At 44.3% G+C, this 72089-nt stretch overlaps 1 protein-coding gene and 1 long non-coding RNA gene across 3 annotated transcripts; both read left to right on the top strand.

The window, feature by feature from the left end:
- Positions 1 to 3490: 3490 nt before the first annotated feature.
- On the top strand, positions 3491 to 6885 carry ADRB1 (adrenoceptor beta 1). The gene has a single exon (XM_033182109.1). It carries the CDS (start codon positions 3770 to 3772, stop codon positions 5210 to 5212), a length of 1443 nt encoding a protein of 480 aa, XP_033038000.1. The 5' UTR covers positions 3491 to 3769; the 3' UTR covers positions 5213 to 6885.
- A 7977-nt stretch (positions 6886 to 14862) lies between these two features.
- On the top strand, positions 14863 to 29480 carry LOC117066649. Of its 2 annotated transcripts, XR_004430433.1 has the most exons (4): positions 14863 to 16407; positions 22104 to 22204; positions 25763 to 25852; positions 28923 to 29480. It is a non-coding gene; the product is annotated as an uncharacterized LOC117066649 (long non-coding RNA). The 2 variants fall into 2 exon arrangements; XR_004430432.1 differs by lacking the exon at positions 14863 to 16407 and having other exon boundaries at positions 19311 to 22204.
- Positions 29481 to 72089: the final 42609 nt, after the last annotated feature.

Genomic DNA, 72089 nt, shown 5'->3' with positions numbered 1-72089 from the left:
GTTTTGGTGGAGGGAACCCAGTGAGAAAGTATAGATGTTCAAAAGGAAGGAGTATGGATCCACAAAAGGAAAAAGAATACAGAAATGCAAGTTATGGTGATAAGGAGAGTTCTAGTATGCAATAGGGCTGGAAAGGCCATTTGGAATTGGACCGAGGAGAGCTATGAATGTCAAATTGAAGAGGTAAGCTTGCTGAACAGAAAAGCATCTTGGTCAAAGCAGCATTTTGGAAATAATCCTTTGGCTATGGTATGCCAGATTAAATGGAGCAGGGAGGACCAGAGGCAGGGAGATCAATTGGAACCCATGCCAAGTCCTGGCGTGGGGTGAAGGTGGTGGGATGGGAAAGGAAGAAGTTGAGGCAGGAACTCTGTGGAAGAAGTGCACGACCTCTCAAGTGTGCTGAGCAGCCTTCATTGTTGGAGCTTTCTGTCATTTTCCAAAGCATTGTGAAATATACGGGTTCTTAGAACTGACTTGCTTTACCAGTTGCAAGTGAAGAATGAAGAAATGAAGGCGTTTTATTCAACTTACGATATCCGATACCTGTAAAAGTTGATATGTTGAACCTTTTCTTCTTGATCTTACCTAAGAACAAAAAGTGTTAGGCTAAAAATAAAGCTAAAAAAAAAAAAAAAAACACCAATCATAAAATGTAGGAATTAAAGGAGTTCTGAGAACATTTTATTTTTATTAGACAACCAACTCTAGTTGAACACAAACTATTCCAAACTCTTCTGTCAGTAAAATTGAAGGAAATCCCCAAGATTCCTGAGATCCCTGTGTTGGTACTCCTGGTTTTGAGTGTTTATAATGTAATGTATTATACAGAAATTCAGAGAAACTTGATATATCTCTGAATGAGCAGTGAAAAAACGTTTCAGGAAAGTTTTCCAACAATTCCAATGTCACGGTGTGTGATATGACAAAGTTACTGGCATCTGGCTTCTGCCCTGAACCTCTACGACCAAGTTCTGGCCTTATCGCACACAGCAAAGCAATGCCTTCCACCCTTTGGGGGCATTTAAGGTTGGCACACTCTATTCCGGTAACACCACTTGACAGAAAGATGGCGAAGAAAAGCCTCTTCCCCACATTCCCTATGCCTCACCCTGCAGCTCAGCACTCAGAACTCCTTTCCTGGGCAGCGTCAATTTCAACTTCTTCCAATTCCTTGGCTATTTTGAGACTGCCCCTTGTGGGTCCAGAAGGAAGCCAGGAGGCCGGGCATGGTGGCTCCTGCCTCTAATCCCAGCACTTTGGGAGGCCAACGCGGGTGGATCACCTGAGGTCAGGAGGTCAAGACCAGCCTGACATGGTAAAACCACTAAAAATACAAAATTAGCCATGTGTGGCGGCGCATGCCTGTCCTCCCAGCTACTTGACAGGCTGAGGCAGGAGAATCACTTGAACCTGGGAGGCAGAGGTTGCAGTGAGCCAAGATCACGCCACTGTACTCCAGCCTGGGCAACAAGAGTGAAACTCTGTCTCAAAAAAAATAAAAAGAAAGAAGCCAGGAGTCTCACGCTTGCAATGACTTGGGTAACTTGGGGTGTAGTCTCCTTCCTCCCCTCTTTCTAACTCCTCTTGTTTCCTGGCCACCCCTCCTCAACCTCCCCAAGTTGGAAAATCAGCTGATAAACCATGGGCAGGGGTGAATAAACAAATCACTCCCCAGTTTTAACGCGCTGATGATCAGGTTTGGCCTAAAGCAAATTCATATGTTTGCATTTATGTAAGAGAAAGTGGTTAAAACTGCTTGATTTTATATAAACTTGAAAAACATTACTTTTTGCTTTTGACCTGGACAGCTGTGGAAGCCGGTCTCTCCTTGCAAGGTAAGGATATGAGCTTGGTCATATTGATGACTAACATCAAGGAACATGTTGATGTTCGTTACAAACACTGTTCTTATTCCAATGCTAGAAGGACCTGTGAGCATTATATAACATTTTCATGCACCCTTACATAAACAATTAGAAGCTGTTTACTTCTCAAGGACTCAATTAAATTATTTATTTATTTATTTATTTTTATTTCAGGCCTGAGCTGAGGACACTACAAGAGCCAAATTAGAGAAGGCGCTTGCGGTCCTGCCATATTGCGTATTCATGGCTTTCCCGTCCCCCCACCCCCAATATAATCCTTTTAAGCCAGGTTAACAACTCACTAATTTCAAAGCGATTCATTTGCCAACTCAAAAAAGCACAGATACAACTTTAAATGCTTTCGGATTTTAATCCTCTGGAGTATTTATATGTTTTCTTGTCTTATCCCTCCAAAACTAATCTCAGAGTTTTGAGAATCTGGGAACTTGGGCAAAGGAGAAAACAAGCACGCAGACCAAGGAATCCGAAATCGCAGTTCATGACGTCAGCATAAACCGACAATACCTTTTTGTTTGTATTGACCCAGCTCAAATTATAAAATCACATGAGTAATAAAACACAAAATACACGTGTTATCACTGAAAAGCCTAAAATGTAACTAAACGCGTTTTTCACCCCTCGCGGTGGTATCATTTACTCTGTATGTCAACGTTTCTGTCTCCCTAAGACTCTCCCTTTATATCGTGAGCACACATTTTTGCATCATGCTCACACATTCATTAGCTAGGACTGAGGAGTGTGTACGATTCCAACGGGCCCTCAGCGTTAGCTGTTAGATGCACAAACCTTCGCTTCCTTTCCACATCTACTGCACTTGAGGTTCAACAGAGGATCCTTGCAAGAACAGCGCCCAGAGAGCACTCTTGACAGATGCGCGCTTGGCTCCAGCAACCCGCTCTGCTGGGAAGTTTCTTCTAACCACTAACACCCACCTCCAGTCCCCCAAGCTGTCACGACGCAGGCTGGCTGGGTCCCGTCTTGACGGGGGAAGGGTTTTACACACATCCTGCTAGGCTGCCCCACATCACAACCAAACTCGCAGGGCAAACTCCTCCAAGCCTGGAGGACAAGCTGTCCCAGGCGCTCCGGCGCTTCCTGAACACCAAGGTCCCCTCCGCGCTCAAGGGAGCTAGCGCTCTGTTACGCAGGGAACCCTGGCACTGCAGGTCGAGGGGATGCGGAGGGAGCGGGGCGCAGCAGGCAGCCCACCGCGGGAGGCAAACGGCGCGCAGGAGGCAAACGAGGCGCAGGAGCGGGTGCGAGAGCGAGTGGGGGCTGAGAGAGGGGGCGGGGCCCCAGGGGGGAGGCGAGCGCGGGAGGGGGCACGGGGGAACAGGGACCTGGAGCCAGCGGGCGCAGGAAGAGGTGCGTCCGCAGGAACCCGCGGGCGCACGGGAGGCACTAGCTCCTTGATCAGCTCGGGACTCTCAGGAGCCGCTCAATTGCCAACGGGAGGGGGGTGCGGGGAGTTGGAGGTTTGGGGGGGCAGACCAGACGGGGGGCGTGCCTTTGCCCGGATTGGCTGCAGGAGCCTGACGCCAGGCCCCGGGGGTTGGCTTGGGGAGTGGGAGCGGGGTGGGGTGGGTGCTGGGTGCCGGAGCTGCGGGCCCGGCGCGCTCAGAAACATGCTGAAGTCCCGGCGGCTCTTCCAGCAGCGGCAGCGGCTCCAGCAGCAGCGGCGGCGGCGGCGGCGGCGGCAGCGACAGCGCTCGGCTCCGGCGGGAAAGGCGCCCGGCGCCCATGCCTCCGGCCCCGCGCCGCGGCTGCCCTGACCCGGCCTCGACCTCCCTCTGCGCACCCCGCCGTCCAGGCTTCTGGGGTGTTCCCCAACCAAGGCCCAGCCCTGCCACACCCCCCGCCTCCGGCCTCCGCAACTCGGCATGGGCGCGGGGGCGCTCGTCCTGGGCGCCTCCGAGCCCGGTAACCTGTCGTCAGCCGCACCGCTCCCCGACGGCGCGGCCACCGCGGCGCGGCTGCTGGTGCCCGCGTCGCCGCCCGCCTCGTTGCTGCCTCCCGCCAGCGAAGGCCCCGAGCCGCTGTCGCAGCAGTGGACGGCGGGCATGGGTCTGCTGATGGCGCTCATCGTGCTGCTCATCGTGGCGGGCAACGTGCTGGTGATCGTGGCCATCGCCAAGACGCCGCGGCTGCAGACGCTCACCAACCTCTTCATCATGTCCCTGGCCAGCGCCGACCTGGTCATGGGGCTGCTGGTGGTGCCGTTCGGGGCCACCATCGTGGTGTGGGGCCGCTGGGAGTACGGCTCCTTCTTCTGCGAGCTGTGGACCTCGGTGGACGTGCTGTGCGTGACGGCCAGCATCGAGACCCTGTGTGTCATCGCCCTGGACCGCTACCTCGCCATCACCTCGCCCTTCCGCTACCAGAGCCTGCTGACGCGCGCGCGGGCGCGGGGCCTCGTGTGCACCGTGTGGGCCATCTCAGCCCTAGTGTCCTTTCTGCCTATCCTCATGCATTGGTGGCGGGCGGAGAGCGACGAGGCGCGCCGCTGCTACAACGACCCCAAGTGCTGCGATTTCGTCACCAACCGGGCCTACGCCATCGCCTCGTCCGTGGTCTCCTTCTACGTGCCCCTGTGCATCATGGCCTTCGTGTACCTGCGGGTGTTCCGCGAGGCCCAGAAGCAGGTGAAGAAGATCGACAGCTGCGAGCGCCGTTTCCTCGGCGGCCCCGCGCGGCCGCCCTCGCCCTCGCCCTCGCCCTCGCCGGTCCCCGCGCCCGCGCCGCCGCCCGGACCCCTGCGCCCCGCCACCGCCGCTGCCACCACCGCCCCGCTGGTCAACGGGCGTGCGGGTAAGCGGCGGCCCTCGCGCCTCGTGGCCCTGCGCGAGCAGAAGGCGCTCAAGACGCTGGGCATCATCATGGGAGTGTTCACGCTCTGTTGGCTGCCCTTCTTCCTGGCCAACGTGGTGAAGGCCTTCCACCGCGAACTGGTGCCCGACCGCCTCTTCGTCTTCTTCAACTGGCTGGGCTACGCCAACTCGGCCTTCAACCCCATCATCTACTGCCGCAGCCCCGACTTCCGCAACGCCTTCCAGCGACTGCTCTGCTGCGCGCGCAGGGCTGCCCGCCGGCGCCACGCGGCCCACGAAGACCGGCCGCGCGCCTTGGGCTGTCTGGCCCGGCCCGGACCCCCGCCGTCGCCCGGGGCCGCCTCGGACGACGACGAAGACGATGTCGTCGGGGCCACGCAGCCCGCGCGCCTGCTGGAGCCCTGGGCCGGCTGCAACGGCGGGGCGGCGGCGGACAGCGACTCGAGCCTGGACGAGCCGTGCCGCCCCGAATTCGCCTCGGAGTCCAAGGTGTAGGGCCCGCCGCGGGGCGAAGACGCCGGGCACCCCGGGAGGAGGACAGCCCGGGCGCCCCGGAACGACTTCCCGGGGGAACGAGGAGATCTGTGTTTACTCAAGACCGAAAGCAGGTGAACTCGAAGCCCACAATCCTCGTCTGAATCATCCGAGGCAAACAGAAAAGCCACGGACCATTGCACAAAAAGGAAAGTTTGGGGAGGGATGGGAGAGTGGCTTACTGATGTTGCTTGGTTTTTTTTTTTCTTTCTTTCTTTATTCCTTTTTTTTTTTTTTTTCTGTTTGTGGTCCGGCCTTCTTTTGTGTGTGCGTGTGATGCATCTTTAGATTTTTTTTTTCCCCCACCATGTGGTTTTTGACACTTTCTGCGAGGACCAGAGTGGAAGTTGGGTGGATTAGGGGAAGGAAGAAGCATTAGGAGGGGATTAAAATCGATCAGCGTGGCTCCTATCCCTTTCCCAGGAACAGGAGTAGTCTACCAGCCAGAGGGAGGAGAATGACAGTTTGTCAAGACATATTTTCTTTTGCTTTCCAGATAAATTTCATTTTAATTTCTAAGTAATGAGTTCTGCTGTCATGAAAGCAAAGAGAAAGGATGGAGGCAAAAAAAAAAAATTCACGTTTCAAGAAATGTTAAGCTCTTCTTGGAACAAGCCCCACCTTGCTTTCCTTGTGTAGGGCAAACCCGCCGTCCCCCGCGCGCCTGGGTGGTCAGGCTGAGGGATTTCTACCTCACACTGTGCGTTTGCACAGCAGATAGAAAGACTTGTTTATATTAAACAGCTTATTTATGTATCAATATTAGTTGGAAGGACCAGGCGCAGAGCCTCTCTCTCTGTGACATGTGATTCTGTCAGTTGAAGACAGGACATTAGAGAGAGAGAAACAGTTCAGATTACTGCACATGTGGATAAAAACAAAAACAACAAAAAAGGAGTAGTTCAAAATGCCATTTTTGCACAGTGTTAGGAATTACGAAGTCCACAGGAGATGTTACTTGCACAAAAAGAAATTAAAGATTTTTTAAAGGGGGAGGGGCTGGGCAGATCTTAAAAACTAAAATAAAATTCAAACTCTACTTCTGTTGTCTAGTATGTTATTGAGCTAATGATTTATTGGGGAAAATACCTTTTTATACTCCTTTATCATGGTACTGTAACTGTATCCATATTATAAATATAATTATCTTAAGGATTTTTTTATTTTATTTTTTTTTATGTCCAAGTGCCCACGTGAATTTGCTGGTGAAAGTTAGCACTTGTGTGTAAACTCTACTTCCTCTTGTGTGTTTTACCAAGTATTTATACTCTGGTGCAACTAACTACTGTGTGAGGAATTGGTCCATGTGCAATAAATACCAATGAAGCACAATCAAGATTATGTACTGTGTGTCTGTAAAGGGTCAGTGGTAATGAAAAAGATAGCTTGTTTTGTTCAAAATATAGACTGGATTTCCCATAGAGCTCTTTTAATAGGCTTTCATGAATCAATAACATAGCAAAATGCCTCCAGACCTAAATAAGGTGTTTACCTACTGAGAGCTGCAGATTTGCCCTAAATTTTCACAGCCGGATTCAAGGTATTCTAGACTACTTGTAGGCACTTTCAAGATCCCATCTGCTGCACTTGACTTAAGAAGTGACATTTGGGATTGCGTATCTCCTAAAAAAAAAGTGATGTGGTCATTTAACTCAGCTGCAACTTTTCATGGAAATGCAGGAAAGACTAACTCATTGAATGATCAGTTGCCTACTTGGAATGCAATAAGTGGCTTCCACAGCTTATTTTTGTTTTCCAATAGAAAATCACAGCCTGCAGATGATCAGTGTGTGCAGATTTCTCCAGAGGCTGTTTAGAATGAAAAATGCTTTCATGGTTAAGCAAAAATGTATAAAAGGACTTCTGAAGTAAATGTTTTTTCTCTTATGTAGTTAAATAGATCATTTTGCCAGAAGTTCTGGGTGGACAGATCATAAATAAAAGCAAGTGTGAAGGGATTTAAGTTTCTAACAAAATTACAGCACCCGAAGGATGGGGTATTTTTCATAAAGTTATTTCCTAAAGGAAAGGATAGTGCAATTCTGTTCTGAGATTAATTTTACATTCTCCAAAATACATTTAAAGTACTTACTATATTTTCAAATAAGCTTTTTATTTCATGACCATACAGTAAATAAGCCAAAGTAAAGAATATTAACTTCTGGCTTATGCTACACTTTAAATGAGCAGAGTATTCTCTAACAGGGAAAAGTTTAGACTGAACATTCTTTTTTGCAACGGCATACTCTAAAGACAAGGCAACCTTCTTCTGAGAAAGGTTAATGACGTAGATGTTTTAGAGACCAGCAGAAGGTTGCATGAACGGCAGCAGCCTCAACAAAAGCTGCTATGAAGCTTAACCCCTTTCCAGCAAAAAATAAATAAATAAATAAAATTGAAAAAGGAGAGCGTCTTTAAGAATACAAAGATAAATACTTAAAGAAACATGTTTTGAAGAATGTAAAATCAGTCTCAGGATGAAATGTCACTGTAATTTCCCTAGGAACCAAATATGGTTAATTTCTATCCACCCCCGACCATGAGTACGTAAGATGCATTTTCTTAGGGGTTTTGTCCTTCTTTGTCTGAAATACTAAACACAGAAGTACCAGGTAAATGCTTCATTTTCTTGATTTCCTATTTATTTACTTATTTTGTCTAGATGTCTTCACATTTAAATAAATAAAATCTTCCCAGCCCAAAACGTATATGCAGGCCTGTCAAATCTTAGGTCTTAAAATCACTCAGGTCTTAAAATCATGAAAGTCCTTTAAGCTTTAAGAACAAATGTGTATAATTTAACTACTTAGTACACAGGTTTAGTCACTTTAGTGAGTTAGAGGAAACCACTATAATCTTGGGGCCCGTGTCTATGTATTGGCAGGAAATAGAAAAGATTTTTGTGTGATCTCCCAAGCTCTCCAACTGAGAATTACATGGATTCAGAAACAGACCATGTCAGTGATTCCAAATCCCCATGAAGACTACTTTTTGTCTCTTTTGAAGAAGGCAGCCATTGATTTATAATAGGAAATGTGGGGAAGCTGGGCTGTCAGTCCCAGTAGTGATGGCAGTGGGAGGAGAAAGCAGCCAGTCCTGCTTAATCTGGTGAGACTGTGCACTGCAGAAATAGGCAGAAGAGGGCATTGAGTGTGCAAAAGCGCAGCCTTACCCATAGGCTTGTGTGTATCAATGTACCAAAAGCATACACCTTAAAATCAAAGCAGGAAAATCTGATCAAGATTCATAGATTTGCCACATTGGAAGTTACATTCAGGTTGAACACTAACAAGAACTCAATGGAGATTTTCCAGGATATATAAATTCTCTCTTCGACGTAGACATATGTAATTGGTATAGCATATGGCTTCATCCTTTGGTGAACTTGCCTATATAAAACTTTGCAAATAGAGTTTATTTATTTGTTTCTTAGTCTATGCTTTCTTTGGAATTGGAATTATTAGTAACTCTTAAGTGGCTATTGTGAAATCTTTCCTTGTTAAGCACATTTTCCTAGCTTATTTTAATTTCACATTTTGTTGAATGTGCCGACTTCCTCTGGCAGTATATAGAATTGCCAGACAGAAATTCTGCACCCAAAGTATCAGGGCAATATTAACATTTAAGTTTTTTGCAAGAGGTTCTCAGCAAGGATCTAAAGAAAAATTATTCTACAACTTTTGCTGCCAGTTGTGAAAGACTTTTTTAAAAATATTTTTAACCAAGCTGGACTCACTCGTTTATTTGAAGGAAAAAAAACCTTAGAAGTAAATTAACCACATTGGCACAGATAATGTCATTTTATTTGTACATTTCTGGCATAATGTGCTGAGAAATACTAATTCTTTTGACTCCCTGCCAATTTTCTACTAATCAAAATGGAGAAGATATGCACTGTTTGGATTCTACCTAAAAATAGTTGTGCCTACAGTCACATCAGCAAATGGAATTCAATTAATTTCTCTTTCTTCCTCTTCACATACACCCTCTGCACCATTTAAATTTCCATCTAGAATATTGCTCCTGAATCTCATAATTTTTTATTCAATGCATCCCAAATAACATTGCTACACTGCAATGATTTTTAAGCAAACTCTATTGAACTACTCTTCCAGCAGGATAACACTCTCCAAAAAATGCCATGTTTAGTCTGCTGTCATTTAAGGATCCTCTACTAGATAGCTGTCATAATGTAATCAAAGAGGTAGGAATACTAGAAATAGATTCTTTGTAGGCTAATTTACCTCATCAATAGTCTTTTTACCCTTTTGTAGGTGGAGGGCGATAGTGACTGAATCAATCAGATTCGATTATGTGGTCACAGAACAGAGAAGTGGTTTCAAATCTGATGGCTCTAATGACAGACTGCAAAAATGGTAGCTCCAAGAAGCTCCCACACTGCTGCACTATCAGAGCATGATCTTTGCAGTAACGTTAGCAGCACCCAAGACAGCTTTGTAAGCAACTGCCTTTAAACCTTTGCCTTCTCTTGGATGTTTGGCAGTGATCACGTTCCCAGCTTCTATACTGAAGATCATTCTTGTCTTAGAAACACAATACTCACTAGCCCTGTTTGGAGCACTTCTTTTTTATTTCTTCTCTCCTTTCCTTTTTTTTTTTTTTTTTTTTGAGACGGAGTCTTGCTCTGTTGCCCAGACTGGAGTGCAGTGGCATGGTCTAGGCTCACTGCAAGCTCCGCCTTCTGGGTTCACACCATTCTCCTGCCTCAGACTCCCCAGTAACTGGGACTACAAGTACCCGCCACCCCACCTGGCCGATTTTTTGTATTTTTTAGTAGAGACGGAGTTTCACCGTGTTAGCCAGGATGGTCTCCATCTCCTGACCTCTTGATCCGCCTGCCTCGGCCTCCCAAAGTGCTGGGATTACAGGCTTAAGCCACTGCGCCCAGTGTTGGAGCACTTCTTCAATTCTTTCTAGGACAGGGTCTCACTCTGTTGCCCAGGCTGGTAGTGCAGTGGCACAATCATGGCTTACTGCAGCCTCGACCTCCCAGGTTCAAGTGGTCCTCCCACCTCAGCCTCCTGAGTGAGTAGTTGGGACTACAGCCACGTGCCACCAAGCCTGGAATTTTTTTTTTTTTTTTTTTTTTTGTATTTTTTGTAGAGATAGAGTCTCCCTATGTTGCCCAGGCTGCTCTTGAACTCCAGGGGTCGAGCAGTCCACCTGCCTTGGCCTCCCAAAGTGCTGAAAATAGGAGCTTGAGCCACCATGCCCGGCCTTCAATTTTCGAATAAGCTAGAAACACCTAGAACATCTAGTTCTTGATACATTTATTTTCCTGGGAGCATGGATTTCTCACAAATCATTTCCTAAAGCTCTGATTTTCAACATCTCTCAACATTTACAGTTCCATTTTTCCTCTCTCCATATTCCCTTGCTAATAGCTGTTAATTAGGAGTAGCAAGACCACACTGTTTTCTTCCCACTTATGACACAAAACTTACCTATGATGCATTTTAAATGTCAAGTTTGGGTTTCTTCCTGAGAATTTCAGTATTGCTCACAATTAGGTGGCAACTCCAAGCAGATAACAAGTTAAATACTTGTTTGTATTTTCCTATCAAAGGTGTCCAGGATGAGTTTAATATTTGGGGTGTGGGACTATCTTAGCCTTTCTTTTTTCTGATATTGTCACTTCGTAACCATGTGACCTTGTCAGTCTCATTATCTTGGTTTCAAAAGGTAACATTAGTTGTTCCACCTTCAACTATTTGCAAATTAGTTTTGCTAATTATTATTAGGCTAGCTGATTTGTGGGAATTGTGGGTAAAATTTTAGGGGTGTGGAAAACTCTTTCAAGCAGATGGCCCACTGTGGCCACAATGGCTGTCTAACTGTAGTTCCCACTGTGTCCAATGACCCTGGGGAAATCAATCAGTTTCCTTGCCATTCAGGTTCACTTCCTGCAAAGCCTGATCAGTAGCCTCTGTTTGCAAATCTCTTTGAGATGCTATGACAGAAGTTCTTTGCCTTGCAAAGTCTATCATTTTGTATACTTTCTCCTGGCCTCCTTTTCCCTTTCCTAGCAACTCCACCCACAGAAATCCCTCCGTCTTCTTTTTTTTAAATGAAAAGAACAACTAAGAATAGCAAAAATATATATAATAGCCCGTGCATTCAAACAAATGGTCCTTCATTTTTTGTTGCACTTAAAATTCCACAGAAACCACAACTGAATAAAATAATCTTCCCAAACATCGGATTAAAAAACCTGTTTGCTCTGTGCTGAGCAAAGTGATTGTTTAACGATTCTTAACCCACAGCCACTTTGAGAAAGGAAAGCCAGTTTGGAAAATTACTCAACTCTACAATTTTGCATTGAGTTATAAATACTAAAAGCAACTATCTAGATTATTCTCCTTTTTCTTGGAATAGCAATTCAGAGATGAAACGTGCTGAGAGAAACAAGGGTTTATATTTTTGCACACCCCTCCTTTATGGGTTGCAGGGTATTGAGTTTTTCTGTTCCCAACCTAATAAACGGGAACAAATCTACAGGAACTTTACTGGCTTACAATTTCTGTTATGTTAATTACAGGAACGCACCTGCAATCTTGAAGTCCTTGTAAAAAAATGCTGTTAAAGAGTAAACATTAATAGACATTCCAATAACATTTCCTTCACTCAAGAGATTTTTAAAAACCATTTTAAGTAACATTTTAGTAAGATGCTCTTTTAAAGAACTCATTGCACTTAACTGATTTTGTGATCAATTCAGAGATAGTATGTTTTTTTTTTTTTTCTTTTCTTAGAATAGGCATACGTAAGTGAAACTGAGTCACTCAGAAAAATTCCAGACTCTTCAGCATGGAAAAGATCTTGATGTGTCTAGTAAACACTACCCCAGCCCCATGCAAGGTTAGACCTAGATCAATGCGGATCTAGAGAGATGATCTGGTGAGATCATTTTGAGATTTAAAGACCTGGTCTACTGAATAGCCTATCCGATCAGCAAATGTTTCCTTTATAGCAAACCCAAATCCCTCATCCTGTTTTCACTCATGATTGATCTCAGAGAAATCTGAAAACTGAGGACTGAGCCACTATTCTATACAAAAATCCTTTTGATGGCCAGCCATAGTGGCTCACACCTGTAATCCCAGCACTTTGGGAGGCCAAAGCGGGTGGATTGCTTGAGCCCAGGAGTTCGAGACCAGCCTGGGCAACATAGCGAAACCTCATCTCTACCAAAAATACAAAAGTTAGCCGGGCATGGTGGCACGTGAGTGTAATCCCAGCTTCTCAGGAGGCTGAGGTGGGAGGATCACTTGAGCCCAGGAGGTCAAGGCTGCAGTGAGCCCTGATTGTGCCACTGTGACAGAGTGAGACCCTGTCTCAAAAAAAAAAAAAAAAAAACCCTCTTGATGATATGCATGTAAAACTGTGACACCCTCTCCTCAGCTTTCTATGCACTCAATAATTCCATTTCCATTATAAACAACTACAAATCTATTCATTCTTTCTGTTGTTCACTCGGGAATCATTTCCAGTAACAGGGATTCCTCTTAGAGACAAGAAAGAACAAAACATGGTACATAACGTTAAGTTCAGGCCTGGTCTGATGTCATCAATATGTCATCATTCCTGGAATCATGCTAGTAACTTTTTTCAGTCACCAGAGTCACAAAGCTCTGAAGATCAGAAGAAAATATTGTGCAAAGTGAAGAAGTGTAACACGAAGATTAGTAAATCTTCACAGTACTACAAAAAGCATCCTGTAAGCATGGAACAAAACAGACAATATACATTTTTAAAATGTAAATTCCATTATAGATAATTTATGTTTTATAAATTATAAAATATATACTATTTTTTAAAAACATAAAATTTTTCTCAGACAAGGCAACCAATTAAAACCCCCTCCCAAAAGGGCACATGTTTACAACTCTCTTCAAACCTTTTGAGTGTTAATATACCTAAAGGGACAAACACATTTTATGTTTGTTTCTTTGAGATGGGGTCTCGCTCTGGCACCCAGGCTGAAGTGCAGTGGCATAACCATCGGTCACTGTAGCCTCAATCTCCCAGGCTCAAGCGATGCTCCCATCTCACCCTCCCCTGAGTAGCTGGGACTACAAGCATGCACCACCATGCCTGGCTAATTTTTGTACTTTTTGTAGACACGCAGTTTTGCCATGTTGCCCAGGCTGGTCTCGAACTCCTGAGCTTAAACAATCCACCAAGGCTCAAGTGATCCTCAGCCCCCTGAGTAGCTGGGACTACAGGCACATGCCACCACACCCAGATTTTTTGTTTGTTTTTGTGGAGACCAGGTCTCCCTATGTTGTCAGAGCTGGTCTCAAACTCCTGGGCTCAATTGATCCTCCAGCCTTGGCCTCCTGAAGTGCTGGGATTGCAGGTGTGAGCCATCGTGCCCGGCAGAGACAAAATTTTTCACATTATATGTGCTGGGAAAACACCTGGGAAGTGTAATTATGTAAGGGATTTCTGTGATTAGTCTTTTGTGATTCATATGTTCATCTGCTCTTAATTAAGGGTATCATGTACTGAGTGAGTGTGCTGTATGGGATGCTCCCAGCCTAAAACAGAGCCTGTCCCCAAAGCAGTCACACTGTGGTTGGGAAGATTAGACATCCATGTGTTGAAAAATGACAAAGAATGAGGCAGGTGTGGTTGAGTGCCAGATGCTTGGGCCAAAAGTAGAGCTCTAGACCAGTGCTATCTCAGCAACACAATGCAAGCTATATATTTAATTTTATATTTTCGAGTTCAATTAAAAATTAAAACTAACAGATAAAATTAGTCTTTCAATATGTAATTGATCTAAAACATTTTTATGAGATACTTCACTTTTAAAAATACTGAATCTTTGAAATCTGATGTGTATCTTACATTTCTAGCCCATGTTAATTGGAACTAGGCCCATTTCAAGGGCTCAGTAGCAGGAGAGAGTGGATGGTAGAGTGGCGTAACCTAGAGGCTGGATAACCACGTGGACCTTAGATGAGGAGAGAAAACCACATGAATGGCCATTCCAGGGGACGTTATAAGGAGAAGAAAACTGCATGAACAAAAAACTTGGGGTATGGGGAGTCAAGAAGAATGGTCAGACAATGAATAGGCAGTTGCAGGTACTTCATTTTGATAGAGTAATTGGAGATGAAACTGGAAAGTGGTTTGGGAACAGATCAAAAAGTTTATGTAAAAGCGTTGAACTCTAATCTTCCTAAAAGCATGGAGATTTATAAGCAAGAGTGTCAGGATGAAAACAGTGTTTTAGAAAGATTCACCTGGCATCAGAAGGCATGATGGGTAGATATTAACATCTCACTTAATCTTCAAAGTAATTCTGAGTTAGTAAATTTAAAAATCCCATTGTACAAATCAGAAAACTAAGATTTACGTAATTTCATATACGTGAACTCATTATTAAATTGCTTTTTTTTTTTTTTCTGAGACAGTGTCTCACTGTCACCCAGGCTGGAATGCAGTGGTGTGATCTTGGCTCACTGCAACCTCCACCTCCCGGGCTCAAGTGATCCTCCCACCTCAGCCTCCCAAGTAGCTGGGACTACAGGCAGGTACCACCACACCTGGCTAGTTTTTGTATTTTTTGTAGAGACAGGATTTTTCCATGTTGCTCAGTTTGGTCTCAAACTCCTGGTCTCAAGCCTTCAGCCTGCCTCAGCCTCCCAAAGTGCGGGGATTACAGACGTGAGCCACTGTGCCCGGCTGACCTTTTTGACTTTTATGTATCAACTTCAGGAACTGACTCAGAGAAACGGCTCCTACCAAGCAGGTTTCCCAGTGCGTAAGTGTGAGGGCCTGTTCATTTCCCAAGGTCATGCCCCCAGGGAGCTAATGCATATGAGCTGAGGCAGTTTGTTCACGGCAACAGGTGAGCAGAGATAAGTCTAGGTGCCTGACTCCTAAGTTAGTCTCTTTTTCATGTCTCCAAACTACTTGTCTGTTCCCTACCAGACTAGAGGTCCCTTTAGAACTTGCCTTTTCATCTTTAACTCTGCAGTGCCTGATGCATTACCCCCTACAGGGTATGCACTCGGAATACTCATTGACTGCATTCTACTAGAGTCAGAGAAACAAGCTCCCTAGCTCCCGCGACAGTCCAGGCACATAGTGGTAACAGGCCTCACTAGGCCTAACTAGGGCAAGAAGATGTGAAATAACCCTCTATTTCTTTTGTACATCCAGATCTCCACTATTCGACACAAAGAATAGTTTCTCTAGGAAAGGTGCTAAGCCTCAAATTGCAATGTATAATATATGGGACCACCTCTGCTGGTGTACAGGAAACAATGAGGTTTTCCAAATATGTCTAAGAAATGCACTTATTTCTACAAATAGCACATCGATTGTTGGAATTCTGTACCCAACCAACATAAATTCTGTGACTATGAAGGTGGTATATATTATATGAAAATGGACATCATTATTTAAAAATAGGCATTTCACCAAAATTGCTAAATGAGAACTACGTGTTCTAAGTTCTAAGTCAGTTGTCAATGGGAAAAATACTTGATTTACTTGCCACTTATTGTATTATAATTTAATGGGATTCTTTCCTTTCTAACTGAGAGATCCAAAGACGTTGTTCTCACTGGACTCTACGGGGAAAAAAAAGCCCCGTCCCAAGCCCCAGTGCGTTTCCTGGACCCAAACAGTCACTGTACCTAAGAGAGCAGATTTCATTTCATTAATGTACAGATTTCTATTTTAAGTGTTACTTTTGCCTGTTAATACTGTAAGAAATAATATATCCAGAAAAATATATTTAGGGCAAACAAACATCACAGCCCTCTCAAAGTTTCAAAACAGATGCATAATCATTATCTTCCCATCTTAGCACAAAAGCTGGAGTTTATATGGGATCTTCAGCTGCTCCAAGTTATACGGATCTTGCCTTTTGACAAAGCATTAAGACTTTACTTGAGATTTTTAAGTTGCAGGTGTGTTCTCAATAATGCAGAATTCATTTTAAATAATATTATATTTTTATTCCCTTACCGGGATTATTGTTTGCAAGAAACTCAGTGTTGAGGTTTCACACTGGGAAGGTGGGAGCCAGGCAGAGGCTGACATGAGGAAACCTCCATGGGCCATGACCTTGGGACATTTGCAGGCCCCCTGCTTCAAACACTCAAGAAACCTATTTGGTAAGAATGCATTTCTCTGTGTCAGCCCCTCAGATTGATATATGAAATCAGAAAGCCACTTTAATAATTCACAAGGTAGCGGGTCACAAGTCCTATTACACACGCTGTGAGCATGACCAAACATTCTCTGTCTATACCCAGGGAAGACAGTTACAGCCAAAAGGTTCGCAGTAATCCTGGGGTCAGAACTGAGAAGCCTGGTTGCAATGACTTACCAGTGCATCCATTTTTACTGTGACCAAGAACACTGGAAGTCTGCTGGCTTTGAGACCGACTCTTTCCTAGATAGGGATTGGATGGGCACTGCCAGCAGTGGACTCTGTGTCTCTCCTTTTTCTGTCACCAATAGCCAAGTGCCCCTCCCTTCTCCGCCCCATTCCCCAGTAGACAGATTCTTCCTTTATAGAAGGCGAGACACCTAAGCAGGTCAGTCAAGTTGTGTTGACCTGACTGTCTCTTTACAAGGACAACATGTCTTTGCTTTCATGCATTATTTGACTTAGGAGGGCTGGCAGTCAGGAGGCGGTTTTGCTGCTTTCCCTCCAACTCTTGAGATTAAAGCGCATCTCCCATAGAAAAGCTACTGGTCCCTTTTCTACATTATAGGAATCCGGATACTTGGTTCTGTTAATCTTGCTAATGGAAATAGCATTGTTTCCATTGTATTTAATGATATAGCTCTTTTCCTTAAATGCGTTAAACATGTCTAACCAGCATTCAAATATTTCTTTCTCTGATCTGTATGTCAGATGAATTTGAATTGTAATTACATTTTCCTGATCCATACTGCAGAAACATCTAAGCTAACTGTGCCTCCGAAAATGCCACACTCAGGTCATCCTAGGCTGGAACTCTGGACAGATGTCTAAGATGTGAATCATGTTTATGCAGGGGATAAAAATGATGGTTTTTTGATGGCACTGAGGAATTGGGTTCAATCTAACACATATTAGATTACAGTTGTAGAGAAAAGTTTGAAATTTGTGGCAAAAAAGATGATTGTACTCTTAGGCTTTTTGTTTCCAACCAATGTAATAATATATTGTTGTCTTACTGCAATTATAATTCAGTAATACAAATACAATTTGTAATCATTTATTCATTTGTTTTACCTACTATGTGCTGGGCCCAACAGAGTATAGGGCAAGGCAGACACTGTCCTCAAAATCAGGAAGCAACTGTAGCTAATGTTTCCTGGCACTTTTGAAGAATTAGTAGAGACAAAGTAAACAAGTGCTTTTTAGAGTTCATTTATCAGAAATCAGAAATAACTTGCTGGATGTCAGTCCAGTTAGGAAAGATGAGAAAAGCATTTTATTCCTTTTTAAGGGTGACCACAAAATCCATATATTGGAAATGTCAAAGTTAATATTACATATTAATTACATGCATTAATTATATTACACATGCATATATATGTGTATATATGTGTATATATATGTATATATCTTTTTAGGTAAAATATATGGGATAGTCCCACAAGCTCTTATCTGAGGCCCCATGGGGCAAGATGTGTTTTGGGATTTCGAATCTGGGGATTTTAGGAAGGTAATATGGTTCATATACTAGATATTACGTAACACCTAAGCAGATATCAGATATTACATAACACCTAAGCAGGGTCCAGATCAGCATCTTATAATCAAACATTGGTGTCTCTACTGTGAAATGTATGATTATTCACAGTAAGTGGGTAAATAATGACTATAAATACCCTTATACCACTTCAAGTCAGATCTTGCTGCCAAATGAGTTCAAGTAAGGTCACGTTTGCTGCCAAATGAGTTATGGAAAAAAACTCTTATCTTCAGAGCTTTCTGGATTTGGGAATTTGGAATAAGAAGTTGTGGACCTGTATTATGGAATGTTCCTTTATAGAAAACCATCTACTGTTTAGGAAAGGCAATAAAATATATTTAAACTTACCAGTTACATTACATCAATTGATTTAATAGTAATACCATTCAGCAATTAATTAATTTGAGGAATAAATACTTATTTAAATAGTGGCAATTCCAGGGAGATTTTGAACCAGCTAAGGTTACATCCTGTTAGCAGGTATTAAGAGCCAAAGGCATGATTGTGATGCGGGGACAACTTTTTTTGGAAACAATCCATAGTAGTCAATATATTATATAGCCAACCTTCTGTTTTGTAGAGACCAACCTATCAGCTAAGAAAATATCTTTGGTGAATACAGTGCTGATTTCAAAGAATCTCAGAATTGGAAGTGACCTTAAAAAATCGCTATAGCCCAACCATCTCTCAGAGCAAAGATTCTTCTTATTCTTGAGGCATCAATCCCTTTAAGATTACAAAAGAAAAGGAAAGAAAAAGAAAAAAGGCTATGATCTTCATCCCAGAAAGATGCACATAATCTACATATGAAAATGATCACAATTATTTTCAAGGGGTCCATTAAGAATTCCTGCCTTAGATTCTTGCCGTATTTGAAAAGAAAGCTAAGGTAAAATTTCACAGCAATCTTAGTACTGTAAAATAAAGAGAGCTGCTTTATTTTAAGCTGCCTCATAAATTACCTGTGGTCATATGGCTTAGTGTCTTCTCTGACATTTATCTCAACTTATGATTTTCTATGCAGTATTTATAAGATAAATATTTTGAACTGATTGTGACCCTTTTTTTTTTTTTTTTTTTTTTTTTGAGACAGAGTCTCACTCTGTCGCCCAGGCTGGAGTGCAGTGGCCGGATCTCAGCTCACTGCAAGCTCCGCCTCCCGGGTTTACGCCATTCTCCTGCCTCAGCCTCCTCGGTAGCTGGGACTACAGGCACCCGCCACCTCGCCCGGCTAGTTTTTTTGTATTTTTTAGTAGAGACGGGGTTTCACCGGGTTAGCCAGGATGGTCTCGATCTCCTGACCTTGTGATCCGCCCGTCTCGGCCTCCCAAAGTGCTGGGATTATAGGCTTGAGCCACCGCGCCCGGCCTGTGACCCTTGTTTTTATCTTAAAGGTTGTAAAGAGGAAAAGTAATGACATTTTAGCTTTTCTCTTTGTATATTTACATTCCATATCATCCATAACTCAGAGGGGTGAAAAAAGAAAAAGAAATCCTCTAAGGAAAAGGCCTAAAATGTCCTACTAGTAAATGTGTCAAGCATCAATTTTCAGTTTGACATTAACTGAGAAAGGAAATGATGAAGTAAATTTTCTAACTGTTGAGCTGTCACAGGAAAAATGATTTATATTAATCTCTGGCATGAAATCATGATTTAGATTTGTCAGTATTAGGTACACAATTTCTTTTTTTTGACATTTGTAGGAGACTGAGGGGAGGGTTCTGGGTGTGTTGCAGTGTACACTTCCTTCTGCACTTTCATCTGAACTGTTTATGAAGGGCGTCCTTTTCAGCCTAAGTGTCTGAAAGAGGCTCACCAACCTGCCAAGAGGCAGTGCCATGGCAGATCTGCAGGAGTGCATGAACCTCCAGCCATACTGATTTCTAAGTGAGCAATGGCTTCCTCCATGCATGGACAGGAAAACTTTCCTTGAGCTTCTTTCCATTCAATCTAGCAAAATGAAACATAAATGGTCCCAAGTACAAGCCAGATCCCACCTGAAGTCTCACCTGTTAACTTGGCTCCATCCAACAGCTTGCCTCATTGTCTTCACTTGCACACAAGGCCAAGCCAGGGAAACACCAGGTAGGCTGGAAAAATAAGCCTAGGTGATTGGTTTCTGGCCCATCATGCAATATTTCTTATCAGGTTTTGCAACTGGGCTTTGGCTGGGCCTCAGCCCAGAGTCTAGGGAGAATGGAGAGCTCCTCCTTAGATTAAGTGGCCAAGGGGTGTGGAGGTTTTCCTCTCACATTGTTACGGTTGAGGACCATTTCTTCTCCCCTCCCAGTAGGAGAAAAACACTCAGTCATAATAATTAATGTGCTTTGGAGCTATTTGGTGTCAAAAAAATGCCATGAAGATTATAGAACACAGAATCTGAAACAACCTTGAGAACAGTATGCTGAGTCAAAGAACCAGACACAAAAGGCACATCTTGCATGATTCCATTTATATGAAATATCCAAAAAAGGCAAATTCATAGAGACAGAATGTAGACTAGTGGTTGCCAGGGGCTGGGAGGAGGGGGAAGGAAGGGTAACTGCTTAATTGGTCTGTGGTTTCTTTTTGGGGTGACGAAAACATTGTGGAACTAGATAGTGGCAGTGTTACAAAATCTTTTGATTATACGAAATGCCACTGAATTGTGAGCTTTAAAATGCCTAAATGCTGAATTTTATGTTATGTGTCTTTTATCACAATAAAAAGAAAAATCCTATTGGGTTCTTTTCTATTAGGCTCGCAATTTGTTTAGATCAACAAAATCATGTAAAACCAAAACTGGGGAAGCTATTTTAATAAAAGAGAAAGGAAGAAAATTACTGTCACCTGAACAATGGTGAAATATATTTTTATCAGAGTTTAACGCATGCAAGGAGGAATCAGTCTTCATAAGCCAATGCGATTTCTTCTTTTTACAGATAAAGAAGTTAAGACTTTTGTGGTAACCTGGTCTTCAGGAGCAGACATCTAGATTTGAGTTTTTTTCTGCCAGGTTTATGGGCTATGTTACTTAAGTGCAGTTACCTGGGCTCTCAGAACCTCAGTTTCCACATCAGTAAACTGAAAATATCTAGGGCTGATCTTCCGAAAATATCATCAGACCTCACGATTCACCAAAGCCAAATCAATTAGAAGTTACTTTGAGAAGAGAGAATACCACCATGACAAAGTCTCAGCAGTGCCTCATAAGAAGGAAGTCAAAATGGATATTTACAGGGTTTCGGCACCTAGGGGCACATATGATTCACAGCAGGTCTTTCAAGGTGCAACCGGTTGAGATTGGGCAGGCTTTGCAACATAATAGTGTAAGATTGGCCGGCTTAGCAGCACAAAGGTCTTGAAGCAAGTCTTGACAAGTGAACTGTTGTTTGAATAGCCAGCTGCTTGCCTGTTGTCTCAGATTAATTCCTACAGGAATTTTCTGAAGCAAACTGTGCAGTTATTTATTGATTGACAGACTTACTCCTGTTGAGGGAAGGGTTCCTGGAACAAACAGCTAAATTGTAATAACACAGGTGGTCTCAGTTTCAGTCCTGAGTCTGTCATGTCTGATACTGGCTGGAGTTCCCAGAGATGCTATGGTCACGTGTCAAGCGCATAGCCTGGGCACTCAATAAATCCTTCATTTTTCCCCAAAGCATCACCACCATTCCCTCTCAAAACTCGCTCCTTGATAGTGAATCTCCGTCAGAACTAGAAGCAAGGTTTGTGCTGTACAGACTGGAACCCTTCCTGCCATCCACTGTCGGACTGGCCTCCACTTCTTTGGTCAAAGGCAAATTCATTCAGCTACAATAAAAAGTCCCAAGTCTTTTCACCACACTGAATGAGGCAGCAGCAGAGCGTAGGGTTATGATGCTGACAGACAGAGGCCCTAGGTTCCCTGTCACTTGATTTGTGAGCCTCGGCCAGTTATCTCCCTCTTTCAGCCTCACTTCCTCATCCAGAAGATAAGGACGATTGTGCTTAGCACACAATACATATTCGGCTAACTTTTTTAATTAAGTAAATTGTTGTCTTAAATTTTATTTAAATTTTTTTTCTAAGGTTGCATAAAGATGAAATTTTCTTGTTTTGTTTCCATTTGTTTCCGGTTGTCCCTTATCTTCTGGGAGGACCTGGGTTACGGCTCCCTGGACATGAAGGAATCAGTCTTTCATGTGGGATCCTGGGCCTGACCTGTTCAGAGGGAGAATGCAGAATCTCATGGGACAAGGTGGGTGCAAGGGACCCACAGACAGATTTTTCAAACCAAAGGTTTCACATTTCTTAGATAAACATGACCAGGTCTAAAAATATCCATTCTTAGCTATTCTCCTCTTCTCTTTTCCTATGACTTTCAACACCCCTCATGTGGTTGAAATTTGTAGCCTGTCCCATTCAACCTGCTTTGCTGCCTAGGGTTCAAGTATAACAGGTTTTTTGTTTGTTTGGTTGTTTTTGTTTTCATTTTTGCAGTTTTATTTGTATAAACTAGTAGTTTTCTGATCTACAGAATCATTCACATCCATATGGCAGGTCAAATACATGCTATCAGAGATTTGTGGATAATTCGAATTTTGAATACTTCAAATGGAAGCTTTCAGAAAAGGCCCCTGAACTGGGGATTGGGACCTGCATGGTTCTAATTCTCTCTGCTCCCAATAGGTTTGGGGGAGTGATTTTATATCTGGTAACCCCAGTGTTGAATGTGCAAAGGCTGCTGGTTGAACCAGGTAACTGCTAAGGTATTTTCTTAGCTCTGATTAATTGTAATTACCCTACTTTTAACCATTGATATTAAAAGTTCAGGCTTTCCTTGAAGGCAAATCCCATCACTTTCTCAGGGGTATTAAAAGAAATCCAAGTTAATTAATTAGTTTATATCTTTATATCAAGAAACATTTATTGAGCTCCAACTAGAAGCCAGGTACTATGTCAGGTCATGAGGTCATGGAAACCCAGGGTGCTGGAGACCTGGAGACCTGGTTAGAGACCAACATAAGTCTCTAACTCGGCAGGGTTTACTGTGAGACCCCCAAGGAGGGAGCAGATTCTAACACTGGCTGGGACAGTCAGGGACAGCATCACCCACAAGGTACCAATGGACTGAAACTTGGATGGTGGATAGTTTTTGACAAGATGAAAAGCACATTCCAAGCAGAAGGGAGAAACTCTCAAAGGCTTGCAGGCAAAAAAGAGCAAAGGACGTGGTCTGTGTTCCAAAGACAGCAGGAACATTTGCATGGCTGGGGCAGAGGCTGCCAGGCTGGCCCAGTGGGAAAGGATTCCTGATAACAGGCAAAAGCTGGATTGGGAAGGAGTTTATATATCTTAATAAGAATTTTGGACTTCATTCTGTAGGGAAGAGAGTCACTGAAGATTTTAAGTACAAGAATAACTGGGTCAGATCTGAGTTTTTTCACAAGCAATCCCCGGTCACAAAGGAGATGGATGGGTGGAAAAAGAACTAAAGAAGATGACAAGAGAAGGTCATCGATTTCAAAATGGGAGACAGGTGGAGGAGCAGTCTGGGGAAGTTCACAGTAAATGGATGTGTGCTTTAAGACTCTTGCGTCTGTGGGGGTGCGGGGAGAGATGGCCACCAAGCAGCTAGGAAAATAGATTTGTGCTTCAGGGAAGGGTTAGAGAACAAGACACTTGTAGGAGGGACTTTTCGCTTTTAACTTTAGGTTAGAAGTTAAATGCGAAAACAATCTAATACCCCAAAAACACCCCCAAAATAAGCAGGAAAATAATGATGAGGAGAAGACAAATGATGGGGAAGAGAACAGTCATTTCTACAGTATTCCTTGGGCTGATTTTCAAAACGGCAAGTCTTTTTTACATGTTGAAGGATAAATACCTCTTTTTGATAGCCAATTTAGGCATCATATGAATATAATAATGGCCTCATTGTCTCTAACTCAACACTCTGCCATGATGCCCTGAGTAACTGTAAATGCTCAAGATGCACAGAGATGCAAGATCCAAGGATACATCTGCATACGTCCACTGAAGATCACATTTTAAACCTTAATAGCTTAATAACAGATAAGAAAAATATAGATTTCAGTATTATTAAATATATATGCATGTGTATCCATATATGTGGTGTGTGAGTGCTGTATGTGTGTGTGTTCATATTCTTTCTCCTCCTAGGAAAAGACGATGTATTAGCTCAGGTGAGTTGCCCAGGAATAGCTAGGAAAATGTCATGCTCTCCTTCAGAGTTTCAGCCTGTTGTCCTCATATGCCCAGTTTATGCAGGACTTTTCCCTACATCATCAAAAGAATGTGTTTGGCACTGGGGCCTCAGTATCAAGCAGACAACATAGTTCTTACTTACTTTAGAAGTGCAACTGGTAGAATAAAGAGCCTGAGAACCGGAACTGCTGCCAGAAATAGCAGGGCAAATTCACCCACTTCCAAGAAGGTCACTCAGTCTCAGAACAGGGTGCAGGCAGATTGAAGCAAATTCTTGGCACCGCCTGTGCCATGCCTGCCTGTTGCATAATGGACAACTCTTAGTTCCCTTGATTGAGAGCGCTGGTGTTGACCCGGCATTTTCTGTTCCTCTCTATTATATCACTTTCCAGCCCATGTCAAAACAATCACTATTGTCAGTGACCTTCCCTAATAACTCAGTCTCTCTTCTGTATTTAACAGCTACCTGTTAAGAATCCTATTTTTAACAAACAAGTATAACCTAAAAGCTGTCATCTGTCAGGTTTCAAATGTTTGTTAAAAAATAGGAGTCCCAAACATGTAGCCATTAGGCAACAGAAAGCCATAAACAATGGGAAGAGCAAGCAACAGCAGGAGACGTTAATCACATCTGACTTCATTACTGAACCTCCACTTTGGAAGGGCCACAGTCAGTGGCAAATCATGCAGAGTTGGAGGGTGATTGCTCTTAACAGAAGCAGTTCTACTGACCTTCAGGAAATTATGTCCTGAAGACATCCTGCTCACGTTAATAAATGAGAACAATGCTCTTTTGGTGGAGGGAGAGGACCTGTCCTAGAGTAGGAATTGGAAAAATAAGATAATGTCTCAAGAAAGATGCATAACTCAGGAGAGTACTTTGAAACCATGGCTAATTTTTCCTCTTTTAGCACCACACGAACTGCTTTTATGCATTACATCACTTGACCTAAGAGAACACTGTGAGGCAAGTACTGTGTTGTCACATTTTACTGATGAGGAAACTGAGGCTTGGAGAAGGTCAAATAACTTGCCTAAAAATACAGAGCTGGGAAATGGCTGTATAGGACTTCAGGAACCCAGGCACTTTCCATAGAGCCCACCCTCTTAACCACTCCATTCTATCTCCTACCTATGATCCAAAATGCCCTTTTATGAAAACTGAAACAGAAGCACCACCTCTCCACCCCACTGCTGGACTTTCTGATTCAAGCCACACTTGGCCAAGAGGGTGGTGGCAACCTGGGTTCCAGTCAAGAGAGAACTCTCTAAATCATCCTCCAGTTGGGGAGTGAAGGTTGCAGTTTGCTCCATGGCCTCATTCTCTCTGATTCAACACTCCGCCACGATGCCCTGAGTAATTATAAATGCTCAAGTTGCACAAAGATGCAAGGTCCAAGGATACAGCTGTATATACGTCCACTAAAGGTCACATTTTCAACCTTAATAGCTTCTGTTTTTACCCAGGCCCATGACTCCTTTTCTTTTCTCATGCATGATAGAATATGTGCTTTTCTTGCTGAGCTATACCCTACGCATTTCCTTGGTCTTACCTTCATAGTATTTTTCCACTATTTCTTTGATTTAGGGAAATTCAAGCTTTCAAATCTGCAGAGCCCTAGGACATAGGAGACTATTAAGTTCACTAGAGCAGAAGATCTTTAAATAGAAGCCCCTGGTAAGTTGGATTCTGCATCATTAATAATCACCTGGAGGACAGAGGAACAGAGTCCTGCTAATTGACAATCACTCAGAAATAAATATAAAAATCTCTGAAATGCTAATTGTTAAGTGTTTATTGAGGCCCATCATATGCCTGTGCTGAATACTAAAGTACCAAAACATTTCCAAAGAACTTTCAGTCTGATTGTACTCCAAAAAATAGAGGCAAGTATGATATTATATGTAATCAAGTGTGAAAATGTGCACAATGTGGTTCAATTGATGGCAGTTTGTTGTATAATCATGTTTTGGTCACACACCTACAATATAAAGGGAGCTACTATTTTTCTCAGTTAAAATTCAAACGAAAGTCCATAATTTTCTGTGAGAAGCTATGACATCACAATAAAGACACTGATCAGGATTTTTTTTTTCTTGCTGGCATTTAGATTTTTTTTTAATTTGAAGGTCTTTTAATGTCTTTGAAATATTTAATAAGAAATGCAGTTACTATTAAATATGCAGTTATTAGCCACAGATAGTACTTCTCATTGTAAATAAAAGTTATTTTCCCAGCACCTACTTGCTCCTTAAATGTTATTTCAAAAATCCATTTTGTATGATGATACTGTTCTTAGGATTTTACTTTTGGAATCCAAACAACAATAATGTTCCCTTTCTCCCCGTGAAACGCACCTGTTAGGAGCCCTGATGACACAGAAAGAATTCTCAAGGTCTCCTAGAGAAAATACTCCATCAACTTTACGGCTAACATGAGATTTTGAAGAAGGGAAGACAAGTGCAACCGGTTGAGGACGGTGCACAGAGGGCTTCTAAATTCTTCTGCAGTTTGTAGTGCTACAGATAAGTTTTTCCATGGAGCAGTCCAACCTCTGTTGCTGCAAGACCTGTTTTTTTTTTTTTTTTTTAAACAAGTCAGTAAACTAACTGGAACTTCTGTTAAGTCTTGTGACTCTATAAATGGGTGCAGATTTAACTTGACACGTTAATTTCTTTCTAGAAAACAATTTATATTCATAGAATTATGGAATCCCAGAGAGGGAAGGGCCTTTGCATTCAGCCGGTCCAAACACCAATCTCGAGCTCATATTGTTCATTTCAAAAGCAGTCTGTGTTCCAGAGCAGCTGCGCTCAGACCCCAGAGGCTGGTATTTTGCATGTCCTCTGTCCCGTCAGGGTCGTTCAGGATGAACATCATTCGTTGGTGATTATTTTTGCTGGGTGGTATGGACAGATTCTGAGTGATAGATTGGTAGTTTGTGAGGATTAGAGATTTTGAAAAATACTCTTTATAGAGATCCCATATTATTATTTTCATCTCTGTGTGAGGAGTCCTAGGCCTAGAAAAACCAAATGGGCACAGCTTGAATCCAGGCCAGGGAGCTCCAAAGCCTACGCTCTGATGCTCTTTCTGGCAAACCACACTACTGGGATATTTTAACAAACCCAAGAAAGAATGAGGGAAAATAAGTTTTTTTTTTTTGAGACAGAGTTTCGCTCTTGTTGCCCAGGCTGGAGTGCAATGGCACAATCTCAGCTCTCTGCAACCTCTGCCTCCCGGGTTCAAGCGATTCTCCTGCCTCAGCCCCCCAAGTAGCTGGGATTACAGACGCCTACCACCACACCTGGCTAATTTTTTTGTGATTTTTGTAGAAACAGGGTTTCACCATGTTGGCCAGGCTGGTCTTGAATTCCTGACCTCAGGTGATCCACCCACCTTGGCCTCCCAAAGTGCTGGGATTACAGGCGTGGGTCACCATGTCTGACCTTTTTTTTTTTTTTTAAACAGGGTCTCGGCCAGGCGCGGTGGCTCAAGCCTGTAATCCCAGCACTTTGGGAGGCTGAGACAGGCGGATCACGAGGTCAGGAGATCGAGACCATCCTGGCTAACACGGTGAAACCCTGTCTCTACTAAAAAATACAAAAAACTAGCCGGGCGAGGTGGCGGCGCCTGTAGTCCCAGCTACTCGGGAGGCTGAGGCAGGAGAATGGCGTAAACCCGGGAGGCGGAGCTTGCAGTGAGCTGAGATCCGGCCACTGCACTCCAGCCTGGGGGCAGAGCGAGACTCCGTCTCAAAAAAACAGGGTCTCACTCTGTCACCCAGGCTGGAGTACAGTGGGAGGATCTCAGCTTACTGCAGCCTCAACCTCCTGGGATCAAGCAATCCTCCCACCTCAGCCCCAGCAAGTAACTGGGACTACAGGTGTGCGCCACCATGCCCAGATAATGTTTGTATTTTTTGTAGAGATGGGGTTTTGCCATGTTGCCCAGGTGGGTCTCAAACTCCTGGACTCAAGCAATCAGCCCACCTCTGCCCCACAAAGTGCTGGGATTACAGGTGTGAGCTAAGGCAAAACAACTTTTAAAAAAATAGATTAAAATGTATTATTAGCAAGGAGAACTAGAAACTGATTTTTGGGGGGTCACCCAGTAGCTACAGGTATCTACCTCCCCTGCCCCGTATTTCTACATTTTTCTTTTCTCTATATAAAAGTCTATACTTTCAAAAAATTCCAGCATGTAGTTTTATTTTCGGTCTCCCCTAAATATATGCAGATTTGACAGATCCCTTTGCCAGCCACCCATGAAATCAGATGAGTAATTTCAAATTGCAGGGCTGGAAAAATGACCAGCACAGAATAAAGACATGAGCTGGCAGCCACACAAGACAGATCTCAAAAACGAGGAGCAGTAGCTGAGAGGCTAAGAGGATCTGTCCCAGCCACAAGTACTTGGAAAACGGAGGAAGTTGAATCAGGTAGATTGCTGTGAGTGGGAGATTAGGGAGAAATTAAATCTTGGAGTGCCCAGTAACTGTTTGGTGTCAGGTCTTGACAGAACACAAGCTCCCACATGCCTGGTGACCAAGCAAATTAAGACAGTCCTGGCTTAGGCTGCAGACAGGAACAAGAGAGAGAAATCTGATGTCAGAATAAAGGCCTGATTGGCAAATTAAGCTGAATCAAGGTGAAATGACAGTACAGCAGAAACTTACTTGTAATTCACCTTCCCTTAGTCTACGCTCCCAAATCTTACACATGCGCAGTAAAATATTTTTCACTAGGAACTGTTGTGCTGATTTTATAGAAAACACATGGAAGACGGATCGCAGCGAGGGAGAGGAAACACGACAGTGATGAAAAGGAAAACCAGGTCCGTAACTGGGGGCAACCAGACGTTACCAACAGCAGCATCGGGAGGTTTCTGTTCGATGGATGATTCATTTTCATCCAAGAATTAAACAAAGGAACATCAGATTTTATTTTTGAACATTGGAGTTTATGATTGTTTCCTTCTGATAACAGCTACTTCATTCATGGTCCACCCATCCATCATTTGGTTCTGTTGAGCTCAACTGGGTTTTCCTTTTCCTTAACATTTTACATTTTGTTGAACAGAAAGGTGAAGAGACTAGAAAGGTAACCATAATTAGAAACAGATATCTATGTACCTGCCACCTACTGGAGTTGATTAATATTGACATTTGGCCATATTCACTTCAGAGCTTTTAAATGTTTTGTTGTTGTTGTTGTTTATGGTTTTGTTGTTGTTGTTATTGTTGTTTTTTGAGACGGAGTCTGTCTGTGTCGCCCAGGCTGGAGCCAGTGGCATAATCTCGGCTCACTGCAACCTCTGCCTCCCAGGTTCAAGCAATTCTTCTACCTCAGCCTCCCGAATAGCTGGGACTACAGGCATGTGCTACCACGCCTGGCTAATTTTTGTATTTTTAGTAGAGACGGGGTTTCACCATATTGGCCAGGCTGGTCTCAAACTCCTGACCTTGTGATGTACCCACCTCAGCCTCCCAAAGAGCTAGGATTATAAGCATGAGCCACTGTGCCCGGCCCTAAATGTATTTTTAAAAATAAAGATAAGTTAAGCCTCCTTGGTTTCTTACCCTGTACTAGTCTCCTTTTTTTCCTCCCCAGAGCCAGTCTCTATCATGAATTCAGTAGGTTTCCTTTACCAAGTTGTCATACCTGTTAAAATATATATATGTATGTATATATGCAGTATACACATAGATACATCATAGAATATTGTCTTGTTACTATTTTTTTCTTTCTTTTTTTTTTTTTTTGGAGACAGGGTCTTGCTGTGTCCCCCAGGCTGGAGTGCAGTGGCTGGATCCTCTCTCACTCCAACCTCCACCTCCCCAGCTCAAGCGATCCTCCCACCTCAGCTTCCCAAGTCGCTGGCACACACCCCCGACTGGCTAATTTTTTGTATTTTTTGCAGAGACATATGTTGCCCAGGCTGGTCTCAAACTTCTGAGCTCAAACCATCTACCCACCTTAGCCTCTCAAAGCTTTAGGATTACCAGTGTGAACCGCTGCACATGGCTTTGTCTTATTACTTTTAAAATTATTTACTTTTAGCATATTGTAGATCTTAATCCGTAGCCACATCATAGTAAAGGCATGAATCTACAACTTGCTATTTTTCAGCCAACCCATTTTGAAATCCAGTTTTATACATCATATGGAGACCACACTAGTTTTGCGAACTTTAAAACAGATGATTCCCATAGGGCAAATGTTGCTATTAGGTAATAAAAGGTTCAGGTGATGAGTATTATGGACAAAAGGAAGAGATTAACTGCACCTCAAAGAGTATCATGAGGATCTCTGATTGATCAAATTAAAAAATCAAATTAAGAAGCAACGAGTACTAATCAGCCTTGATATGTTTGTTATGGAGCTATTTTATTGAAATAAAAGTGCTTTGAAGATGAAAAGCACATTTTTTTTCTTTCCTAGAATTAAATCATTTCATCCCTCCCGCAGGCTACAAAGTTCATTCAAGTAGAAAAAAGTAAATGCTCCAGTTCTTTTTTTTTTTTTTTTTCTTTTGAGATGGAGTCTCACTCTGTCACCCAGGCTGGAGTGCAGTGGCACGATCTTGGCTCACTGCAACCTCCACCTTCCCAGTTCAAGCGATTCTCCTGCCTCAGCCTCCTGAGTAGTTGGGATTACAGGCGCCTGCCACCAGGCCCAGCTAATTTTTGTATTTTTAGTTAGAGACAGGGTTTCACCATGTTGGCCAGGCTAGTCTCGAACTCCTGACCTCAAGTGATCTGCCAGCCTTGGTAGTTCTTTTCTCATGGAGTTTCAGCTGACTTATATTAAGGCTTGCTTGCTTTCTCTTTTTATTTCTGACCACAGTTTGTAACTTGCCTGCACTGAAAGATACTCTTTTTCCACCGCTTAAAGCATGCAAAGTAATGGTCTGGAGGGAGGGCTCATTAACCTTTTTAATTTTTTTTCCTGTGGTTTCCTCTCATTATTTCATTGCCTAGGCAATATTTTTTAAAAGACCTCATGCTGGTGAATAGAAGTTGACATAAAAGAGCATAACAACTTTTTTGGAGTCTCAAGGTCTGTGATGTAAACACCCCAATTTGTTTTTCAAAGGTTTTCTTCATCCATTGTATAAATACACATATTTACATAATTTCCAAAACGTGTGCTTTGCAGCCGCAGTCCTTCCCGCATTATCTATTAATAAGGGTCACATGTAGATGTGGATTTGCAAGCTTGAATTCCAACACGTCACTTTGTCATTTTCAAATTTTGTGAGCGCTGGAACTTAGTGGGCAGACTTCCCCATCTCGCTTCAAGAAAACATCCGAAGGGTGTCATCCACTTTGGAGGAACAAGACACCCGAGTTTTGATAAACTTGATCTCTGTGGGATTATACCAGAGAGGGAACTGAAGTGAGATGGGCATCTGCAGGCACTGAACTTTAAGCTTGTCCTTCTAGGGTAACATTTGCAATTCTTTTTATGCTGCACTTTTTCTTTTGTCCCCTAACTTCTGATGAAGGCCATGGGTATGTCAGTGGAAGTCAAAGGTAGCACATAGGTCACTGGAGAAATGGAGGGTATTTTCTATATTCAAGTGGTTTTCAGTGGGCTTCATCTACCCTTGCTTGACGTGGCAGAGCTTAGAGAGGATGCAGGGAGTTTAGAGGTGGGGACAGGGCTGCCAACAGTTTGAGTTTTGCTTAACTTTGGCTTGTTGGAAGGCAGAGCACCTGAAGGAGACCTCTCTGGGTATTTCCAGATGCCCACCTGTGGCCGAAATCAAAGAACAAAGACACCCAGAGACCCTTTGGTCAAGCCCTCTGCGACACCTTCACAGGACATTTTCCTTGGCCCTCTGTCAGTTTCTCCGAGTAAGAATCCTTTTTTATTTTTTGCTGGTATCTCCTAGGCTTTCCAGTTCAACAGAAGGATCTTCTCTTGACCCTCAGAGCCATTTTCATTTTTTACTATATTGAATTTCTTTTGTACATTACTTTTTATTATAGCTTCTCTTATTGCAATGTGTCTTACTAGTGTTTTCTCTGCATTTTCATCTTTAAAAGAATTAAATAGAGAAGAGTAAGAATGAGGGGAAGAATTTCAAACAAGGGAAGCCCGAGGCCATTTTCCCCACAGTGAGCTCTGCCCCACTGAGTTCTTCCCTGCCTGTCAGGAGATCTCTCATTTCAGTTTCAGATGGTCCCCTTGACCTTGAAGACAGCCCTCTGGGAAAAGCTCTTAGTCTTACACCTAAAATTATTATTCTTGGCAGCTCAGTGGGGAAAGAGGCTGAAATATTCCCCCTGGGGAGCTGTAACCCCAGCCCCAAAGATGGCTTAGTGGGGCCTATAATATTCTTATCTTCAGATGATTAGGCTTGTGAATTAAAATTCTTGATTTCTCATATGCATAACTTTCTCACACTGAGGTGACTGGGGGGAATTCTGGGTAGTGTCCCTCTATCCCTCCAGATCCACTTTCCCCTCTTCTTCCATTCAAATCTGGCCTTTGGAAAGCTCAAAAGTATATCCTTAAACATCCAGCCCCTGGATACCAGCATCATCCTCATCGTGAAACTTTTATCAAGCATCCGGACTCCTACAATACAAAGAAGTACGAGGGGCAATCCCTGCCCCAAAGGTGTCTCGAATGACTTGTGACCACAGGACACACATCTATTAGCATAAAGTGAAAAAATAGCTTGAAGGAGAATTATGTGGGCAATAAATACTGCAGGAGTTCAGGGAAGGGAGAAAAGACTGCAGCTGGGGGCAGACAAAAGTGATCTCATCAATGACGTGGGTTTTGGGAAGTGGCAGACTTGAGACTAAGGCCTGTCATTGCAGCACATTGGGAGGCCAAAGCCGATGGATCACTTGAGGTCAGGAGTTCGAGACCAGCCTGGCCAACATGACGAAACCCTGCATCTACTAAAAATACAAAAATTAACCAAGCATGGCGGCCCACGCCTGCAGTCCCAGCTACTTGGGAGGCTGAGGCAGGAGAATCGCTTGAACCCAGGAGGCAGAGGCTGTAGTGAGCCGAGATCGCACCACTGCACTCCAGCCTGGGCAACAGAGTATCTATTCTTCCAAGGAGTATTGTGTGAAAAAAGGCGTAGAGGCGGAGGGGTACTGGTGTATCTGAGGCCAGTTAGCGGGCCAGAGTTTGACACTGCAGGTGTGTTTTACCCGAAAGGCAAGGACTGTCTCCCTTCTCTAGGTGCTATCTAATGTCCAGGCTATTTGGTGTACCTGGGACTATTAAATAACAGTGTCTGGGGCTTTGACAAGGAAACAAAAGTTACCTTTGTCTGCTGCCTGAGTTGCAAAGAGCAGTATGTTTTTAGCTTGGAAAAGATTGAGAACTGTATTTCTTTTAGCTTACTTATTCTCACTTATCCTGGTAACACTGATCCATTTTTTTTCATGTTTTAAAATTAATACATTCAGTGGTATGTGTGTATTACACACAGGAAAATTCACTCTTTTTAGCATGCCTTCTTGTGAGTTTTGACAAATGCATACAGTCACGTAACCATGACCACAATTGAAATATCGAGCAGTTCCATCATGCAAAAAATTCCCCTGTGTCCTCTGCAGGCAACCCTTTTCCTCATCTCCAGGCTCGGGCAGCAATGGATCTATTTTCTGTCCCTACAATTTTGCCTTTCCCAAAATGTCATATAAATGAAATCACACACCCTATGACTTTTGAGTCTGGCTTTCTTTTTTTTTTTTTCTTTTGTATTTCTTCATTCAAATTTATTTTTCATTTTTGTATCTCACTTACCAACACATGTGTAAAATGTAGCAGATGTGTTAGTAAAGGAGAAGCAGCTGGGGAGAGAAGGGTAGGAATTAAGCAGCCACACATGAGTCAGGTTGAGCAGGAAGTGATTGGGGACAGAGGTGGCAGGCATCCTCCTCCCTACCCCACCTTCCCACAAGGCACCAGCAACTGCTGCTGCTCACAGCCCTTGAGTCTGGCTTTCTTCACTTCATTTTCTTCGTAATGCATTTGAGATTAGTCCACATCGTTGCATGTTTCAGTAGTTCATTACTTTTTGTTGCTGAGTAGTGTTCCATTGCACAGATGTACCAAAGTGTGTTGATCTATACACAAGGTGAAGGACATTAAGTTTGTCTCTACATTTTTGGCATTTACAAATAAAGCTGCTGAAAGCATTCACATGCAGGTTTTTTGTTTGTTTGTTTGTTTGTTTGTTTGTTTTTGAGACGGAGTCTCCCTCTGTTGCTTAGACTGGAATGCAACGGCATGACCTTGGCTCACTGCAACCTCGGCCTTTCGGGTTCACGCAATTCTCCTGCCTCAGCCTCCCGAGTAGCTGGGACTACAGGCATGAGCCACCACAGCCGGCTAATTTTTGTATTTTTAGTAGGGACAGGATTTCTCCATGTTGGTCAGGCTAGTCTCGAACTCCTGACCTCAGGTGATCTGCCTGCCTCGGCCTCCCAAAGTGCTGGGATTACAGGCATGAGCCACCGCACCCGGACACATGCAGGTTTTTATGTGAACCTATGTTTTCATTTCACTGTGTACAAACTTAGGGAGCGAACTGAGTGTGTGACTTCCAGGTCATCTAAGTATATGTTTAGTTTTGTAAGAAACTGTCCATGCCTATAATCCCTGCACTTTGGGAGGCCGAGGCAGGATTTCTTGCCCCTAAGAGTTCAAAGCCAGCCTCAGAAATGAGGCAAGATGTTGTTTCTACAAAAAGTTTAAAAATTAGCCAGCCATGGTGGCACATGCCTGTAGTCCCAGCTACTCAGGAGGCTGAGGCTGCAACGAGCCATGTTGACACCACTGCACTCCAGCCTGGGCAACAGAGGGAGAGAGTCTGTGTCAAAAACAAAACCAAACAACAACAACAAAACAAAACCAAAGAAAAAAAGAAAAAGAAAAGAAAAGAAAGAAAAAGAAACTGCCCAACTATTTTCTAAAGTGACTGTGCTGTTATTCACCCCCCCAGCAGTGTAGAAGACAAGACCTCCGGTTTCTCTGCATCCTTGCTGGCACTTGCTCATTTAAACACCTTTTTAGCTATTCTAATAAGCGTTGCTTTAGTTTACATTTTAGTTTGCATGATGGTGAGCGTCTGTTCATCAAACTGGTAAGTTTTTATTAGTAATTCTACTACTTAATAATAATTCCACCACAACCGTAGTTAACCATTCCACTACCGCAGTGCTTCTCACTGGCACCAGTTTTGCACCCCTTCCCGGACATTTAGCAATGTCTGGAGGCATTTTTAGTTACCACCATCAGGGGCATGCTATTGGCATCGAGTGGGTAGAGGCCAGGGGTGCTGCTAACCATCCTACAATGCCCAAGACAGCCCCAACAACAAAGCGTCACCCATCCCAAAATGTCAGTAGTGCCCGGGCTGAGAAACTCTGCACTAGAGCATTGTCAGAAAGATTCAGACATGGGCCACCCTGAAAACTGTGGGAGCTCCTCATGTTATAGTCATTCATACTAAATCAAAACTGACTTAGAAAACAATTTTCCAATTGATCTCAGGCGTTTCTTTTTTTTTTCCTGAGACAGAGTCTCGCTTAACAGGCTGGAGTGCAGTGGCATAATCTCGACTCACTGCAACTTCTGCCTCCTGGGTTCAAGTGATTTTCCTGCCTCAGCCTCCTGAATAACTGGGATTACAGCCACCTGCCACCACACCTGGCTAATTTTTGTATTTTTAGTGGAGACAGGGTTTCACCATATTGGCCAGGCTGGTCTCGAACCCCTGATCTCAAGTGATCAGCCCACTTTGGCCTCCCAAAGTGCAGGGATTACAAGCATGAGCCACCACGCCTAGCTGATCTTAAGCCTTCTGTTTAACTGCCAGGGACTCTCACAGGTTGATAGATTCATAGTCCTCAGCTTGTTTCTTGCCACCATGATCTCTCTCCCAAGTTTAGACACATGTGCTTGCTAACGTAGGTGTTTGATCCTCCTCTGATGTGAAGACCTGTCACATCATTGAGGGTTGAGGTTTTCCTTTGTGACAGAGTTCATTTTAATGGTGAGATTTTATATGATCAAACTTTGGTTCAAAAGTAAGTTATGTTTGCATCATAAATCCTTGAAAATGGTTACAATTTACTACCAAAAAGGCAACTCACTTTCTCTCTCTACGTCTCAGTTCCTCTGCTTGTGAAGTGAGTCTCAGAGGGGTAGCTGATCTTTGAGGCCACGTGAAACTCTCAGGTGCTTTGATTCTACCGAAATCATTGAGTGCCACTCTGCTATCCAACAATACAATAAAATGGTTCATGTGCCATTTGTTGGCACCAAAGGTCTACATTGTTTTGAAAACCCTTGCCTCCAAACACCCAAAAAATAAATTTTCTGAGGTAAACAAGATGGCATGATTTGCCTAGGACAAATTTGGGTTCCTTCTAACACTTCTTATAGATTCTAGTAATTTTTAGATTTCGGTTTTTGCTTAAGTTCAGAAGTAGAGCCATTTCCGGTCCATGTTGGGGAGACCTGAATGGGTATAGAAACAGCAGCAAGGCAGAAAGACAAGTAACCACCTACTTGCTCTAGCTAAATACTGCTTTACAATTTATGTTTTATTCTTCTTACCACTAATGCAAAGTAATACCTTCATTCAACAAATATTTACCATGTATCTACTCTGTTCTCGGTGTTGTGGCAGAGACGTTGGTAGACACCAAAGACCAGCTATGGCCTTCCAGAGTCTGTCTTGACATATGGAAACACAATCATCCTGAATCCTTAGACCATTAGCTAATGCTTTACAAAGGCTGCTCTTCAGAGGTTTATGTCCCTAGAGCAGACGCCTACACACAGGAGGTCCTGGGTAAATGTTTCACTGATGAAATGATGGACGCTGTATTAGTTCATTTTCACACTGCCCATGAAGACATACCTGAGACTGGGCAATTTACAAAAGAAAGAGGTTTAGTGGACATACAGTTCCACATGGCTGGGGAGGCCTCACCATCGTGGTGGAAGGTAAAAGGCATGTCTCACATGGTGGCAGACAAGAGAAGAGAGCTTGTGCAAGGAAACTCCCCTGTTTAAAACCATCAGATCTCGTGAGACTTATTCACTATCACGAGAACAACACGGGAAAGACCTGCCCCCATGATTCAATTACCTCCCACTGGGTCCCTCCCACAGCATGTAGGAATTCAAGATGAGACTTGGGTGGGGACACAGCCAAACCCTATCAGATGCCAAGTGGTGCTTCTCAAACTATCTGTGGTCGAGGGTCATTTTCAGCATTTCTAATCCATGGAGACTGATGCCTAGGTCAAACACAGTAAAAATGTGCTTGGATGTCCCAGCAATGCCAAATTGTTATGCAAGGTTTTCAATGCTTTCTCAGTTTCTGTGGTTATTTCATTGTAGACTTAAAAAAAAAAGATCTCACAGCCCAGTACTGGTCACAGATGAGGCTTTGGCAGTAAGAGAAAAGAGGGCACATTCTGCCTGAAGTTAATCAAGGATGTGTGAACTCACAATTCACATTTCCTGCACCCACTAAGTCTGAGGTCTTATGCAAGTAAGGAACTGAAACAATCAGAACGACTCCCAGGCGTCAAACGCCATCCAGATGTAATTTTGTTTCTCCCAAATGCTCTTCCTCTCAAATATGTTTTCTGTTCAGGCAGTGGATAAGGTAGAAATAAAGGCAGAAAAGGAAGAAAGAGGAAAGGCAGGTGTGGGACCCTGGGGTGGCCAATCCTCATGCAGAGGGATGTCACAGGAGTGTTGCCAGCGGCCCACGGTGGTTCTGCCTCACTCCAGTTCCTTCAGGGCACCTTGCACTTATTTATCCATGGACGCAGATCACACCTCCAGGAGCTGAGAGTTTTAGGCTGCAGGTTCTCACGCCTCCCTGCTTAGTCATCAGGCAGTACCTGTCACATAACACAGTCAGGCCACTCTCGGAAGGGATTCCAGACACTGACCTACGGCCTCATGGTTCTCTAATTTGCGTTTCTAGCTCACTGAAGCAGCTAGTTCATGGCAATCAAAGATTCCCCTGCTCCCCTTCCATCTTACCTCCTGCCCCTGCCAACCCCAGTCACCACAAGGTGGCCATGACTTTCTTTCCCTCTCGGTCTGTGGCCAGCTGCAAACCAGTGACCTAGAGAGGTGTCACCACTTCCCACGAACAGCTCTGGCACTCAGCTTTCTGTGGAAAGCATTTTATTTTAAGAAGCAGAGCAAACTGTCATTGCAAGACCTCTTCTACAACTTGGGATGAAAGTTCATCACAAAACAAAGTGCCTGCTGAAAGAGGACAGGAATAAGAGGTCAGCATTGTCAACTCCATGATCAAGCCAGACGCGCTGAGAAAAATTGACACGTGAAAAGTCCTCTGTATGTCTCAAAATATTTTTGCAGATGGTGCTGAGTTTTTTGCAGGACATGGTAACAGAGAAATCCTCTGCTAAGTGAGCCATTATTTAAACTGCTCTCATGAAAGAATACGACAAAGAAATATTCACCAGACTTAGATTATGGGTGTAGTGCTTTTAGTGATAGTATCAGCATTGAGTTTTCTTCATTACTCAAGGAAACAGGAAATTAATCTGACCTAGAAAGAAAGTGTCATGTAGAGGCACCAAACTTCCTACTTCCTAACACTTTGACATCAACTCTGAGTAAACAATATTAAAGTTGAATGACATTATTTTGAGAAACAGTTACTGGAATTGCCTCTCAGCTGTTCTTCCTACTTCTGCTCTCTTCTGACTTCCATCTACCCTGCATATTAAATTAATGTTCCTAAAATGCTCCTCTCTGTACCTCTCTTGCTCCTGAATCTACAATGGCAGCCAATAGAGTCAGCACCTTGTAGAGCAGAAGGAAACTTAGCCATGCCCTCCAGGCCCCTTACTTGCAAAGTGGGGAAGTGAAGACCCAGAAAAAGTGGTTTCCTCACTGTCATTCAGCTAGTAATTGACAGAAATAAGAACTAGAACTTCATTTTTTTTTTAATCTCTCTTTTATTTTTTTTGAGACAGAGTCTTGCTTTGTCGCTTTGTTGCCCAGGCTGGAGTGCAGTGCTGCGATCTCAGCTCACTGCAACCTCTGCCTCCCGGGTTTGAGCAATTCTTCTGCCTCAGACTCCTGAGTAGCTGAGATTACAGGCGTGAGTCACTGTGCCTGGCCTAGAACTTCAAATTCAGGGCATGATTTTTTTTTTCTGCCTTAATTCCTCTAATGAGCTTTCAAATCACAATTTGACCCCCACATTTCTACAGAACATCGTTTCTCTACCTGAGCTCCCAGCTCCCCATCTCTGCTATGCACAGACCTTCCCCAATCCTTCCTCCAGCCCTGGATTTCTGCTGGAGCTTCCACGCAAAGGTTCCCCGCCCTACTGCCCTGTGGCCTGAAATACAGCTGGGTTCATTTGTTTCTATTCCACCCACTCCTCCACGAGGCCCAGCCCAAGAACTCCAGTGACCTCTTCCTGGCACTTTTTGGACTCATTGTCTGTACCTCACAGCCGGCATTCACTCACGGACTGGTTAGTTCACTAAGTGTTTTTGGGTCTTTTCTTCTTAACATCATAGATTTATGGGACATTAGAGTGGAAGGTATCTGGAAGTCATCCAGTTTGACCCCATACCTCTTACATACACGATTGTCCTGTACCACCTTGCTGATACCAAGAAGGTGAAAATGAAGATCTGACCCCAAACTGCCCATTCCAAGTTAGACAACTTTCGTTTTCAGAAGCACTTCCTTGTGTTGAGACAAAAATCTCCTTCCCACCCATCTTCACCCAAACTGACCCTGTTTCTGCTCTCCAGGTAGATATAGAATAAATCAAATCCCTCTTCCACATTTAAATCCCTCTGCATACATTTAAAGACAATTAGTGTGCGTCCTCCCTTCTCTTAGCCCCTTATCTTTCCCAGGAGTCACTGTTCCAGTCCAAATAATCCTGGTCCTCCCACTCTGCCCGTGACATGGTTTTGCACGCTGCACATGGTACTCCAAAATTATGGCCAAAAGATGTTGGTCAAATACCAAAAATTTGAACATAGGACAGTAGTCCCCTAAAGACTGGAGAGAGTGGCTCAATCACCTCCCTTGTTCTAAGTACTATATCTCTACTAATGTATCCTGCAAACTCACTAGATTTCTGGAGGGCATATCACACTGAGGATTTATAGAAGGCTTATTCAACCAAGATTTATCATCAGGGTATATCTTCCCTTTTTAGGATGTGTGTGGTTATATTTTCAGATTTTTTTTTCAGAATGCTGTATTTATTCTTGCTAAAAGAATCTCTGCTTTCTTTCATTCAACAAGGCATTACTGAATGCATTGGGACCTGGTAAAACACAAGGAAGAATCAGATGCTGGTTTTTATTAAAACGTGCTCATTATAGGTAAGGTAAGACTTCCATAAAGAATTTTATTCTAAAATATACATTAATGTGCTTTTAATGAATTTTAGTTACAGTACTATGGAAGTTCAGAGAAAATGAGATTGCTGTGATCAGGAGAGAGGGAGGATAGAAGGCCTCATGGAGAAGAGGTAAGATTTTAATATACAAAAGTTATGGGAAAGAAATTCTCTGTGACTAGAACAGGATAAGCAGAGCTATAGAGGCAAGAAATCGAAGACTAGGGACTAAAGTTCAGAGAGGTGAGAAGGAAATCATGAGTTTCACTGCTGTCTCTGATTCCAGGTCAGTCTCGCCAGGTTCTTCCTTGCTTTCCTCCCGTCCAAATTTGCACATCCCTTCTTCCATGGTGAGGACTTATTTCCAAAACATTGACATATTTACTCGTGTGTTCAATTCTGCCATTCCCATTGCCACCTTCTCGTCACTGCACAAAACAAACCTACTACGAAGAATGCAAGATTGGTTTGCACTTCTTTTTATTTTCCTAGACTGAGAGTCTAATAGTTAAAGTACTTTGTTCAAAATTTACCTGGGGAGCTGAGTACAATGGCTTATGCCTGTAGTCCCAGCTACTTGGGAGGCTGAGGTGGGAGGATCACCCGAGTCCAGAAGTTCAAGGCTGTGGTGAGCTATGATCACACCACCACACTCCAGCCCCGGTAAGAGAGCCAGATCCAATTTCTTTTTAAAAAAAAAAAAATTAATTACATGGATTAGTTCTCTCCCTCCTGCACCCTTTATTCAGCCTATTATTCATTTGAAATACAGTTGGGTTCATTTGTTTCTATTTGCATTTTGTTTGAGTTTTTCCCCTTTATCTTTCTTGATTTAACTTTATTTTTTTTTTTTGAACATGTAGAACATTCATGTGCTTGACGACAGTCTCTATCTTTGGTAGCTTACTACCTTCTGGAGCATTCGTAATATGTCATGGCAGTTGTTTTTTGATTGACTGATTATTGAACAGAAAGTTGAAAATTGTATGTAACAGAGATGCCTGTTATTGAGAAGATCTTACATCAAGGTCCTATAAGCTCATGCCTTTGATGTCCAATCATGACAAAGTCTGATGTGTCCAAAAAGCCTCAAGCTATTCAAGGATGTGTACCCAGATGGCAGCCCTAGGATCCCCCAAAGGAAAGGTCCTCCATCTGGGATGCCATTCAGTGGTACCCTGGGCTTTGTCCTTGATGGAGTAGTAGCTGTTGAAAGATTTTTAGAAGCAGCACCTGCACAATAAATGTCTGAAATGACTGCTGCTCCTTCTGCTGTGGGCAAGGCGACAGACAAGAAGAAAAGGTTAACCTTCCTTAGAAGTTAAGATGTATCTGTGTATACACTGCATTTCTTGGGTGCAAATAGGACACCTATTTTTGAGAAACCTGGCAACTAAATTGCAGCCAGGTTGGCCTCTCAGTGGAGAAGAAATAAAAAAGATACCACTCATTAAACAAATAACTCTGAGTAAAAGGGCCCTAGTGAATATAGTCTATTTGTTTTATTTTTAAATTACATTTATTAATCATTATAAATATAATCATTAACAGATTATTTACATAATTGGTTGTAAAATGCAAACCCAGGGCCAAAAGGCAAACTAGTTTTTGAATTACCAAACACAATACCTTGAAATTACAAAGAAATGTGGATGCCGTTCCATACATTAAGGCTGACTGACCCCCTTTACTCTCTATGGGAAGAAAAGAAAACGTGCAAGGTCATTGGTGGCATCTCGAAATGTGCTTTGTCATGGGCCTTACACCACACTGCTTCGGGGGTTGGGCTGCTCTGCTGGAATGATTCCTGAGGAACGAGCTTGCTCCAGTAGCTGGGGGACTACAGTGACACGAACCCTTTAGTAGTTCAGCTGGTACCCAGGTTTCTCCCTGAAGCCCTATGTCTAACCTGAATCATAGCGTCAGGTCTAGATTTAGCTACTCTGTACTATTTTTCATCCTTGAACCACACAAAAATTTAGTGGCTTAAAACGACAACAGATCTGCTCAGGATTGCAATGGGTCAGCAGTGTGGGCTGGGCTTACCTAGTGGTTCTTCTGCTGGTTGTGCCTGATGGTTCACGTTGCTGAAGCCATCTATCTGGCAGTTCAGAGGATCCTGGGCATGGGGTCTAATATGGCCTCACACACATGTCTAGGGGTTAGTGTTGGCTGTCAACTGGTCATGTTTCATCACCTGAAGGTAGCATTCTGAAAGAGTAAGCCCCAAAACACAAGCATTTTTCAAGCTGCGTCTTATATCCTGTTTGCTGACATCCCATTGGTCAAAGTAAGTCACATGGCTAAATTCAAAGTCCTCATGGGAGGAGACCACCAAGGCGGTGGAGGTGGAATTCACTGGGAACAATAACTGTGATAACCTACAACACAGAGTCTTATAAGGAGACAGGCTATCTGCATTAAAATCAAAGCCACAGTCCAAGGCTTATGTGGCTTCTCAAGGCTCCAAGCCAGGGGTCTTTCTCCCAGCCCACCTCCTCTCTGTCCTCATCAGTCCCGTTCTGATTTCCTGGTTAGTGTGCCATTCACATCAGACCTTGGTCCACACGGGCATCTATGAGACATAGAGACCTCATCCCTTATCTCTGAGCCTAGCACTCCCTTTGTTCCTGGCCAGCAATCCTAGGTTGTTTGTTTAGTTTATTTCTGTTTAAACTAGTTTAAAAATATAATAAAATAAGGCCAGGCCTGGTGGCTAATGCCTCTAATCCCAGCACTTTGGGAGGCCAAGGCAGGAGGATCACCTTAGGTCAGGAGTTTGAGGCCAGTCTGACTAACATGGTGAAACCTGCTCTCTACTAAAAATACAAAAATTAGCCAGGTGTGCTGGTGTGAGCCTCCAGTCCCAGCTACTCAGGAGGCTGAGAAAGGAGAATTGCTTGAACCCGGGAGGTGGAGGTTGCAGTGAGCTGAGATCATGCCACTGCACTCCAGCCTGGGCAACAAAGCAAGACTCCATCTCAAAAGAAAAAAGGAAAAAAATATATATATATTTTTTATATATACACCTATATATTATATATAAATATATTATATATATATAATAAAATATTTACCTGGTTTTTTAAAAAGCTAAATGGTAATAGAGTAGACGATTAAAAATAAAAGTTCGTTAACTCCATCTTTATCATGTACTCTTTTAGACTTTTCTTCTAAAGACTTTCCAGCATTATCCGGTTTCCTGGGTCTTTCTCACTTCTCACTCCGGACTTCAAAGCTACAGGGATTCTCTGGATCTGCAAAAGTGGGCAGGAATTGAGTGGGTTGTTCGACTGCTGTAGCTGTTCCACTGTTTCCTGCTTAATCCCTTCTAATGGACTAAGTTTATCTTTGTTAACTTCAGACTTCTGGAGCAAGGAGTCACTCCATCACACTGGAGTTGATTCTCAGGGAGCTGGTGACAAACTGCCCTGTGGCTGCTGGGGCTGGTGACAATGCAGCCCTGCACGACGCTTCTGTGCCCACACAAGCACAGCGTGAAGTTCCTCAGTGGGCAACCCTTGAGCTGCGGCAGCCAGGAGGGTGTTTTAAGGCAGCAGTCCCCAAACTATTTGCCTCCAGGGGCTGGTTTCATGGAAGACAATTTTTCCAAAGACCAGGGTAGGGGAGTGGTTTGTGGATGAAACTGTTCCACTTCAGATCATCAGGCATTAGATTCTCATAAGGAGCGCACAACCTAGATCCCTTACGTGCATAGTTCACAATAGGATGGGCTCCTATGAGAATCCGATGCCGCTGCCGAGCTGACAGGAGGTGGAGCTCAGGTGGTAATGCTTGCTCGCCAGCCACTCACCTCCTGCTGTGCGGCCTGGTTCCTAACAGGCCACAGACCAGTACCAGTCCTGGGGTTGGAGATCACTGTTTTAAGGTGTTATATGGGGAGTATTATTGAGTCCAGGTTTCTGCTACCTTAGGATACATATTTATCTTATATTCCAATTAGAAATTTTTTTCCACATCAAATAAAGCATTATACTGGCATAGTACACGCACCCTCTAAAGAGCATAACATGGCATCCTAAAGCAAACAGAGAGGGGCAGGGCACCAAGGGCACAGCACAGGTGGCAGGCAGTGGGAACAGGCAGGCGGACGCTGCAGCAGCCTTGGTGTGAAGATTGCACTTCCAACGGTCTGTGGACAAGGTCACCAGCAGAGTGGAAAAGAGTAATGGCCACCCTGGCCTCTCAGACCAGCGTGGCACCTGCAGAAGGGGGGTGGCCACACCCAGACACAGGCAGAAGACAAACCCAGAGCAGAGCAGAACAAAAAAGCTCATCCTCAGCCACACCCATCAGAGGGTTTTCACCAACTGCCAACGCTCAGGAAATCAATATCATAATCACCTACATCAGAAGTACAGGTTACATAGGTACACAAAATGCACATGCATGATATAAAGTATTCTTCAATTAATTGCAGTAAACTGCAATTCTCGTTTAATAGCAGTGCTTTCAGTCATTCTTATCAGATCTTTTTTACTGTCTTTCTAAAGTCCCAGATTGCAGACTTTTGTAGTATTGTTAGATGGAAACATGTGGGCTAGGCAGAGACTTTCCAAATACTGCTGTCAAGATGCAGACGGCCAGAGCGGCAAGGCCCAGCCATCCTCACTTGGCTGAATCTCACATTAAGGTTTGGCCTGGCGCGGTGGCTCATGCCTGTAATCCCAGCGCTCTGGGAGGCCGAGGTGGGCAGATCACTTGAGGTCGGCAGATCACTTGAAGTCGGGAGTTCGAGACCAGCCTGGCCAACATGGTGAAACCCTATCTGTATTAAAAATACAAAAATCAGCTGGGCGTGGTGGCGCGCACCTGTAATCCCAGCTACTCGGGAGGCTGAAGCATGAAAGCCGTTTGAACCCTGGAGGGGGAGGTTGCAATGAGCCAAGATAAACCAGTGCACTCCATCCTGGGCAACAGAGTGAGACTCCAACTCAAAAATAAAAAAAGAAAGATGTATGTTCTCCTGTTCTTGGGATGCATCATACTTACAAGTAAAGTCTGAACTTACCCTTTCTATTACAGGAAAAACCTCATTCCTTCCCCTGCTTCACCACCTTTTATTTAACCTCTAGCCGTTGCCAGTATCTTTTGCCCATGACATTTTGCTCCCATTCCACCTTCTATCCCCCAATCTCTTTTTGAAATAATATTTATTGTTACTAACCTCACCCCATGATCCCCTTTTTATGTCTCTTTCCTCTGGATTCTGGGAGAGTTTCTCAATCTCATCTCCTCCGTTGATTTACATTTCTGTGGTATCCAGGGCCTCCGCGGGGGCTTGCAGTTCGGCGATCACAGTTTTCATCTCCATGCTGTCTTTCCTGCTCGCAGATGTGGACTCCTCGAGACTGCTTGGACTGTTTCCCCAGCGGCAATGACTTCTTGGATCTTACTGAGAACACAAGTTAGGACTTCATTGCTCCGAGTCTGTTTCACAGGGAGCTATTTGCTCCATTCCTCAGATAGGTGAACTGCGGCGCCTTCCATGTCCACTGCATTCTGTCCGAGCTGAGTCTTCAAGGGAGAGATGGATGAGTAGCCTCAATCCACTATTGGAAGTTGAGGCACAGTTTTTCAGAATGATGGGGCCACCTGTTTGAGTGTCTTTTACACAGGTCAAGAGATTGACACCAGCTTCCTTCCCCGGGTCAGAGGTTTGGCAGCTTTTGCAGAGAGCATGGTGGTGGGAGGGAAGAGAAGGGAGAAAAGCAATACTATAAGCCCTTGGTAGAGGTCATGTTTACAGCAGTAAACACTCTTTTCCTGATGCAGTAGTTCTCCAAGCAAGCAGCCCCCCAGTTCCCTGACTCTGCCTGGCACGGTGCTGGTGGGATCTCAGGATTTCTCTCCCTCCCTTGCCTCCTGTGCCCCCAACCACATGCACACACCTCCCCAGCCCTGACCTTCGAATGGGGTGGATATTGGTAAGGATCTAAGCCTCTTCCACTTCCCAGATAAGTGGTTCCTTTACGTGTGTGTAGTAAGATTAGGGGAATATTATGTTCACCAGAATTTATCTTAGGGAGTGCACTATATGTGGAAGAAATCATTTGATAAGCTGCTTGGTTGAATGAAAGGAATGGCAAAGTCACACTCATGTCACTAAAGATGGCTGCTTCACTGTAGACCATGACACAGGGTGAGGAATTTGTTTTGCTCCTGAGAAGTAACAGAGACCGAAAAAAAAGAAAGCGAAGTCATAGAGTTGGAGAAACCCACGCCCCGTGCAAGGTCACCAGCCCCATGACTTTCACCTCTTCAGTTCAGGCAGAATTTGTCAATGTCAGCACTACTGCTGCTTGGGGTCAGGTGATTCTTTCTTGTCAAGGGGTTGTCCTATGCATTGTATGCATTGTATGGTCTCTACCCACCAGATACCAGTAGCTTTCCTCTTCCACTGTGATATCCAAAAATATCTCCAGACTCAGGGGCTTGTGTTTCTGGCCAGACTGATATGGGGCCACACAGAGGCAGCCAGAGGAACAGAGGGGCCAGAGACAGAAGGGATCGTGAGAATATACGCCCCAGGAATTCACAGATATGGTGGGGAGGACTTTGCTGTTTTTCAGGCTGTGGTCTCTGGGGGCAGGGAGCTTGTCTGATGTGTGCATTACAGAGTCAGTCCCTTTCTTTATTCTGGGGTCTGTGCTATAGACAATAGACACTCCTCCGTCTTCCTGGCATGAGGTGGTCTGTCTGTCCTGGTTTTCAGCTGTAAGACAGGCTGTACCCACTTTTTCAGTGGGGTTTGAAGTGTTGGCAGCATGTGTCCATATTAATTGAAATCGAATCAGCACACACATGTGGAGGGGCTAGAATGGACTGATGAGGGCGTGGGTGACTCTATCATCTCTCGAGCAACTTTTGTGTGCCCTCCAATACTTTAAATAATTAATCCACACCTGTAATCCCAGCACTTTGGGAGGCTGAGGCAGGCGGATCACTAGGTCAGGAGATCAAGACCATCCTGACTAACACAGTGAAACTCCGTCTCTACTAAAAATACAAAAAAATTAGTGGGGGTGTGGTAGTGGGTGCCTGTAGTCTCAGCTACGTGGGAGGCTGAGGCAGGAGAATGGCGTGAACCCAGGAGGCGGAGCTTGCAGTGAGCCGAGATCAGGCCACTGCACTCCAGTCTGGGTGACAGAGCAAGACTCCATCTCAAAAGAAAAAAAAAAAAAAGAATTAATTTAACAGCATACCCCAAGAACATGTAAATACTTAATAGATAATGAAAGGACCAATGAGGGAAGATTTGGATTATTTAAAACGTAATGGGAAAAATTGGTTATTTATAAAAGAATAAAATTACAGCTTCACTTGATATATTAAAAAACATTATAGTTTGGGTGCAGTAGCTCACACCTGAAATCCCAGCCTTTTGGGAGGCCGAGAAGGGAGGATTGCTTGAGCCTAGGAGTTTGAGACCAGACTGGGTAACACAGGGAGACCTCGTCTCTACAAAAAAACACAAATAATTAGTGAGGCATGGTGACATATCCCTGTGGTCCCAGCTACTTGGGAGGCTAAGGTAAGAGGCTCATTTGAACCCAGGGGGTTGGAGGCTGCAGTGAGCCGTGATCACGCCACTGCACTCCAGTCTGAGCCACAGAGCAAGACTCTGTCTCAAAAAAAAAAAAAAAAAAGTACAGGTAGATTAGCATAAAAGTAAAACACAAAACCTTTTAAAAATGGAAGAAAATGTTGAAATTGAGCATTTTCTAAGTGCCACATCAATAGAATCAATTATTATGAAAAAGAATAAGATTTATGTAGCTAAAGAAACTACATAAAAAGCAAATAAACATTTTGAAAATTAAGAAACTGAGGCTGGGTGTGGTGGCTCACACCTGTAGTCTCAGCACTTTGGGAGGCCAAGGCACGTGAATCATTTGAGGTCAGGAGTTCGAGACCAGCCTGATTGACATGGTGAAACCCCGTCTCTACTAAAAATGCAAAAATTAGTCAGGCATGGTGGTGCACGCCTGTAATCTCAGATACTCAGGAGGCTGAGGCAAGAGAATCGCTTGAACCTGGGAGGCGGAGGATGCAGTGAGCCGAGATCATGCTACTGTACTCCAGCCTGGGCGACACAGTGGCGAGACTCTGTCTCAAAATAATAATAATAATAATAATAAAATAAAATAAGAAAAGAAAAGAAACTGAGATTCAGAAAGGCTAAGTAACTTGCCTGCAATCACTGAGTTAATGACTCAGCAAGCTGACAGCAAACACTTTTTTTCTCTCCACACTATTATAAAATGGCATAAAAGAAGGCACAGGCTACAGTTTTGTGTTTTTTGGTCACAAATAGCACATATTTATGGAAGAAGTATACTTTCAAAAAAAAAGGTTGTTGTTTTCAAAATTGCAGCCTTCAGATAGTTTCCTAAAGGTGGAATTTGGAGTCAAAGGTGATGAACATTTTTTGAAATCTCGTGGTGCCATTGCCAAAATCCCTTCTTTTGCAATCCTTGCCACTTTGACAGGTGAAAATATGCTATCTTGTTGTTTCAGTCAGAGTGCATTCTTTCTTTCTTTTTTTAAATTTTGAGATGGAGTCTCGCTCTGTCACCCAGGCTGGAGTACAGTGGTGTGATTTCGGCTCCCTGTAACCTCCGCCTCCCAGGTTCATGCCATTCTCCTGCCTCAGTCTCCTGAGTAGCTGGGACTATAAGCACCCACCACCACACCCGGCTAATTTTTTGTATTTTTAGTAGAGACAGGATTTCACCGTGTTAGCCAGGATGGTCTTGATCTCCTGACCTCGTGATCTGCCTTCCTCAGCCTCCCAAAGTGCTGGGATTAGTGAGCCACCGCGCCCGGCCCATTCTTTCTTTATCTCTAAGGCTGAACATTCTTCCATGATCACTGAGTGTTTGCGCTTCTCTTCATGACCTTTGTGTGTTTTTGTGTTGCACGGAGAGCAGCATTGAGATATCGGCTCACTGCCACCTCTACCTCCCAGGTTCAAGGGATCCTCCCATCTCAGCTTCCCAAGTAGCTGGGACCACAGGGCCATGCCACCAGCCCCGGCTAATTTCTGTATTTTTTGTAGAGGTGGGGGTTTTGCTATTTTGCCCAGGCTGGTGGCGAACTCCCGAGCTCAGGGGATTGGCCTCTCAAAGTGCTGGGATTGCAGGCGTCAGTTACCGTGCCCAGCCGTGTTGCACTGTTTTCCTATTATTTTGAAAGGTTTTCTTGTAAAATAAAGGTACTGACCCTTTATCATAGTGTTAAAATATGTTTGCCAGTTTGTCATTTGCCTTTTTATTGTTTACTGTTTCTTTAGCTACATGCATCTTATTCTTTTTCATAATAATTTATTCTATTGATGTGGCACCTAGAAAGGGCTCAATTTCATATTTTCTTCTGCTTTCAAAAGACTGTTTTATTTTATGCTAATCCACATGTAATGATATTTAATGTATCAGGTGAGGCTGTAAGCTTAATCTTTTGCAAATAACCAATTTTCCCATTACTTTTTGAATAAGTTGAATCTTCCCTCATTGGTCCCTTTTTTTATCTATTAAGCACTTAAATGTTCTTGGGTGTCTCCTAAGTTAGCTATTCTGTTCTGTCTATCCATTTATCAGTGCTTATGCCCACAGCATAGAGTTTTAAAGTAGCTTTCAAATCTCCTTTAATACTGCGTTGGCTTAATTACCTGCAGTTCTCTAAGTCTGTCTCTGGCCCTTTTAACCTGCTTTGTCTTTGTCTGGATTGTCCTGCCCTCCGCACCCCACCTTGTCACCTGGCTAACCCCAGCCACTGATTTTAATTGACCAGTTGTTCATCTTCAGTCCCCCCTCCCACTGCTCTACCTCCTCGAAATTTCAAGCCTCTCGGGACCACAAGCAGCATCTCAGCTTCTCCTTCTTATCCTCTGCCAAGCAGCCCAACACCCACAAAAGGTATTGAATAAAAGCAAGGGTCAAAATGGAGCCAGATGGAGGTGGGTGTGGGAGGTAAGCTTCAGCCTTTTAAAAGTGGAAGCTTTAAGTCAGAAGCTTGACTTCAGGGAGCTTAGCCAGGCCTTCCAGAACTCAGAGCCACCGTAGGCCTCATCCTGACTTCCAGTCTCTTCAAAGACTTCCATCAAATCTCCGCCTCATTCTAACCTACTGCAGAACAATTGTGACAACCCCCATTAATGAGATACTAGGAGATGATTTCTATTAAAGATCCAAGTCAAAGACATATGGAACTGAATTTTAATTTTGACAGCACAGTGTGTGAATAAACATCACGGTGCTTTATGGCTCTAAATCTGTTGCAAAATTCATTACTTCTTCACAAGTCAGAAACCCCATAAACAACTTCTGTAATGTTCCAGTGACTACTTCGACTGTCATTTCAGATATTCTGAATGATTCATAGAAACTCTCTGCTGATTCCAACTGCAAAAGTACTTTCTGTCTAAAGCATTAAACCTGAAAATCCATAACTCTCAGGGTCATCAAAAGCAGCTGGAAAAATAGCTGAAGCTAGCAGCAACAAGACTCTGGAGGCAGCATCCCTTTATTTAAAGATCATGAACACTGACGTAGGGGTTGCTGCATGCTTGTCTTCATAGCTATCCTTGAATAGCTTCCAATTTCAAAGGTGTGGGAAAGGTCTTGCTCTTAAAATCGAGTGACCATCTCATTGGACTTGAAATAGAAAGGGATCACACCAAAGATGCTTAATTTGTCCTGAGTAAACAATCAACACCCCTTCCAAATCTGCACTCACATCCTGCATTAGAAAATAATCGGTAAGATGGTCCCTCGTGTGTGTAGGAGTGTTAAGTTTTCAAACCTGTACCAAGGTTTTATAAACAGACTCTCTGTGGTCTGTCCGCATATCCAGGCGGAGCAGGGCCCTGCCTGAGTGGTAGGATGGAGAATGCTGCTTACGTTTGTCGCCGAAGCCCACACGCCCACACCCAACTGTCACAAAGCCTGAAATTCCTACCATTAGAGTTACTACTTTTGGTTGAGGTCTTCAAGAAAACCCTTGCTCAAAGACAAATATAACAGGCAAGAATTCTTCCACGACACTCAGTTGCAAATAGCGTCGCACTTCTTTGTTTTTCTATTGCAAATTAAAAGGGTGGCTTATAAAGAATAGAATTGGGAAAGGGGAAAGAATCCTTTATAGTGGTGAACCCAACAGACATCACCCTAATGAAATGATGAGGGCTGGCACACTGGTGATGCCATGTGGATACAGTGTACCTTCCATGTGATGGGATAAGAAGGGCATTTCCCCAAATCCCACCACTTATCGTAAGAAAAATCTCCACAAACCTAGTTTGGGAGACATTCCACAGGCTAGCTGGACGTAAGTACTATTCAAGGTGTCAAGGTCACAAAAAACTAGGCAAGCCTGAGAAATTGTCATAGACCAAAGGAGACTGAGGACGCATGCCGACCAGATGCTGTAAGGTACACAGGAGTGGCTCCTGCAACAGAAGGAGGGCACTAATGAAAACACTGGTGACATTTGAACAGAGTTGGGAGGTTAGTCAGTAATAAAGTGTACTAATGACATCTCTGAGTTTTGACAAACATACCATGGAAATATAACAATGGTAAAAACTGGGTGAAGGACGTAAACTTTCTGTATGATCTTTGCAACATTTCCATAAATCTGAAATCATTCCAAAATAAGTGTTTTTTGAAGAGTTGGGAAGAAATCCAATATCCATTTTACTCTCTGGTGCTGCCACCCCTACTCTTGGGCTGTACAGGAACTCTGGGAATATAAAGGTGCCCTAAACAATTCTCGAAATCTGGGGTCGTACTCAGCTGGTTCGCTTTGCATCACCTTATGTGCTTGTGGGCGTAGCCCACTGCCTACCGCTGTCTGTCCAGTGCTGTGGTTCTGTCTGAGTCAAGCCTCACTAGCTCAGCAAGCCCAGTCCTGGTGCCAGCAGGCAGTTTATGCCAAGCAATATTGTTTGGCTGTGTCACCACCCAAATCTCTCCTTGAATTATAACAATCCCCACGTGTTAAGGGTGGGACCAGGTGGAGATAATTGAATCATGGGGGCAGTTTCCCCCATACTGTTCTCCTGATGGTGAATAAGTCTCATGAGATCTGATGGTTTTATAAATGGGAGTTTCTCTGCACAAGCTCTCTTGCCTGCCGCCATGTAAGATGTGCCTTTGCTTCACTTTGCCTTCTGCAATGATTGCGAGGCCTCCCCAGCCTCATGGAGTTCATTAAACCTTTTTCCTTTATAAATTACCCAGTCTCGGCTATGTCTTTATTAGCAATGTGAGAATGGACTAATACAGCAAGTTTTCCAGCCCCTGTATTCTAGGTTCGGTACGGAGACAATTGCCTTGGCTGTCAGGACCCTGCGTGGCAGATCAGTACCCTGTCCTTCACTGGCCTCCAGGCAGGCAGCCATTATCCAAGTTGTCACCTTCTTTGAGGTAGTGCCTGCCCATGGGAGTGCCCTGCACTGTTCCAGAACCTCCTCTTCTGCCCTCCCACCAGCCTTGGTGCTCTGATCCCTTTTTCCTCCTCTTCACCCCACAGAGCCCTGTCGTTCCAGTGGGTTGTGTACTGTCTCACACAGGAACTCCGACTGTTGAAAACAAAGATATCTAATGCTCCTTGGAGATAAAAGAAGTCCAGACACCCAGGACATGGAACCTGGCTCCTCACTTGGGATAAGAAAGGGACAAAAGCTACCTCGTGTTCTTTGTCGTCGAGCTTACAACTTGAGAAAAGTAGGCGCAGTTAATTCTCAAGCTGGTAATTCCACCACCTGAAATGTTCCACACATGGCCTTGCCCCACCCGCACATGAGGAGTGACATCACATGGTGATAGGAAGCATCAGCGCTGGGCCCTGTACTATCCGCCACTCCCAAGAGGGAGATGGGGAAGGATCTTGCCATACATTGTCAGCCAGGAGCCCTGGCCAGGTCCACCAACGGGAGTAGCCAATAGAAAATAGTGTGGGCCTGATACTGTCTTGGGGGACTCCAGGCAGGAGTCCTGCATAAAAATGAGGCTCACAGACCATGTCAGAAAAGAACCTTGCAATGTATGTAAGACCCTTCTTTCCTGATATTAGTTCAGACTATACTGTCTCCCAAGGCTTGACACCTGTCCTTTGGAGACATGTGTGAGCTTGCTCTAAATGGTTAAGTAGTTAAAGAATCAGGAGTTCCTTCCAAGCCCATGGCAGGATTGGGAACAAGGAGATCCTGCCTGGGGAACTCGATCACCACAGGGTCTGGACCACCTCGCTCAACATCACTGGCCATGAAGCCCTAGCGGCCACTGCGGATAGAATGACTCCAACCTGGGCAAAAGCCACTGGGGTACAGGATGTGTGTGTGTGTGTGTGTGTGTCTGTGTGTGTGTGTGTTTCTAGAGTGTGAGCCCTCTTCCATTGGGTAAAGATAACAGAAACAGGCAGCGAGAGGGATTCGAGTAGAGATCTTTGGAGGAGGAACATGAGAAGGGGGCACCAAATGAGAACCAGGGGAGCCTGGTTAGGACTTGCGCACACACTGGCAGGATGGTGGCCATTACAGCCGGTTTACAGCCGACCCAGCAGCTTGTGCAATGTTGGGGTGGCCTCAGGGCAAGCTGCAGCATCTCTGCCCAGAGCAAAGGCAGGAGGGTATCCATCCACCCGACCACCACTAAAATTGATTTATGGAATGGTCACGGGATGCACAGCCTCCCAGCTTTACTCTGCAGCCTCCTGGGATTCTGAGTCACCTAATACACTTTAATAAATTCCTTTTCTGCTTCACAGGGCCAGACTTGGTCTCTGTTATTTGCCATTAAGAACCTCGATTGACACGTTAATTCCCTTTATCCCAAATGTATATAGATAAATGTCACATGGAAACAATTCCCTTGTGCCTGGAAACAGTAAATTAAATGGATGGAATGGAACCAACCAGGCTGCTGTATAGCAAAAGGGAATAAAAATGTGTCTTTGTTTCCTCCTTCCATAATGCATATTAAATAACCCATCTTACTTTACATCTAAGCCGGAGAGACCTAAAAACCACTAGTAAGCACACGACGGCTTGTGAGTTAATTATAACAGCCCTTGCTAAGTTCGGCTTGTGGTTTTCCTCTTATAATGAAATGTCAAGAGTGGGGGAGGTAAGCTCAGTCGTGTGTTGCCGCTGATGTTTTTAACCAAAGGATATGAGGCGGTTTGATATTTTTGGCTTCATAATTCCCATTTCCAGTCCTGATTTGGAAATAAAGTAAGATTGAAGTCCAAAGAAAAAGAAAGTGTTTCCAAGATACAGAATAGTTCGGTGTTCCAAGGTAAAACCTTAAATATCCGAGGTCCAGCTTTCCATTATTTTGAGATTGCTTTTTTCACGTAGCAAGCTGTACTTTTCTGTTGCTCTTTTTCCCCCTTCCTGCCTTAGGACTGTAGGCTGATGTCTACCTCAGTGTATTGCTGTATTCACTTTGTAGCTGCTGACTTATTTATTCTTGGGATTCCTCTTGAACAGTGAGACTTCAAACTCAGGACTTGGCACCGAAAAGAAATGAAGGTGTCACCATGCTGCTGTTGGAAGCCCATGGGGGTACATAGCTGTGGTTCTCATCTTCTTTCACCCCATCATAGGAAGTAGAGCCAAACAGAAAAGGGGTTCCCATAGCTGAGGTAGGCGGGGTGGGCATTATGCTTCTTATTCAGCTTTGGAATTTCAAAATGCTAGAGACAGAGGTCAACGGTGCACGATGGCGTTATTTTGCCCTCTGTGAACTAAGCACACTCTTTCAGTATGGGTTGGAAATTCCTAACACTAAAAACGACCAATGGTGCTTTCTCTAGCCAAGGTGCAAGCTCTTCAGGACTCTGCATGTGTGTGTGTGTGTATGTGTGTGTGCATGTGTGTGGGGAGAGGTGTCTAGAGGTGTATGTAATTCGCCCTTGCCTTTCATGGAACCCAGGCTTATCTCACTGTATCAGACACCCAGCCCATAAGAATGACAGAATGTGAATTTTGTCCCAGCCTGAGTTTGATCCATGTGGCCCCAGTTCCAGACCCAGGGTGACCTCCAAGTTCTTCTGAACTTCCGGCTCCTGAGAAGTCATTTGTGATTGAGGAAGAAAGAGCCAGAGGGAAGTTGTTGACGGCAAGAGAGATTTTCAGTGAAGCTCCCTGAAAGCTGTGTAGAAGACAAACCAGGAGTCCACTCTCTGCTCCATTTCCTAAGTTCACCCAGCCTCCTTGCCATTTTGCCTCACCGATAGGTGAGGGCCCTCACAGGGCCCAGCACAGAGGAGGCGTGCAGTCGATGATGGTGATGGATAAATAAGTGAATGTTTTATTTGCAATATCACTTTAGGCTCAAATTCCTAACAAGGCATGACATTTAGTAGCCTCTTTGCAAATGTATCTTTTCACAAGGAACTTGGTCTCCAAATCTTGGGTGTGTACAGAGAATGCAGCTTTTCACCAGGCCCACAGACACATCGTCTGAAGCGGTCTGTCCCACCTCTATGGGACCACCACTTACCTTTGTCTAGCACCTGACAGCCTCTAAAGTCGTTTTTCTTACTTTACCTCATTTGAGTCTCAAAACAAGAAAGGAGGGCAAATTTTATCCCAGTTTTACCAGTGAGGAAACTGGGGCTCTGTTATGGGCTGAATTCGATCTTCCTAAAATTCATATGCTGAAACCCTAAGCCCCCAGAACCCCAGAATATGACTATATTTGGAGAATGGGCCTTTAAATAAGTAATTAAGTTGAAATGGGGTCATGAGGGTGGGCTCTCATCCAATCCTACTGGTGTCCTTATAAGAAGAGGCGATCAGGGCACAGACAAACACACAGGGAAGACCACGTGAACACACAGCAAGGAAGTGGCCATCTGCAAGTCAAGGAGAAAGGCCTCGGGAGAAAGCAAATCTGCTGACACCTTGATGTCCAATGTCTGGCCTCCAGCTGTAAGAAAATACTTTCTGTTGTTTAAACCATTCAGTCTGTGATCTTTTATGTTATGGCAGCCCTAGCAAACTAATACAAGCTCAAAGAGGTTAAGTAACTCACCTGAGGTCTCACACTCAGTAAGAAGAGTGAACTTTTGTCCATCCATATGCCCCAGTTTGAAAATTCTTTTTTTTTTTTTTTTGGAGACAGGGTCTCTTTCTGTCACCCAGGCTGGAGTGCAGTGGTATGATCACAGCTCACCACTGCAGCCACAGCTTCCTGGGTTCAGCTAATTTATTTTATTTTATTTTTTGTAGAGACAGGGTCTTGCCATGTTGCCCAAGCTGGTCTTGAGCTCCTGGGCTCAAGCAATACTCCCCGCTTGGCCTCCCAAAGTGCTGGGATTATAGGCATGAGCCACTGCATCCAGCTTGAAAATTCTTTATCAAATAAAACAATTTATTTAGGCATGGAAACACTGCAGTGGGTCTCTGATTGACTTACTTCTACACTGTTTAATTGCCTGAGGGTTATACACACAGGCACGGATTATAATGTTCCTTTAATTTCAGGCAACATTGATTTAATTAGTATTTACAACAAAATGTTTCTTCGATCCTAGGCAGCACTGGGAAATAATACAGGCTCCCCAGTCCCCCATCCCTATGACCTCCACCCCACCTCCAGGGAAAGCTGAAACATCCCTCCTTATCTCTCGTGATTTGTTCAATAATCACTTGCCCTATTTGAGCAACAGGCAGAGAATGACAAAGATTCTGACACAAATTAGACTTCTTCAGGTAGATCTGACTCCACTTCAAACAGCTTTTTGACTTTGACTTATTTCCTGTGGGTTTAACAAAAGTGCATCTCCTGCTCACCCACAGGAGGCCCACTTTTTTTTTTTTTTTTTTTTTTGAGAGGGAGTCTGGCTCTGTCACCCAGGCTGAAGTACAGTGGCATGATCTTGGCTCACTGCAACCTCCACCTCCTGGGTTCAAGTGATTCTCCTGCCTCAGCCTCCCGAGTGGCTGGGATTACAGGCGCCTGCCACCACACCTGGCTAATTTTTGTGTATTTTTAGTAGAGATGGGGTTTCACCATGTTGGCCAGGCTGGTCTTGAACTCCTGACCTCAAGTGATCTGCCCACCTCGGCCTCCCAAACTGCAGAGATTACAGGTGTGAGCCCCCGCACCGGGCCAGGAGGCCCACTTTTTACTTCTACTGTTTCTCCTTTCCCTGCTTCCCAGGGACCCTTCCAGAGTCTGAGTTGGAGCAGGTGGTTTTGCTTTGCGTTCTGACCAGGAAGTGAAACCTGGGTGTGAGCAATGTTTTGCATTATGTGGCCATTTCCCCTCCTCCTCCCTGCCTCAGGACGGAAGGCTTGCAGTGTCCAAACTGGGTCTGGCCTCTCAGGGGAAATTTCTCAAAGCAGTGGGAACAAGAGTCCCTCAGTGCTAGATGGCTGGGGAATGGGTGGCTGAGGAGCGAAGCTCTATTCTGGGCAGAGCACTCCCCCTTGCTGAAATGGCTGGAAAATGCATTTGTCCCTGCTGGAAATGGGATAGCATGGGATATAGGTTTGAGGGTCGCTGCTGAGTTTATGGCTGGTGGGGGGAGGCGGGGAGCAGGGAGGGGAGAGCGCAGAGATTAGGCATTACTTGGTTAAAATAGTAACTGCTGGGCTGGGTGCAGTGGCTCACACCTGTAATCCCAGCACTTTGGGAGGCTGAGGCGGGCGGATCACCTGAGGTCAGGAGTTCGAGACCAGCCTGGTCAACATGGCGAAACCCTGCCTCTACTAAAAATACAAAAATTAGCCAGGTGTGGTGGCACAGGTGTGTAATCCCAGCTACTTGGGAGTCTGAGGCAGGAGAACTGCTTGAACCCAGGAGGTGGAATTTGTTGAATTAAGATCACACTGCTGCACTCCAGCCTGGGCGACACAGCAAGACTGTCTAAAGAAAAAAAAAAAAGTAACTGCTGAAGGTGACAGAGACGTAATCCATATGTGCAGCCACCAGGTGGCCACATTCTGGGTTCTGGAGCTGGGTTCCGCCTAACTACCGCCCTAGATGATGATTTCACACCCTGGCCAGCTCCAAGATCAAAATCTAAGTGTTTTGAGAATTCCAGTTCCTGCTCATTGATTTAGATAACATACATGAACTTGGATTCATTAGAAATATGCCTTTGTGTCTTCATGATCACCATCTTTGTAGTTTTCAAGATGATCGTTAGATCCTTATCAAAACATAAACAATTGGCAATGGTTCCAATTGTGTCAACAAAAGCCAACTTCAAACCTGTAATCCTCATGCTGAGTGGAGAGGCTGGTGCCCCACCCGGGCTGTGACATGGTGGCTTGGGAGATGTGTAACTCAGATATGTCGGACCATGAGTGAGGCACCCACACTTCCCTCCCAGTGACCTTAGAAGTTAAGACAAATTGAAGTCTGCCGGTCTCCAGGCAGGCATGGTAACATGCACGCATCAGATGTGGTCCCCCGGGAGTGCTGGGTGATTGTCCATCTTCCTAACAGTCCTCAACTGAGGATTCAGTTCCAGCTCTTAACGCAGCACAACAGAGTCCTTAATAGGAAAAGTCGTACTTTTCCCTCACCGTGAAAAGCAAGTCTGCACATTTCTAGATATGTCCCAGTATTATTATCCAAGCTCCAGAAACGAACCCAGCCACAAAGTAAATATTCTCCTACACCACATGGAAATAGCTCCGTGAGAAAAATTCCCTATCAAGACAGAAACGCACCTACAGAGGGAGAGAACGACATGAGAGGGGACTGGAGTTCTCCGGGAGGAGGGAAGCCTGGCTCCGCATCCCAGAGCTGCCAGGGACCCGGAGCAGAAGGAGGAGGCGAGGAGGACAGGGGCGCCGACGGAGAGAGGCGAACCCCCGGAAAATCCTCAAAGCCAGTGAAGCGTGGGCTCTGGACAGAAACAGAAGGGCAGTGCCGTGGTTCACGCCGTGGGAAACCGCAGCCAGTGATGACCTGGGAAGACACAGGGGCTGGCAGCTGCGGGCGGAACGAAGCGGCTGGAAGCTCCAAACAGGAGCTTATCCCAGCTCGCTTTCCCCTTCGACGGCACCGTTCAAAGCCCTGCTCAGACACTGGGACAAATAAATGACAGGCTCGGAAAAGAGGGTGAAGCTCCTCCCCGCCCGCCTTTTCCTTCCGCAGAGCCTGGGCTCCCCGCCTCCCGCCGCCCCGACCGTGGCAGATTCAGGTTCCTCCTCGCTCTGCGTCCTTTGATTCACAGATGGCCCCGTTTCCAATATCCCTTTCTAGGAAGCCATAGAGAGAAAGCGCCCAGCTCCCGGCCTGCAGGGAGGGAGGGAAGGAGGAAATGACTGTGTTGACTTCATCTGGAAGCAGGAGGAAGCTGAATTTTCTCTCCCTCTTTCTTCCCCAAGCCAAGAAATAGATTCTTTACCAGAAAGCCATGTGGCCACATGGCCACCACTTGCAGAGGGGCTGGGTGAGGAGGAGGTGCTTTGCCAACGTCTCAGCTGATAGCAAAGGTCAGTGGCTCATCGGTGAGAACATCACACCTCTGTCAGAGAGGAGACCCTGAGCAGCGCCCCACACACACAGGGCTAGGAATTGATGGTGGCTTGGGGTAAAGGTAGGAGGAACAGCATCCATCACAGGACAGTCCCTTCCTGGCGTACCAGCCGGGATTCCCACTCCCTGTAGTTGCCAGACTGTGTCCTCTCAGACTACAAGGTCCTCATCCTGTCTCCCTCACATAGATCCTTTCCAGACCACAGGCCCTGTCTCAGGCCAGCAGGTCCAGCTGCAATCTAGAATGAGCATCTACCGTGTGGACATGGGAGAGGGGACTTGGTTCTTAAACCAGGGGCCTTGGCATTAGCTACCTTTGGTTTTTCTCTAGAAGTCAGAATGATTCGTTAGATAATTATAAATGATGGGGGGGCGGGTAGTTTGGTCGTATTTAGCAAATTACATTGAATATAACAAAATCTTAAACCATAAAGCAAAACCTGCTTCCTGTGGTGACATGCCATGAAGGCCCAGCTCTTTTTCCAGGAGGACACTTCTTTTCTGTTTACAAGACAGCTTGAGCAATCCACTATCAACTCTCTCCAGAGCGGATGCCCCCGAGGCAGCTCAAATTCAGAACCGTATCTTTAAAGAAATTTTAAAAAATTCGATCCTTTGATAAGATCACTTAAGTGTTGTCCAAACTAGCCTCCCAAATTTTGGAATGCCAGTAATTACGTTCAATAATTATGTTCAATAATTACCCCATCTCCCTCCTCCCCCCAAAAAACCAATTGTTTTCTTTTTCTTTTCTTTTTCTTTTTTTGTTTTTGAGACAGAGTCTCACTCTGTCCCCTAGGCTGGAGTGCAGTGGCGCGATCTCGGCTCACTGCAAGCTCCGCCTTCCGGGTTCAAGCGATTCCCCTGCCTCAGCCTCCTGAGTAGCTGGGACTACAGGCGCCCGCCACCACGCCCAGGGTTTCACCGTGTTAGCCAGGATGGTCTGGATCTCCTGACCTCGTGATCCAGGTCATGAGGTCAGGAGACCTTTTTTTTGTTTGTTTTTTGTTTGTGTTTTTTTTGAGACAGAGTCTCTCTCTGTCACCAGGTACTGCAACCTCTGCCTCCTGAGTTCAAGCGATTCTCCTGCCTCAGCCTCCCGAGTAGTTGGGACTACAGGCGCGCGCAACCATGCCCAGCTAATTTTTGCATATTTTTTTTTAATAGAGACGGGGTTTCACCATGTTGACCAGGATGTTCTTGATCTCTTGACCTCATGATCCGCCCACCTCAGCCTCCCAAAGTGCTGGGATTACAGGCGGGAGCCGCCACGCCCGGCCGATTTCTGAAATTAAGAAGTTAAAGATTTAGGTAGCAGTGCAGTTGTTTGCCCGTTTGGGAGTGGGGAGGTTGAGAAGTGCATCTGGCTGATGTGCGGCAGGAAGGTGGTATCGCAGCACACCGGGCACGTCCTCTCTAACAAGGACTCCGCAAAATGCCTGCAAGAACGCTGCCCTTTCTTCCAAATGTCCGGCTCTGAAAGACTTAGAAATAAAATGTTCAAAGGTTGGAAAGCTTTCGATATTTTCTGCATTAGGAGTTTGGACCACCGTAAAATCACACTCGTGATACGCTGGATTAAGCTAGTGCCTGCCATCCAGGGTCGCAGACTCTTCTAGGGGTTGAGTATCTGCCTTTCACCTGACACTGGAAAGACAAGGACTGAAAACAGCTGGAGTTACAGGAGAGACCTCCCAGGATCCTGCAGACAGGGCAGGATGATGAGAAGGAAAGGCGGTTGTTCCCGGAACTTGTCTGTGAAGATTGGCTGGTTTAATAACATTCCTCCGCCATCTAGTGGCATTTAGAGCATAAACTTAATTCACAGTTTCTTGGAGCGACTATGTCAGGGAGGCCTAATTTTCTAGACTTAGACTTTATAATTTTTTTTAACTGAAATACATTTTTAAAAATCCATCGTTAGGTTCATCAGGGAGAATATTAATAAGAACTAACTTTGAGTCTGTTTTGGTGCATTGGGTGATGACCAGAAACAGCTTTGCCTGATCATTTGTGTCAGGTGACAGCTTGTTTCTTCATACTAATGTCATCTACAGTGCCAAAACTACACGTACACATGTAAGAAAATTCTCTGCCCTCTTCGGTGCTGGAGGTGAGGAGTTCCATGATCAGCGCATCACTGTGCCTTTACTATTTGTACTGCTTTAGGAATGCTTTTATAAGGATAAGGCCACGCCTTTCATCACATCACACCATTTGCATGATTGGTTCTTACCTAGTGCTCAGGACCTTGCAATGTCCTCAGCCCTTGAAGAGTCATGTTTAGGGCTGGGGTTCTGAACTCTCTCCCATTGCAATAGCTATATTAGTCTGTTATGCTGCTAATAAAGACATACCCAAGGCTGGGTAACTTAAAAAGGAAAGAGGTTGGCCAGGTGTGGTGGCTCGCACTTGTAATCTCAGCACTTTGGGAGGCTGAAGAGGGTGGATCACAAGGTCAGGAGTTCAAGACCAGCCTGGCCAACATGGTGAAATCCTGTCTCTACTAAAAATACAAAAATTAGCCGAGCATGGTGGTGGCTGTAATCCCAGCTACTCAGGAGGCTGAGGCAGGAGAATTACTTGAACCCGGGAGGCGGAGGTTGCAGTGAGCTGAGATTGTGCTGCTGCACTCTAACCTGGGTGACAGAGCAAGACTCCATCTCGAAAAATAAATAAATAAATAAAGGAAAGAGGTTTAATTGACTCACAGTTCCACATGGCTGGGGAGGCCTCACAATCGTGGCAAAAAGCAAGTAATTACTACCTTATATTAGCACATAATCATTAAAAAGGAAAATTTTTTTAAAATGTTGTAAACAGCCTCAAATGACATGAGTACAAGTTTTTCTGCAGTATGTTGCCCTTAGTATTATTAACTTTGACCATCATCATCACTCTATCCAACGTCATGTCTCACATGGCGGTAGGCAAGAGAGCACATGTGCAGGGCAACTGCCCTTTAAAAACCATCAGATCTGGTGAGACTTATTCACTATCATGAGAACAGCACAGGAAAGCCCCGCCCCCATGATTCAGTTACCTCCCACCGGGTCCCTCCCACAATAGGTGGGGACTGTTACAGTTCAAGGTGAGATTTGGGTGGAGACACAGAACCAAACCATATCAATAGCTGTCGTGTTCAGTTCTGGTACTATGTGATCAGGTACAAAATGGGTTTTATGCTCATTATCTCATCTGACTCTCACAACAATATTAGGAGGAAGGGGCCTCCTAACACCCCCATTTTGCATATAAGGAAAATGAAGCTCAGAAAAGTCAAGCAACTAGATGAAGAGATGGTGGAGCCAGGACTCAAACCAGACAGTCTGATTCTAGAATGTACACTTTTAGCCTTTGCAGCCTTCTCCTCCAAGTGATTCTCCTGCCTCAGCCTCCCCAGTAGCTGGGATTACAGGTGTGCGCCACCACACCCAGCTAATTTTTGTATTTTCAGTAGATACGGGGTTTCACCATGTTGGCCAGGCTGGTCTCGAACTCCTGACCTCGTGATCCACCCGCCTTGGCCTCCCAAAGTGCTGGGATTACAGGTGTGAGCCACGGCGCCTGGTGGAAATCATTGTTTTATGGCTCCCATTTTTTAAAGCCACTTAAGGCTTAATGCTTAATGTCGCTAACTCTGTTACATGTTCTTGTCATCCCAGGATGCTCTTTAATTTGTTTTACATTTGTTTTCTTTTTTCTTCTTCTAAGAGTTGTTAAAACATCTAGGTAGTGGAAGTTTTATATTAGCTAAACTAATATAAATTTGTGTACTTAGAGGAAGTACACTCTGCTGAGGATTGAGTGATGACAGTGGTCAAAATTAATAATACTGGCCAGGCGCGGTGGCTCAAGCCTGTAATCCCAGCACTTTGGGAGGCCAAGACGGGCGGATCACGAGGTCAGGAGATCGAGACCACCCTGGCTAACATGGTGAAACTCCGTCTCTACTAAAAATACAAATATTAGCCGGGCGAGGTGGCGGGCGCCTGTAGTCCCAGCTACATAGGAGGCTGAGTCAGGAGAATGGCGTGAACCCAGGAGGCAGAGCTTGCAGTGAGTGGAGATTGCACCACTGCACTCTAGCCTGGGCAACAGAGTGAGACTCCGTCTCAAAAAAAAAAAAAAAATTAATAATACTAAGGGAAACATACTACAGAAAAACTTATACTCATGTCATTTGAGGCTGTTTACAAGATTTTTTAAAAAATTTTCCTTTTTAATGATTATGTGCTAATACAGGGCAGTAATTACTTGCATCTCTAACAACTAAGTCTATAGATCTCTACTTGAATATTTATTTGTTCCTTCTATGCATCTATGATGGTTAATATTGAGTGTCAACTTTATTGAATTGAAGGATGCAAAGTACTGTTCCTGGGAGTGTCTGTGAGGGTGTTGACAAAGGAGATGAACATTTGAATCAGTGGACTGAGAGAGGCAGACCCACCCTCAATCTGGGTGGGCACCATCTAATCAGCTGCCAGTGCAGCTAGAATAAAACAGGCAGACAGAAAGAGCAGAGTTGCTGAGTCTTCCAGCCTTCATCTTTCTCCCGTGCTGGATGCTTCCTGCCTTTGAACATCAGACTGCAAGTTCTTCAGCTTTTGAACTCTTGGACTTACACCTGTGGTTTGCCAGGGGCTCTCAGGCCTTTGGCCACAGACTGAAGGCTACACTGTCGGCTTCCCTACTTTCGAAGTTTTGGGACTCAGACTGGCTTCCTTGCTCCTCAGCTTGCAGGTGCCTGTTGTGGGACTTGACTGTGAGATCGTGTGAGTCAATTCTCCTTAATAAACTCCCATTCATATATACGTCTATCCGATTAGCCCTGTCCTTCTAGAGAACCCTAATACAGCATCTTTCACAGATGTTTGATCCATGACAATTAATTGGCTAGTACTTGGCCTTGAAATCTTGGGTCTATTTAGGCAATATCTTTATTTTACAATATGTAATGGAATTTTAAAATGATAAACTATAACCCTTTTCCAGCCAATGAATGCGGAAGCTCAGAGAGCTTTTAGTGGGCTCTTGGTAAATTAGTCAACCGAAGCAGTTAATACAAAAAATCTTTTATATCTTATTGTTTTTAGCAAAATTTCTGGACAGGGAACTCTTCAGTACAGAAAACAAAATTTCTAAAAATATAAAAATTATATTTATAAGATATAATTTAAAATATAACTTGAAGCGGTTCCTAAGATAGTGTTGTTTTCTACTACATATAAATATGTAATATCAAAGCTCTGCTTCCTTTCAGCTGAAATATAACCAAATATCAAGCGGCAGTTCACTACCAGGACAGCTTTTGTCTTTTCTTAAAGTCAACGTCTATTCCCATATCCTGCTTGCTAAAAAACTGGCAAGGAACAAAAAGCATTCCTTGAGACTCTCATGTACCAGCAAGAAATACGTGCCCAAAAAATTTAAAAGAAAATACATGACTTTTTAAATATTATAATAATTGGGCACAGTATATTCTTTTTCAATGACCTGCAGGGTAAATTATATCTTGGGCTGCACAAATTAATCTGAACTACCTAAGGGAAATGTGACCAGTACAGAGATCTATTGTAATAGTGTTACACGCCTGGATTAATTTTCCTTTGGCACTGTGTAATTTGATCTTGCAACTGCTTAGACAAATAGTGGCTAGGAGCATACTGAATAATTTATAACTCCTTCACTTATTCAGTAAGTGGTGACGGTGCATTCTCTTTGTGCCTGGCACTGTGTTAGGGCTGAGGACCCTAGTGACTAGGAATTTGATGTCGTGCCTGGGAGCATAAACCCTAGAATTGGAAAGCCTGACTTCAAATTCTGGCTCTCTGGTTAGTAAGCTAGCTGTTTACTAGCCGAATGACTTCAAGCACATTGCTTAATCTTACTTAGCTTGTTCATCTCTGAAATGTTTTTTTTTTTTTTTTGCAATAATAAAATAAATCAACATGAGTCATCTAAAACAGTACCTGATTTACAGCATATGAACCCGGATCTCGAATCAAATGCTGAGCCCCTTGTATGCAATCTAAGGAAATAGGGACCTAACTTTGTTAAATAACTAAAAATCATTCTTTTTGGTTGGGTGCGGTAGCTCATGCCTGTAATCCCAGCACTTTGGGAGGCCAAGGCCGGCAGATCACCTGAGGTCAGTAGTTCGAGACCAGCCTAGCCAACATGGTGAAACCCCCATCTCTACTAAAAATACAAAAACTAGCCGGGCGTGTTGACTCACATCTGTAGTCCCAGCTACTCAAGAGGCTGAGGCACAAACATCGCTTGAACCCGGGAGGTTGGAGGTTGGAGTGAGCTGAGATCATGTCACTGCACTACAGTCTGGGTGACAGAGTAAGACTTGGTCTCAAAAAATAATAATAATAAAATGAAAAATAAAAATCATTCTTTTGACAAAACCTCCAAACCTGCCATTTTCATTAATACAGCTGTGGATTAATACGGCTGGAGAGGACGCATTGTCTCTGCCCTTATGTATGTCATCAGAAGAGACAGATAAGTGTGAAATTGTTCCGAGTCCCTTGTCAGGGGGGCATTTGTTTGCTAGTGTTGTCATATTCACTGATTTTTTTTTTTTTTAATTAGTTGTTGACCAGACACAGTGGCTCATGCCTGTAATCCCAGCACTTTGGGAGGCTGAGGCAGGCGGATCTCGAGGTCAAGAGATCGAGACCATCCTGTTCAACATGGCAAAATCCCATCTCTACTAAAAATACAAGAATTAGCCTGTAGTCCCAGAGGCTGCCTGAACCTGGGAGGCGGAGGTAGCAGTAAGCCAAGATCGTGCCACTGCACTCCAGCCTGGCGACAGAGTGAGACTCTGTCTCAAAAAAAAAAAAAAAAATTAGCTGTTCAAAGCCATGATCATAACCATGGCAACTCTGGCCTCACATACATGTCTTAGAGTGGCCCATGAGCCCTCTAGAGCATCCTTTGACGTGGTCGTATTTTGCTGGGCTGATAGATGTCTTCTCAAAATGGCCCGAGGTACCCCTTGTTCTATTTACACCATTCTGTGCCATTTCTTCAAGACACAACAATTGCTAACCATCATCATTTCTTTCAACAGGTCTCCGTTTAACTAACTTGCTATGTGGAATGATCTGAACTCTCCTCATTTTCCCCCATGGTCTTTGAGAAAACTCTGAGACTCAAGGATGCTTTGTGGCAGACTGTCAGAAGAGTCTGGATATGCTCACCAGGCCCTCTTGAGTCTCTCACTGCAACCCAGGTCCAAATCACTTTGTTGTCATCTTGTTTGTTACCTTATTGACATCCTGTCCTCATTTTTCTTCTTCCCCACTCACAGCTGTGTGCCACCTCAATGCGGAAAAGCACTGGGCATTTGGAGCTCACGATTTCTTAGTACACCCGTGAGTCACTGACAGCAACGCAAGGAAGTACCGTACTTGGTACAGGATGACAATTCGTTTGTCAACTCAATTTTGAAGAAACAAATTACCCTCTTTGGGCAGAAATATGTCAAAATAATTTCTCAAACTATTTAGGAGTTGCCGTTAACCTGAAGTTAAGTGTGGACATAATGAACAGATCATCAACATACTAGAGTGGATGGGATCCTCATCTGTGACCTTTTTTTTTTGAGACGGAGTCTCGCTCTGTCGCCCAGGCTGGAGTGCAGTGGCCGGATCTCAGCTCACTGCAAGCTCCGCCTCCCGGGTTTACGCCATTCTCCTGCCTCAGCCCCCTGAGTAGCTGGGACTACAGGCGCCCGCCACCTCACCCGGCTAGTTTTTTGTATTTTTAGTAGAGACGGGGTTTCACCATGTTAGCCAGGATGGTCTCGATCTCCTGACTTCGTGATCCACCCGTCTCGGCCTCCCAAAGTGCTGGGATTACAGGCTTGAGCCACCGCGCCCGGCCCCTCATCTGTGACCTTCTATTTAAATGCAGTTTTTCTGGCAAACCTAGTACTCAGTTTCTTCCCTTTTTTTTTTTTTTGAGACAGAGTCTCGCTCTGTCACCAAGGCTGAAGTGGTGCAGTGGTGTGATCTCAGCTCATTTCAACCTCCTCCTTCTGGGTTCAAGTGATTCTCTTGCCTCAGCCTCCCGAGTAGCTGGGACTACAGGTGCCCACCACCATACCTGGCTAATTTTTAGTAGAGACAGGGTTTTACCATGTTGGCCAGGCTGGTCTTGAACTCCTAACCTCAGGTGATCTGCCTGCCTCACCCTCCCCAAGTGCTGGGATTACAGGCATGAGTCACTGCGCCCAGCCATTTTCTTATGTGTGACATTCAAGATTGTTCACAGCCTGACTGTTTAATTAGATAACTTCCTAAGGTCCCTTCCATTCCTATAGGTCTTACCATTTCTTGCTAAATACGATACCGGTTGGCAATGGCAAAACAAATGCCATCTTTTGGTGCTAAGAACATGATCCAAACTCTAACCAAATGGAACTAACAGGTGAACACATCCTACACATTCCACGTTACCACCTCTGGAACAACTTTTGCCCTGAGCAAAAGGCATGGAGGTTTATTCCATCTGGACTTCTCCCTCTGATTTTCTTCTGGTATGTTCGATTTCTTCCTATTTGTGAAAATCCTTCACAAATGCTGTCTCTTCCAGCCAAAATCCCACCCCCATCACTGCCATCTTAGGGCACTGATCTCTTCCCATCTTGCTCCAAGTTATGCACTTGTCTCCCAAAGTGCCTTGCACATAAATAATGACGTTGCATGAATTTGTTAGATAACAGAATGAGAAGAAATGGTCTTCTTTCATTTTTTAAGCATGAATCTTTTGAGTGTCAAACAGCAACCTCTTGTTTTTGTGCCTTTTCAGAAGGCTGTACAGAGCTCTTCATGCTCAGCTTCAGTAGTGATCTGGGTCCAATCGGGAAATAGAAATCACATAGTGGATAAAATCAAAGTTTAATACAAAGAACTGTTAACTATGATAAAGGAGTATCTATAAGATAAAAGGGGCCTGGCAGGGTGGCTCACGCCTGTAATCCCAACACTTTGGGAGGCTGAGGTGGGTGGATCACCTGAGGTCAGGACCCGCCTGACCAACATGGTGAAACCCCATCTCTACTAAAAATTTTTTTAAAATAGCTGGGTGTGGTGGCGGGTGCCTGTAAACCTAGCTACTCGGGAGGTTGAGGCAGGAGAATCGCTTGAACCTGGGAGGTGGAAGTTGCTGTGAGCAGAGATCACGCCATTGCACTCCACCCTGGGCAACAAGATCAAAACTCCATCTCAAAAAAAAAAAAAAAAGATAAAAGGAAATCCTATACAGTATGCTAGGGTTCAGAGAGAGTACTCAAGGAAGGAGTTCAGACCTCGTTGGAGAAGGTGTGGCTCAGCCCACTGGATAAGCAGCAATGTTAGATGGTTTGGCCAGGCCAGGGCTGGTCCACCGGTTGCTAAGCAACAGCTACCCTCTAGAATGTGGCTGGAGAGCAGGCAGTCAGCAGCTACTGGTGTGGATATGCAGTGGGAGCCTGGGCACCAGCAGGGCAGAGGCCTTCAGAGAATGTGGCCACATGGAAACTTGCAGAAGGAATGGCTATCCTGTGTATGACCCTCTAGGCAAAAGTACCTGTGTGTGGGCCAGGCAGGAGCTTTGGTTCCCATGTCAAGAGAGCTATGGAAAGGGTATCACAAGAAGAGGCTGTAAGGTTGTAGATGGACGGTTTTCTGGGCCCACGGCTGGGGGAGGCTACACTGGATGGAAATCTTCACATTCACAGGGCTGACACCAGCCTCACCCAGAAACTTGGGGAAGCCTCCTTGTCCTGGAATGTGCCTCCAAAGCTCTCTACTGAGAAATCTCAACACCACTCTCCCTTGGTGGAGAAATGTTTGAAGGAATTCTCTTGTAATATTACAGGTATTGAAGAATGCATTTGGAGCTGTGAGGCAATAAATAGATAAGCCACACATCCTTCATCTTTAGAGCTTCCTTAGTTCATTTGGTTCCAAGGACCTACAGAACCCAAAGGTCATTAGTCCCTGTAAAGCCAGGAAAAGGCTGGCCTGGTGTAACCTCAGGCAAAACACTTCCTCCTACCAGCTTTTTTCCTTTATCTTACAATAAGGGGTTGGACCACATCAGTGGTTGTCAAATACCAGGCTACTGTGAGGTGAAGAAAACAAATACAATATTTTGTAGACGTGAAGTCATTCAATTTAAAAGTTGATTCTTTCTACCTTTATTTTCAGTGTTAAAACATCCTGTCGTTTATGAAATAGTGATCGTAAAGGGGAAAAAAAATTTCATCCTTACTTAGCAAAATAAAAGCAAGCTCAGAATTTTGTTTTCAGTTTTCCTATCCTGAAAGTCTGGTCACTCTGGAACTGGATGCTCTCTCTTGAAGGGCTCTCTCATTTCTGACGCTGGTCTAGAGGACCTGTTGGTCTTTGCTTCTTGTCATCCAACTCAAAAGCAGACAGAAGAAACTCTAGAAAATGTGATCGCTTCAGAGCATGTGTAGTGAATTTGGGTCTGTTACAGAATATCAGCAAGGTTCTGCACAATGATGACTGTCAAATATATGAAGAGTTTCATAATTTTAAGATATCTTACTAAACTCTACGGCAACCACAAAAACATTTTAAAAAGAGGCATAATTCATAAAGCCATAATGAAAATATAATCAAATTTTATAAAATACTCAATACAAAAGCAAGCAGAAAATCTGGACAAAGATGGAACACTTATTTCGCCTATGTCTTGTTTTTTTTTTTTTTTTGAGATGGAGTCTTGCTCTATCACCCAGGGTGGAGTGCAATGGCACAATCTGGATTCACTGCAACCTCTGCCTCCCAGGTTCAAGCGATTTGCCTGCTTCAGCCTCCCCAGTAGCTGCGATTACAGGTGCGCACCACCACACCTAGCTAATTTTTAATATTTTTGGTAGAGATGGGGTTTCACCATGTTGGTCAGGCTGGGCTCAAACTCCTGACCTGAAGTGATCTGCCCACCTCGACCTCCCAAAGTGCTGGGATTACAGGTGTGAGCTACAGTGCCCGGACAATTTTTTTTTTTTTTTTTTTTGAGAAGGAGTCTCGCTCTGTTGCCCAGGCTGGAGTGTAGTGGTGCCATCGCGACTCATTGCAACCTCCGTCTCCCAGGTTTCAGCGATTCTCGTGCCTCAGTCCCCCAAGTAGCTGGGATTACAGGCTCCTGCCACCACACACCTGGCTAATTTTTATATTTTCAGTAGAGACGGGGTTTCACCATGTTGGCCAAGCTACTCTTGAACTCCTGACCTCAGGTGATCCACCTGCCTTGGCCTCCCAAAGTGCTGAGATTACAGGCAGGACTCACTGCCCCCGCCTAGCAGGTGTTTCTTACTTAGCATAATGGCTGAGTCCAAGTGGCAGCAAAGAGTCTACGTTCTATCAAAACATACATCATTTGAGTTAGGAGCAGTGCTTAAGATATATATATATTGCTTTGGAAGCATCACAGAACCTCAGCAAAGTATTGAGGGGGAAGCTTTATTACATTTAAGAGAATGAGAGCGAACCACGTGGCAGGGTGACAGGTATGGAGACGCTACTGGTTGTCTGGCTGCTCATCTTCATCAGCACCATCTCTATGTCTCACACAAAGGGTGGCTGGAAATGTAACATCTAGACCTCCCTCCAAGGGAGGTTCAGATGCAGTTCATGCAAACACCTCCCTTTTGTTGGAATTATCCTTACAGTGCTTTTTCTCTTTTCTTCTCCATTCCTACAAAAAGGTAACCCCCAACACACTATGTATACAATAGAAGCAGGCCCAGAAGCAGGCCCTCAGGACAGAAGCTGTGTCTGAGAATGTCAGACAATTATGAATTTAAAAGCTCCAGCCATCTGAACACTTCCCCTGCTGACTTTGTGTGGTTGTGCACAAGAGGAAGGGGCTGGGTTGAGAATGAGTAGAACCCACACACAGCATTCTTCCATTCTTCCATCGTACTTATTCTCCAA

This window comes from Trachypithecus francoisi, unplaced genomic scaffold (genome assembly GCF_009764315.1).
Source record: "Trachypithecus francoisi isolate TF-2019V2 unplaced genomic scaffold, Tfra_2.0 Contig01579, whole genome shotgun sequence".
Lineage (NCBI taxonomy): Eukaryota > Metazoa > Chordata > Mammalia > Primates > Cercopithecidae > Trachypithecus > Trachypithecus francoisi.
This window is presented reverse-complemented; position numbering and strand designations above follow the sequence as displayed.

Bases quoted from the DNA above. Each gene is read 5' to 3' on its own strand.
- ADRB1 (XM_033182109.1), top strand. From the start codon at position 3,770: ATGGGCGCGGGGGCGCTCGTCCTGGGCGCCTCCGAGCCCGGTAACCTG.